At 42.3% G+C, this 64,017-nt stretch overlaps 1 protein-coding gene across 1 annotated transcript; it reads right to left on the reverse strand.

Moving 5' to 3' along the window:
- Positions 1-15,209: 15,209 nt before the first annotated feature.
- Positions 15,210-60,267, reverse strand: LOC131593134 (NUAK family SNF1-like kinase 1). The gene is made up of 7 exons (XM_058865391.1): positions 59,899-60,267; positions 36,935-37,055; positions 26,479-26,630; positions 25,105-25,170; positions 19,157-19,276; positions 18,721-18,853; positions 15,210-17,635 (listed from the first exon to the last, which is right to left on the reverse strand). Exons 1-7 carry the CDS (start codon positions 60,202-60,204, stop codon positions 16,482-16,484), a joined length of 2,052 nt encoding a protein of 683 aa, XP_058721374.1. The 5' UTR covers positions 60,205-60,267; the 3' UTR covers positions 15,210-16,481.
- Between the last annotated feature and the right edge of the window lie 3,750 nt (positions 60,268-64,017).

Below are 64,017 nucleotides of genomic sequence, written 5' to 3' on the forward strand. Positions count from 1 at the left end.
TGCTGAAATTTAAACAGTGGCAAAGATCCAAACAAGGCGGGGGGAGGGGAGAGAAAAGAGTCCTTTGCACAATGTAGGAATTTTCTGGGCCCCCCCCCTCTTGTTAACTGGGTCTATAAAGTAACCAGACATGTTAGCCGATAATAGCCAGCGCCGCCTCACAGGAGCGATGCCCGGCAAAGCATCTGCAGGGTGACTGATATTAGCACTATCTGCCAGGCTTGCAGGGACATCCCTCCCGACAATCCCTCGGCCGCTGCCAGTGGTGGGATCAAGCCCTCCAAGCCTTCCCTGGGGAGAAGCCCAGGGGTACCCAGCCAATAACATTCTGTACCAACAACTGCGCTAGAGTTATCCCAGAAACCAACAATGCAGAGTCATAGATTGACTCCCTCTAATTTCATGAGCCTCTTGGTATGAGTAATTCCTCTTCCTTCTCTGTCTCACTGTCAGATGTCCCTATTTCCCCATGATAAAACCCAGGACACAGCTGCAATCTGGACTCTTGCTCAGGGGAATTCATGGTGGGCACTTAGTCCCCCATACTGGGCTGAGGGCTCATGTCCCTACCTCAAAGCATCCTTGGTCAGGGCACACACTGAGACCTGCCTGGAAGTGACACGCTGAGGGTCATTTCACTGAGCAAAGCGGGAGGCAGCAGGGACACAGTGCTGCAAATGTGGGGCAGCTGGGAAGAGGACCCACATCAGGCTGTCATTGTCTGCCAGCTGTTTCTATGGCTGTGGGAGGTGCGGTGTGATTGCTTTTCCTCCAAGCCAGAAAGCAGGATCTGTGTCGGTAATACTCACAGGCTCACAGTGTTTTTGTCTGGAGAATACAAGAGCCTTGGCTGTTGCCCCATGACATTTGAAATGATGCTATAAGCTTCTTTAAGAAAAGTCCACAGTCATTTGTTTCTCTGACAGCCCAAGGCAAACAAGTTGGATGGGTCCTGTTCCTCACCATGTTGTCACATGTGGTCGCAGAAGGACTGTTAAATGTGAGAACCTCCTTAATGTAACTTTAACTTACTAGGAAGGAATTTTTTATGCCTTTTTTTTTTTAATGTAATATTTAAGCTGCTGCCAGGCAACAAGTCATAAGAACAATCAATCACATGCACAGATGCCATGTAAATACATCTTTTAAGCAAGTAGCTCAAGAAATCATTGAATAAAGTAGTGATCTCTCCAGGGGAAAATTAGCAAAATGAGCTTGCCAGTCTTGGATGAAGGCTGGACAGGATACAAACCAGCCATCCTTGTGAATCTGCTTCTACTCTATGGCACTGACACAGCAGCTGTGAATATTAATATTATTTCCCTAAAACCTTGTGACTAAATTCCACTAGAAGAACAATTTGCCCTTCCTGCTCAGGAAATATTTGCTGTTAAAATGACTTGAAGGCAACATGAACCAAGCTGGAGGGACCCCAGAAGGAGATTCTGGTTATAAAAAGCTCATTCAGTTATTTGGAACATTTTCCTTAGAAACTGAGAAACCAACTTGGATGAAAGTTCTTTTTCCTCCTTTCTTTCCTGTAATATTGGTTCTTTTTAAGGGACAGTATATCTCCTGGAGGTGGCAGACCTTTTTTGGCCTTGGTCTCCTCCTGGAGGGAATACAATGTTAGAAGCAGAAAAATGTGCCACTCCAAATACATATTACAAAATTAACACCTTGGCATGCACGCCTTGAAAAGTCATTCTGCTGCATCCAAATTTTCACAGGTCTTCCTGCTCCATTTGTCAAGGACACCATTTTTAAAATGTGCTATTTTTTTAGCCTTTGATTTACAGTAAGCCCATTGCTCAGAGGAAGCCTGCAGAAAGAGACCGGTTTCCTTTGATGCATTCCTAAGTGTCTTGGTGAGAGGAATTGTTCTGGTGTGTGAATCAACTCTGTTTCCTCTGCCTGTCAGAAAAAACAGTGGAACCTTGTACTGCTGATATATGCCACGCTGCACAGGATGTGGTTGATCTCCTCTGTTGCTGCTGCTGCTGCTGCTGCTGCTCCACAGAGATCTGTTGCACAATGTGAGCAGTAACCAGATTAAAATCAATGCTGGAGGTTGTTGTGAACATTAAGCATTAAATAAACTCCAACATTGTACCATAATTCCTCATGAATGATTAGATCATCCTGCTGGGAGTGCTACCATTATACATAAGGCAAATGTCACTGGGTGCCTCATAAATTTTGTATACAAGTACTAAACATATTAGGTCTGATTCACTACTGCCTAGCTTCAGTTCATCCTAGTATGAGGCAGAGGAGTTACATCGGCATAAATGCACATTGAAACAGTGGTTCCCTTCTCATTTTAAGGGATCAGCTGTTTCCACTGACTTTCATAAGACTGATGCTAAGTAGATTCACAGTTGCTCCACTCCAGCTATGTTAAATCTCAGTTGTGGTAGATCATGCAGGGGAGCCAGTCCTGTGGAAAAATATAGGCTGGTATTTCTGGCATAGAAGTGCAACCCCTAATAGTGAAGGCAGGTCTAGATTGCAAAAAAATTATGTGCTCTGGAGGTGGGTTGACAAAATCAAATTATCTGATTCAGGAGAAAAAAACAGACTCAAGGCAGGTTGGCTTTTGGCACAGGATAGCTGCTCAAGTGCAAGTCCACTATGGAACTTATGTTGAACAGGAGGCTGCATACATGATCCAAAACACAGATTGTCTCCAATTCCCTGGCACTTCAGTGACAGCAGTGACTCCTGTCAGCTGCACTGAAACTTTCCTGGGGACAGACAAGGTTGGCACAACACCATTTTGGTGTGTTCTACTGCTCCCATTCCAAATACAGTGACTTTCTCTTCATGTTTCAAATTTTCCATAAAAAGAGTAATTTCCCTCAAAGAGAATTTCCCTCCATCTACTGTTTGTCAGGGAGGAAATAAAAGTCTTGTGCCTCAAAAACATTGTTGGGAAAATCTTTAAAATCATATTGACAACAGCAGCAATAATGGAGAGAATGTGGCCTATGAAGCTCCCTGGTCCCTGACTTTCTCACTGAAGAATTATTCCCTGCAATCCCCCTCAGTGCATGTTGTCCAAGGTATTTTTTTAAATGAGGTGTTGACTAATTCCCTTGGGAAATTTTTCTGCAGTCTGACAGGTCTCATTGTTAGCATTCTACCCAGCCTAAATTTTGCTTTACCAGACTTTGTCTCAAACTATTTCCCTCTTTCCTTGGTGTATTATGCATCTTTCAAATATTTGTTGGCAGTTATCATATCCCCTTTTTTAGCTGTCTGTCAGCCAAGTTAAACATAATTAGCTTTTTTAATCTTCCTCCATAAATCCAGCTTGCTTTCTTGAAATCCAGTCCCCTTCTCCTACTTACGTGTCTTTTTGGTATGATGAAGCTACATATTTTGTGGTTACTTTTCACACGCTATCACTGATACCAGTAGGAAGAGGCATCAGAAAATCAGACAATAGATCAGGAATGGTTTCTATTCTAGGTCAGGTTTTTTTGCTTTTTGTAACACATACTTAGCTTCACTGTCGAATAATTGAGGGTTTCCCTTGACTTTTTATATCAGTTAATATTTACAAAATTCAAACTCTGTAGAGTACTTTCCAGGCTAATTGCTGTAAGAGATTAATTAGGAATTTTGTGCACATTCTGTGGGTAAACTTGGAACAGTAGAGCACTGCTGGAAAATTAACTTACCTGTCATGACAATGTATTAATGGATGTGGAAAAAATTACTTTTTTTTTCCAAAAACAATTAGAAAATTTTATCCAGGAATGTTTTGGGGGTTTTTTATTTGTTTGGCACTAGTGAAACAAGTGTTCCAGTATCCCAGCACACATTCCCTAAGCATTTGCTACAGGATGTCAAAACTCTGTTTTCAGACCTATGTAAACAACAGGGAAGCATTTCCCATCATATGCATCCCACAGGACTGGATGGAAGCTTAACCAGAGCATTGTTTTCAACTTACTGATCCTGGACACAGGCAGTATCTATTTACTCATTCAGTTATTATTTTTATATATATATATATATATATATGTAGCCTTTGGGAAGAAAGAGACAGGGGATTAAATGCACACAGCAGACATGAATTGAGTGTTCATATTTTCCAACCATTTTTAAGTTTCTCCTTGAGATCAAAAGACTTCAGGGACTTAATAGCACTTTAATTTCAGCTAGGCTTCAGAGGTACACTATCAAAATGCTGAAGAAATTCCTCCATATGGAGATTTTTAAAGATTAACTGCCTCCAGGTCTTGGTTTGCTCACTTCTCAAGGTGACTCTGAGAATCTCAGCTTCATGTATTAGTAATAAATGACTGAAACCATTTCCCAAGGAATGCGATTGTTTCTTCATCCACTGGAATGCTTGTACCAAGGCTGGTTATTTTTTGAAAGATAAGCTGTAATTTAAACAGACACCAGTAATATCTGGTAAATCTGTACAACTTCTGTTTAGCAAAATGAGCAGATTAGAGGATAATCCTTTGTCTGCCCTTAAGCATATACTAACAACTCCTTCCTTCGTTGTACACATGCAGATTTGTAGATTCTCACTTTGCTCCCTCAAATACCATACCTATGACAAAAAGTGTAAAGAGGCATCCTACTTGTCAAAATGCCTTCAGGGAAATTAGCAACTGAAGCAGGAAAATCCCTGCTGGAAGAAAATCCCCTGAAGCAGGATTAGAAGCATGCTCAAATGTAGGCCTCCTTCAATATTAATATCCTTCCCGAGGGCAGACGTCTTTGTTCTTCAGGCCGCTTATGTACAAATTCTCAAGTCTCCTCTAAATACAATTGCAGAATGACTGATCCATGGGGCTGCTTGAAGTTTTTGATATTTTGGAACTTATATTTCTCTAATTATAAACTGAAGGGAAGCTGGGAAAAAAAATTTCTTTTTTTTGGTGTCTTATAGTGTTTTCACAACTTTTCCTATTAAAATATATCTGTACAGTGATTGAGTTATGTAGGTCTCCAGTTTCTCTGGTTTATCTCATAAAGAATTCAAGTGTGGAAAAGCTGAGAGAAAGATCCTAGCAAATGAAAATGAAAAGAGAGGAAGCTGCTTTTGTTATAACAATAGCTCAAAATTTCCTGAACTGCAGATTTTTCACAGTGACAGAAGCCAAAATCCTAGCTGATTTTAATTTCTTTTGCTGATGATGGTACTTTCGCAAGATCTCCCCATAGTCATCATGAAAGTGGAACAAAAGGCCTGAAAGCCAGCATGAGACATCTGACATGAGTAATCATGACATCAGTGATCAGAGTTGTGCTCAGTGAAGGACTGTGGGATAAATGCATATAAAAATTGCATAGCTGTGTACATGTTGTGCTCCCACAAGGAGTTCACAACCTGCAGTGTGCCCCACACAGACAGCAGCAATCAAACAACATAGGAGATGCAGGCGGCCGTTTGGGGTTTTTTTTAGTTCATATTTTTAAAATAAAAGTAACATTACTGGTTTTTGCATATAAGAAAAAAGCCAGATGAGCAGCCAGGAACAGACACTCGACCAAGCAAAGTCCTGGATGCAGCAGGCGGGGCAGAGCCTGCGAACTCCGCAGGTTAGTGCAGGTTTGAGGCGCCTGAAGTGACTCTTCTTTATTGCTCAACAAACAAGAGGGATTTTGTTCAGCCTAATGGGGATTCCCAGCATGGAAACCAACTGCTCCAATCCTCCCAGCCACTCCTTCCTTCCTGAGCTTGGTTATCTACTTTTAAAGCAAATTGCCTATGCCAGCAGAAGGTGTAAATTGGCCTTGTCTAATGGGACTCAGTGAGAAGGAACTATGGGGTGGGATGTCCAGTTAAGAATCAGTCTCTGATGTTGTCTCTGCAAATCCACAGATCAAATTATCTTCAACAAACTGGTGGGAAACACATGGTCCAGGCACCCTGGACCTTGAATAGCAATGAGCAGCATCAGGCCATGCTCCAAGGGAAGAAAAACAAAAACATTGGTGGAAGTGGAGTACGAAAACACCCTTCAGGGGATCCCTGAAGTCATTCAGCTCAAGGTGTGGGTAGTGCAGATGATATTTGCAGCTGGGATCCTGGAGGTTCCCTGGGTGTGATGGCACTTTTGGAGCAAGGTGTGGGCTTGCAGTGGAGGCTGCTGCTGATGTGCCTGTGTTAGGAAGTGCTACATGGCCCATGGGCTGTCAGGGAAACCCAGAACAGTGAGAGGTGAGGAAAGACTCCTTACAATATTCATTTGTTTTGAGCTCTGATTTTGCATCTTCTTTCCTTCAAAGACTGCTCACTTAAAAATAAATCAAGTAGATTAAAGGTCAGCTTAATTATTTTTGTTGGGTTTTTAAGGAAGTTTAAACTATAGCCTAAGGAACTTACCTATGCCATTTGGGGAAGAAAAATCAGCACGTAAAGCCAGTCATTTTAGATGTCCACTACAGCAGGGAAGATTTTATGGGCTACAAAATCAAATATGACAGTGACCCTGGACGTACCGGAACAACCTGTTCAGTTTTTCTCTCCATCACTAAGCTTGCTGATTTAATTCCTTCTGAATCCATAATTATATAAAAGAAGATCCAGGTTATCATTATTATTTTGCCAGAATGTTCTTTCCTTATGCAATAACTCCTATAATGATTCTACCAGAAATGGGGAAATACTCTAGATTTATGAGAGGCTATCTGTAGAAAAGGAAAATTAACATCTCTAGGGGTTTTGCCAGTAACTTGAACAAGAGTAAAGCTAGGCTTATGCAGACTGTTTTTGAAAATTCCAGCTTTGATTTGTTAATGACCATTTATATGACAGACTACTGCAAACCATTTATCTGCAGAAATGAATACTCAAAATAGAAGGAGAAAACAGGACATAGCCAGGCAAACTGTGGTTTGTACCAAATCTTCATATTTGCAGAAAGACAGATATATAATATTGCTCAGTTTTTTCAGGAAAACCACTACTGAAGCATTTTTGCCAACCTCTTTGAGTTCATGTCAAAAAATAATACTGAAAACTGACCTTTGGGGATTTTCCTGGGTAGCATTTCACTGTCAGGCATGGCCCTGAGTCAGCAAGGAACAGGCAGACCTACTTTTAAACATGGAAAGTTAGTTATAGGAGTAATTTAGTGAATCAGGGTTCTTATAAGAGATAAGGGGAAATATTTCATAAAACAGACTAAACTACAGGAAATCCTGGCAGTTACATCTGTAATGCCACATGGGCCCTCTCCCTACCCTCCCTTTAAAATTAATTCATTAGCTGTAGCAAAACTCTTCTTAATAAAAGTGGTGGTACTTTGCTGGAAGATGGACTTTGCATGGTTGCTTACCAACCTGGTTGTAGATTTACATTTTGGTGGGGTATAAAATCCAAGCAAAGCCTCCAGATATCAATAGAGAACAGATTAATGCAGATCTTTCCTCTGCTAACATCTAGCTGAACTCATAATTTCCTGAATGCTGACAGGCACTGCTCTGAGAAGCAGCCACCAAGACCTGCAAGGCAGATTGAGTTTGCACATTTGCTGTGTCCTCATAAGACACTCATTCTCTAAAAAATCAAACCTCCCCAGGGTGCCTCTAGTGGGACACTCAGGAACTGTGATAGCTAAAGCTTTTATAAAACCTCTAGCCTGAACCTACAATGAATTAATCAAACACAAAAATAGATATTTCTAACAAAACCTTGCTTGTTCTGATGAAAGACAATATTTGTAATCACTGGTAAGAAGACCACATTTGGTTATTTTTTTCTAGTTCTTCCTCACCCCTTGAAGCAAGCTGAAATGACCTTCCAACAACAGTTTATTTCTTCTTGGCTTGATCTGAACAAAGGCTTTCTATTCACATGCATGTGAAGGAGAGTATGGATGCTTTAGTGGTGAAACCCCAAATCTCTCCTTTGAGCTTTGCAGGCTTTCTACTGCCCTCTCAAACACCATTCAACCAACTGTTTGTGTGTGGTGAGGAGTGTATATACCAGGGCAAGGGACTAAATTAACTTAGAGCCGTCTGATGCTTCCAACACACTTCCATTTAGTGGGCAGTTAGTCAGTATGGCCTCGCAGTATTTCTGGGAAATTGGCACTAGACATGGAATGTTCATGCAGGCAGTGTGGACAAGGTTTGGCTGGTCAAAACTGATGTCATTTTTGTTCCATTCCTCAAACTGACTTGAGCTTAGTTTCTATAACTGGAGGACCTTGCTTCAGCTTTTGACCCAGGCTTCTTCAGAAGAAAAGGTTTAAAGGGTGAAGGCAGATAAACTAATGCAGGAAATCCTTTCTCAGTAGTAACAGCTTTGCCAGAAGAAAAGCCAGATAACTTTGTGGTGGAACAGTACAGTTTTAATTAATATTTAGTAAGTGTGTTGACAAACAAGGCTTTTCTGCTGTTTGAGGCAGAAAATCAGGTCTGCTCACAACAATTTTCAGAAGTATTTTTAGAGATGCCCTCTGTGGCAAGGGCGCTTTTGCAGGTGTTGGGGAGCGTGTTGATGTCAGAGGGGGAAATATGCAAATCTTCCTTTGCATGGCAGAACTTGAACAAAAGCTATCCTTGGCAGCCCCAGTAAAGTGCATTAAGGGCTCTGATCCCTCTCTCACGCTGAAGTTGTCATTGTCCCAGGGCTCTGGGCGGGGCTCTAAGGGCTCTCCCTCAGCATGTCAGCCAGCAGAGTCCCATTCTCTGTGCAACTTCGGTCCTGCTGCAAATGGTGACATGGGACAAATCTGCATCTCTTGTGAGAAAACCTAACTACTGGTACTTGCCCTGGGAAAAGGAGGCTCTAGTAAATCTGCTCCAATTTCAGCATGGAACAGTAGGAGGAAATGAATTTATTCACTCATATCCAGTGCAAGAGAAGATTGTCCCTCTATTCTCTCACCAAGATGAAATGTTGCCCCTACTCTGCCACATTTTCTGTAATCAATGGTTTTGCTTGTTCCAGAGTTACCTACCTAAGTCATTGCTAGATCAATAATTTGGAACTTCTCAGAAAACAACATTCTGGCTCTAGTAAAAAGCAACTGCAGTTATTTCTTCATGGGCCAGGTGATGTTGTTCATGTGCTACTCGTCTGGGTTTTTTTGTCTTCTCTATTAATGTCACAAGAGGACAATTTCCATGCCCACCCAGACTAGTCTGCTGGGATACCCTGGGATAAGATCACATTAGAAACTTAACCAAAGCATCATTTCCCTTAGGAAAGGACAGATTTAGTGAACTGTAACACTCAAGTTCTTGGTTGTTGAAAGCTTTGCAAGTGTCTTGTTTTCCTAAGGGGCTGAAGCTTCCTGTCCTCTATGCAGTACTCGCAGTCATGCACTCCTGAGAAATTAAAAGCATTTTGATTCCCTAAACCATCGCCACAAATGATAAAATTCCTATTCAGCTGAAGAATTTTTCAACTTCCCCAAAATTTTACAATGCCCTGGTGTGTCCATGTTTTGAAAGACCCCAGACAGCTAAGGAAAGGCTCAAGATTTCAGAGTATCTCTATTTTGAAATGTCCAGCCTGAGGTCCAGTAAGCCTTATCCTTGTAAGCACACAGGACCAGACTAAGGTCTAAGTCTAACTTAGATTTAGACCTAAGTCTGAGCTCAGACTAAGGTCACAGGGAGCAGATGGTGGCCATTGGTTTCAAAAATTCAGGTAAAAAAAATTCAAAAATTTCAGGCAGCTGAAATTGGCTTCTCAGAAACAGGTATTTCTAACACTACTTTTGAAAATACAGAATTCCTCATATGGAGAGATCAAATGGTGAGCACGTGAGGCTGGAAGCCATTCCCACTCAATCCAGTCACAGTTTCACAATGATAGGAATTTGGTTTTTAAGGCTGGATGTTTGTCAAGGTTGGGTCACCATCAGTTTGCACCATTTGGGGATGTAATACTTGACAATGTTACCCATTGCCTCTTTCCACTCTGACACAATTTTGTCCTGGGAATGCAAGGGGCTTAACTACCTTGGGGTTTCTAAGGGCTGGAGCTAACTGAACATTCCTTGTGGCACTGAGTTGTATGGGAATTTAGCAAAGATCTCTTCTCAGGCAGCAGATCCCTCATCTCAAGAAATCTTCTGATAAAATTGTCAAGCTGTGGACGTGCAGCTAAAGAGAACAACAGAGTTTGAAGGACCATTTAAAGAAATATTTTTCACAATTCCCAATGCAGCTGGGATGATGACACATGCTCTGGTCCTAGCAATCTTGTCTGGCAGGCAAGGGCTAGGGCTTTATATGTAAATACAAATATATATTTACATATTTTCTAACATCTGTTATGAATTTGTTTTCCCTTCAGTTCTATTTAAAGTATGTCTTGTCGTATTATCTCTGAGGCTTAAATTTGGAAGGGTTTCTTAATAAACTGTGTACTGCAGAGCCACAAGAAAAATTCTCCCTCCTCCACAGCTTTTCAGACAGTCCTTCTACAGTTATTCTTTCCTCATATTTCTGAATGCATTAGCATCTCCCCAGCCTATGAAAGGAGCACAGTTTTCCCAGTGGATTCCTGCTGGGAAGGGTATAATCTCACCACCAGCTTCCAGGGATTTATATTGGGTCAGTCTAACCCGTTTGTCCTGGCAGCCCAGCTTTGTAATTGTCCCGCAGCTTGGCGCCTCTTTCAGAGAGCTCCCTGCTGTTAGCTTAGGGTCCCATCCATGGTTTCTGCATCCTGGAAGAAAAGCCACCTGCTGCAGAGGACCAGTGCTGGAGCCACCACTTCAGCAATGGATCCCAACGGCCTCCAAGGCCGAGCGATGCCACAGCCAGGGTTGGAGCTGCAAAAGGAACTTAGGAGCAAAGTTCAACCCACCATCCTGACAGGAGATTGATGCAGTCTATGGAACAAAGCTAAACAGGACAGCAAGCAGGATTTGGACTACACGAGGGAGAGACACGCTTCGTGTTAAGTAAATAGGATAAAATTAAAGGGGAAAGGGCAAAAAGGAAAATGTCAAGGCGGGTTGATGCCAACATTCCCACATGGTCTCTGACAGCAAAGGCTTCAGTGCAGGGTGCTCATTGTGAGACCAATTGGGCATGGATTTTCAGAGGTGCTCGGTGTCAAAAAAACTGGGTTCACACTGGCAGTCAAGACGCTTTGCTGAATGAAGAAGTTGGGTGATGTCCTGACCCAGAAGTGTACCTATAGCCAACACCAACAGCTGATTTCCTTATTTTGACAGCAGCCATCCACCTAACTCCTTTGTGGCCCTGGGCCTGGTGCAATACTCAGCGTGAAGTTGAGTTGGGATGAAGAGTCTTCTGGAGATTTGTAAAATTGTCTTGTAAAATGCTTTTCCAAGGAACAATTAAGCATCAGTGCAAATAAATATAATTTCCTTAAAAGTCTGGGGCTCTGGATGGCCAGATGACACACAAATCAAAGGGTTTTCTGCACTGATAAAATTCCAGGAAATATGGGGCAGGGAGTAAAGAATAGAGAGAAATAGCCAGAAAAGAAATGCTCAGATCATCTGTCCAAAAAAGTTGCTTCTTCAGCCAAATTACTCAGTCTTTTATGAGAAAGATGTCTTGGTTTGGCAAGGAGGAAAAAATAGCTCCACCAGACAAAAAAAGGCTCCAGTTGAATTCTAAATACCAATAACACAGTGGAAACCCATCTTGTTCTCTGCTGTGGTAAAATTTTCAGTTGAAACCCTGAAATTACTAACCCTCAAACAGGTACCAGAGACCTTGGGCTGATGCTAGCAAGGATCAGAGTTTCTATTGGCTCAACAAAAGCATTCCTGCAGATTTGTCTCCAGAAGCAGCTCATTAAAATGAGCCGTGAATCACTGAGATAAATGTTGAATCAAACTGATAAGCCTCTTATATATACCAAATTTACATAAGTATCAGACATCTCCCTTCATTAGGCTGGTTACTACTTACCCTGTAGCTGTAACTGAGGCTCTGCTGTTGCAAAGTTTTACTGCACACACTTTGCAGTCAATAACAAATTTATCTGCAAATTCATTTGTCTGCAGTAACTAAAAATGCTCTTCTCTTGCTTCCTTGCTCCTGTCTTGCCCAAACCATAAAAACGTAACTATTTCTGAGAACCACTAGAATGCCTATGCAGTAAACATAAAAGAAGACCAGGTCTGTCAACAGATTTACTATGCGGCTTCAGCTAAGGCATATTGCTCTGCACTTACCTTCTGTAATAAATAGGAAAATTAAGACTATGAGCTCCCACCCCAGAGCTGTGCACTATCAGAGCTGTACAAACATGTACATAATTACTCCTCAGAGCTTGCCACAAATGTGCAGCATGCCCAGCCATCCATAACTTTCTAAAAGTCATTATTTTGAAAATAAAACAAATAGTTTGCCCTCAGCTTCACTTTTTAACTAGTGTGTTAAAAAAAAAAAAAAAAAAAAAAAAAAAGTTGTTTCATAATTGCTATTACAGAAGAGACTTGCAGTATATTTTCCACCAGCAGCACAATTAGACCTTATTCACCTCAGGTGCAAGAACGGGCCTGCTGGCTTTGACTATACACCTCATAATTCCTGACTCAATTAGCACACAGCAGATAATCATTCCTTTTGTAATGTATTAATGCCTGCTTACCCTTCTGCATTATTGGTTTCTTCCCTTTATTCCCACTGGGTTTCAAGTGGTCATAATCTTAGCAGCTACAGCCATGGCTTCTTGTTTTAGAAAAGCTCAAGAGAGAGAAAATAAATTAGAACAATTACAGCCTTTTTTTTTTTTTTTTTTTTATAATATCCAAACCTCAGATCCTAATACAAACTGCCTGTAATTTAAAAAAGCAGAATATATGCCACAGTATCTTGGCTGGCTGCATCAAGGGTGAAGCTTAATTGTGTCTTACTCAGAACCAATACAAAGACATTGCCAACCATTTTCTTTATTTTAACAAGTCCCCAGCACACACAGCATACCTAACACCAAGCTTCTCTTATGATGCCCACCTGTTTTCCAAGAAAAGCAATCTAAAGCCTTCTGGTGATCATGGGGATTCCAAAAAAAATGAAAACTGACTCCCCTTTTTCCCCCTCACCAATTTCTCTGTCTGTTCAAAGCCATCTGACCAAAATCAACACAAACTCGACAGCAGTGCATGGCCATCATTTTTTTTGATCAAATTACTGCTCAAACCCTCTAAATTTTACAAACAAAAACATTGTCAATAAACTATCCCTTTCCCAGATGTGGAGGAGAATGGACCATGACCATCTGTCTCTGAGCTACAAATGAGTTGTGCTGTGTCTGCTCAGCCAGCTTTGTCTCACCTACAGCACACCTGGCCCACAAACCTCATTTACCTTCAACAGAAAACCCCCAGCCAGCTGTTCTCCACCGAACTTTTCTAGAGCTGAAGGCTCTGTGTGCTTTGCAGTGTCAAATGTTTCACAGCAAGGGAATCTCTGTGGCCACCCACGTTATATTCAAATGCACAAATGAGCCAAGGAGGTTTGCATAACTTGGTACAAAGTGCTGAGATGCTGCTGTATTTCTGCATGACAAGTTCATTACCATTTGGCATTGGCTCATGTTGATGTACAGTGAAAAAGAAAAGGGGGAGAGAGACTCTTCACAGTTACATTAATTTCATTTTATTTAATAAAAAACAGTATCAGATTAAAAATACAAACACTTCGGGTGATTATCCAGCGTTTTTCCCTGTGTGCCTTGTAGAGCTCAAACCAACCAAGGATTGGGAGAAAAAACCAAAAAAAACCAAAAAATTACACCAAACAATTTTGGCCGGAGCTGTAAAATAATGTTGCACCAATTAAATTACACCAAATATATTATTATAACTTTGAAATGGCTTTCAGACCAATAAATAAAAAAAAAGACAAATTCAAATAAAAAAGTTGACTTTGTATTACAAAAAAAATTAAATAAGAATCACAACACTAATAGTAACAATGTGCAGTCAAGTTTTTTTTTTTCTTCTCTTCTAGGAATGATAACATGCCAGTAAACATGTAACATGCCAGTAACATGCCAGTAAATCCCTACATAACATTTCCAGTTTGGCAGCAAGCAGTCACTCACTCATTCACATTTGTACACAAGGAAGCAGGCCTGGGCAAAAGCCTCGGAGATAGGAGCCTTCAGAGTGCTCCTCACTTCCCTGCCATGGCCGGCTGAGCTCCCTTCCCTTCGTCCTGAAACCTCTATAAATCCACTCAAGGTTTAGTGCCAGATGTGCAGGGAAGGTGTGATGCTCCAGCCTCAACAGGACAACACTGACTCACACTAGCTGAGGATGCAGCTCTTACACCCCAGGGCAGGAGTCAAAAGCTGTGGCTGCAAGGCACATCCACCCTTGTTTCAGAAAGGCAATGGAGACTGCTGTTGAGCTGTTTTAAAATGCACCACAGCAAACCTGTTAATTCAACACACTGCAAAAGGGGGTGCTGGTCTGGGATGGGGTAACAGAGCACATGCAGGGCTTGTGAGACAAGGTGAGATGTCTGAATATCATACAGAGAGGTACACATCTGTAGAGAAGTGACCTGCAGTTGCCCTTCCTGAGCAAACAACAGTGAGCCAGATTTTACTTGACCACCTGAGAGTATGTCTCTCAGAGATTTCATGGTATTGACGCTGTTTATTTCAGAGTCAAATTTGGTCCAGTGTAAGTGAGTAAGTAAAAAGTAAAGGTTCTCCACAGAGGCAGATTAACTGATTTAGGAAACTCAAGCTGGTTCATTGTTGTGCTAGGTAGCCCACTTGATTTTTAGGAGGAACCAGCAGACTTAAGTACCATGACACACTGAGTAAGAGGAATATGCAAGTGAAATAGCTCCCTGTCCCAGATGCCAGCGATTTATGGACTTATCCCCGATTCCCAAGGAATCCCCAGGGGAAATATATTTGGTTTCTGCACCATCTCTAAGATTTGGGACACAGTGGGTCAAACTCTGCTTTCAGTTCCAGTTACAAGTCAGGAATGAGACCAGAACTTTCCCCATGCCCCTCTGCTCTGGGTATAAGTGTGGATACAAGTTTTGCAGCTGTGGATCATTTTGACATCATTGGCTGAAACGTGTGATCGAATCACACCAGTGCACCTCCAAGAAAGCCAGGGGCTATGTGCTCATGGAAATGAGACTGAAATGGGCCTGAAGATTCCAGTTTGCCCAGGCCTGTCAAACACACAGTGCCTTTCTGAAATAGGCTTACATTCAGGTAATCCAGTAGACCCATGTGGTACCTTTATGGGAGTTGAAGCCTTCGGTCTGGATAGCTGGATATGTCTGTGAACACAAACACATATCCTTTTTTTTTTCAAACTGGTATCATTGCACACTCAGTACCAGCTACACTAAATAGAGGCAGGCCCACAGCTTTATGCTAACTAACTGTTATTAAATCTACCATTATCATTTCATCACTCAATTCTTTCTGCTCCATTACCACCAACCTAGAAACATTTTCATTTGCAGAAAGGCATCTTCCCACTAACTTTCTGACCTCTATCCATTTCCTACATTCCACAACCTTTTCCTTACCTAACATTCTGATTGCAAACTACTGTCACCCCCTAATACTACAAGCTAGCAGCAAGGTGGCACCATTTGCTGACAGTGACTGAACTCTAGACTGGAGGGTCAGTTAACCCTTGAGAATCTTTGTCAGATCCATCTTTGTCTGGGCACTCATTTGGCTGGCCATTTTGAAAGAGTCACAGATTGAACATATGGGTTGAAATGCCTTAGAAATTCACTTAGCTGCTGGTAACACGCATTCCTTCCAGTTGCCATTATCATTTCTGTGGTTCTGCTTTTGCTGGTAGTTGGAAACAACTTTAGAACTTTCTACTCACTGAAGAGCAATGGCTATGGACACTATGGGAGGTTCAGATATGAATGCCTGTTCCATTGCTTGTCCACAAACACCTCATGAGGTTTTTCTGGGGCAAGTCTCTCAGATTATCTTAGAAGATGTTCAGAACCTCTCAGGTCACTCTAGTGGAAGGGACCATGGTGACCACCTAGCCAGGTGTCATGCATAATGCAAGCCAAATATTCCCACTGTGCAATCACTGTACCCAGACAAATAACTTCAGAGGGAAATAAAGCCTCTTGTTCTAAAAGGCATCCAAATCTGACTTGAATAATTCAGTTCATCTCTTAATAAAGCTTACCGAATATTAATTACAAACTTCTCAAATCATGTGTCACTCACTTCCAGTTTTAATTCTGACTAGCTTTGACTTTGAGCCATCAAATCTTGATGCTTGTCTGCTAGCTCCTGATGTGCTTTCATCACAGATACAAAGACCAAAGGCTTTTCTCTGGTCAGGTAGGTAATATTTTGAGGGCACAAAATTAGAGAAGTGTGAGATGGCTTTGGGGCAACTTTACTCGGAGTTCAGCTAAATAGGTACAGTCAGCTCCTCTGAATCAAACCCTACCATTGTCAGCAAATCAGTGACCTGGCTTACTCCATCATAAAGGTACACAGAATAACTCCCTTCCCTCCCTTTTCCATCTTCCCTCTGCTAGTTGAGCTTGTTGCAGATCTCTAGGGCTTTCTTGTAGACCTGAGTCACATCATCCATGTCTGTGAGAAGAGAAAAACTGCTGTCCCCCAGACGGTTGCGGTATCGCTTTAGATACTGTGGCCGTGGGCGGTTCTGAAGTCCTTCAAAGTCTTGGATCTGGAGGAAATTTTCAGCAGAGACACAGCTCCGTATTCTCTGCCTGTTTGGCCTGTTCTCTTGCAAATCCAGCAAATCAAATGAGTCACTGGACAAAATACTATCATCACTAATTACGCTGGAAGGGCGACTGTAACTTCGAGGTAATGCGTCCCCAGGCAAGACCATTTCTTCCATGGCCTCCAGCGTTGGTGTGTCAGGGCTAATCAAAGCAGGTTCAGTGTTGTTGCTAGAATACTTGCTGTTATGTTTCAAGATGCCCTTACGCCTGCAGGAATGGCTGTAAGACCCATTTCTGGATGGCTCTGCAACCCCTGGAGAAGTGTCACCGTTTACTGTCTCATCAGTATTGTCCAAGAGTTCAGAAGATTCGCTTCTTTCTGGAGAGGAGTAATAGCCAGACTCCCTCTGCTGAGTCTTCTTTAAGATTCCTTTTTTTGGCATTAGTGAAGACTGCTTAGTGCCATATTTACCAGCTACCTCTCCCTCCACAACACCTTTAATGGCCACACCAGTCCTGCACAACTCTTGCTCCAGCTTAAAAGCAGAGGGTAACACTGGGCTGACAACTCCTTCAATGAAACCTGCACTGTGAGAGCGATGTTCACTGTTGCTCCTTTTCTTCAGGATGCCTTTGGGTCTCTTGGAGGTCAGTCTGGTTGCATTTTCAGCTCCTCCTTCCTGGATGGACTGTGAAATGTCATTTTCCTTTTTTGATTTTTTCAGAGACCTTTGTCTCTCTAGTGTGACTTCAGGACCTTTGGGCTTAGAAAGGCACTTGATTTTGGTATCAGTTTCTGGTTGGAGGCCAGTAGAACGGTGATGCCAATCAATGAACCTTGCCAGCAGTGGGGACTCGGATTCCCTCATGGCATCACAGTCACAGACACTGCTTTTGTAGCCCCAGTTAACCCACCAGTGGTTGGCAATGTCTTCAATTGTAGCTCGGCGTTCAGGGTTCACCATCAGCATCCACCTGATAAGACCACGAGCATCTATGGATGAAGAATGGCACATAACATTTTTAGAATATGGACATTCTTAGGTTTGTCAGCTTAAACTGAAAGTGTAAAGACAATCAAATGAGCAAAAATAATGCTCCATACTACAGAGAAAGTGAAAGGGAGCAAGGCTTTGACCATCAGTCAATGATGGAAAATGCCTCTGAGCACTACTTTTTATCAGAAGAATATGATTCACTCTGGAAAGTGTACACTGGGCTATCCAATAAATTCATGTTTGTACTGGAATTAGACAGTGAAGAGTGCTGTATTACTGAATGAAGTCACCAATCTATTGACTCTAATGACAAAACTTAGAGGAAAATAAAACAGAATTGGGATATTTTAAATGATCTACACATTATCGCTTCTGTATTTACTTTTTTTATTACTTTTTCCATAAACAATGTAGTCTTCTGTATATGGTAAAGGTTTATTTTCATACAAAGAGAGATAAGACAGAAAACTGAATGGAATGGCAAGCAACTGACACAAGATAAATATTCATTTAAATATAGTATTTGCCTAGATGTTTAAGGCTGGAAGGAGTCATTATAATCAATGAGTCAGACTTAGCTGCTACTTTTCTGTCAGGTGACTGCTTAATGTGCTATCCTAGAAGCCAATGTGAACACAGTGGCATTAATCCAGATTTTGGCCTGCCTTCTTTAATAAGAGACTGTGTTGCTCTGACCATTCACCTTCTCTCTGCTTGTGATAGCCCACTATGTAGAGATCTGTACCAGTATGTTGTAGCAGTCTGTGTAGCCTGTCTGAACAATTCCACTTGCAATAGCTAACAGACCTTCCACTGCCACAGATCTGCTTAAAAGAGCCCATTACATCTCCACAAGGCAACAAAATCTGTCTGCTACAAAACTTTAATTTCAAAAGGGCTTTTGGAAAGTGCTGTACCTAGATGGAAATTTATAGCAGATGAGCTCAGTAGGAGAATGAGATTTTTTTTTTGATGCGCATCATTCTAATATGACACTGTAACATGCTGGAAGAGGCTGAACAAAAGGCTCCATTCTGAACTGCTGTCAGCTCAGTACATGGCTCTCCCTCCTTTTTCATACCTGAGGTCTGTGTTGGCTCACGATATTCTCCACTGCTGATCTGCCTGATGAGATTTTTATGATCAAAGCCATCAAAGGGCATCGTTCCATAAACCAGAGTGTAAAGCAATACACCAAGGGCCCAGCTGTCAACCTGAAATACAGACACAATGTGTGTGAAGCCCAGGAAAGTTGATCCCTGCCTTTCTCCATGCCATTAGCACCAGAAGAGCAGCATCATGTCTAGCTGCACCTACTGCTGGGCAAACGGGTATCTAACATCTCACTAGCTACCCACAGTCAATGTAAACAGAAGTGAAGCAGCTTAAGCACTTCAAACACAGGACAAACCCAAGTGAACTCACATGCAGAGTAAGATTTGCATTAAGACTACCCCTCAAGAACATTATCATCAAACACATCCCCATACCACCACAGAAAAACTGACCCTTCTTACCTCTGGGCCTCTGTAAGGCCGTCCATTAACTATTTCAGGGGAAGCATACAGTGGGCTTCCACAAAAGGTTTGCAGAAACTTGTCTTTATGATAAAGGTTGGAGAGTCCAAAATCAGCAATCTGCAAATAGAATTGCACAAGGCATTTGTAATATTAATGATTTCTTAAAGTAACAAAAAATCCTTTATCTGGAAAGACTCAGCTATATTTGTCTCTACCACGGGGCAAGGAACTCGATGTGGATTTTACTTTTCTCTCTAAAGATCCCCCAGAGAAGAAGGGTTCCCAGGTTAAGTCCTGATTAGGAACAAGGATGCTTTGGGTCCATTCACAGACAAGCCACCAACTGCACAACCATGAGCTGGTAATTTTATCCTGGATGAATTGCATATGCTTGCGAAGACAATCTCATACTGGGAAGCCTGCTGTCCACTGACTGCTCTTCATCTTGTATAGTCATCAGTACCAGAGGAAAGCAAGCAGAAAGTACCACCCTTCTTATCACACACATGCAAGCCAAAAGCCATAACCTTTAAAATCAACAGGAGGAGGGAGGCAGGAGTGTAGCAGGAAGCTAACCATTACTGAAGAAAGTGATTTTTTAAATCAGCTGGAATGTAGCTACGCCTGAATGAGGGGCAAAGTGAGGCAGTCACTCACTCCTCCAGATTCAGGGACTTTGGGCTGAGGAATCTGAGCTGTTAAACCCATGAGATGTCTATCACAAGATAATAAACACAAGTCTGGTTCCTAACTAGAAACAATGGGCCCAAATCCGGCTTTCCCAACTCAAACAAAACTTCCCTTGGGACTGTTGGGAATTTTGCCCATGTAGGAATTGCAGGATCAGGTCCAAATATTTTGTTTACTTCAATTCTCTGTTCTTGTTCTTACAAAACAAAAGCTGAGGACAGCAACACTAAATACTCCCACAGCCTCTGCATTTTCTTTGTTTCTCTAGCACAAGGCAACACATCTCATTTTCATCTTGTTTAAAACCCAAATGTTTCTGCTTCCCAGAGATACTTGTATTACTGCCTACAATCAACATAATGCCTACATAAAAGACATAAAGCACAGGCATAAAAAAGGTATTGTAGATATAAAAGACAGGAGTTTTCTCTGGGTTTTCTTCACCTTATTCATGTCTTTTCTACATGAAAGAAATTAAATCCCAGGAATTTTCACAAGAGAAAATTCAAGAAAACACAAAGTGAGTGGGAAAGAAAAGGATTTGCCAGCACCATCATTCACTATTGGCTTTCTAAAATGTGTATCATCAATGCCTCTAATACCTGTTGAATTACAATGTTCAGTGAACTCTTGGAAGAGGTAGTCTTTGTCTCTACTACCTCAACTGGTACAGCTACACTGAAAAATGACACAGTTGAGACCAAAACAGGAACACGTATATGCTTTCTAAACAGATATAAATATAGTTGATAGATACTTTCATGTTAGAAATGCAGAATTTTTTAATATATCCTTTTTACACAATTTTTAATGTCACAAGTCAGATATGAGATTCCATGCTTCACTCTTCCCCATTTTGATGTTCTGCTTGTGCAGGTGTTTCACTGACAATCTGTATTCATTCTGCTCAAAGAACAGCTGATTTCTGTTCATTAATTTTAATTCATCTCACCATCTTCATTCATAGACTGAATTCACTCAGTCCCTCAGACAGTGTATTATCAACCCACAGCCGAAAATTCAACCCTTACATAAATGCGGTTTGTAAAACCTTCATTGTATGGTTGGAATGTCATTGAAAACAGCTGGTGTAGAATTGCAGTCTGCAAACATATTCTCATGGCTCAGATTACACTTAATTGCCTTAAATTCCACCTTCTTATCAAGTCACTCTGCCTGGCTTGCAGGAAGTTGGTTTTAAGCCTTATGAAGTGTGCCCTGTCAATCAGGGAAAGAATGGGATCATTTCAGTGTTAAAAATTCGTGCTAGACATTGATTTTTATTTTAGTTCAGGATGCAACTAAGACAAGGACAAACACTGCACAGTGTGATTCCTTATGAAAATACATTCCCTTAACACCATGGAATGTATAAAATGCCTGTGGATGTGCATAAGTATATATATATATATATATATATATATATATATAGGAATACACATACCATTGTTCACTCTAAGAAACTCTCAGACTTGGGCATTCATGTTTTCATTTTGACCATTCAGGAAAAGAGTATTTATGTTACAGTCCACTCCCATGCTCACAGACTGATGTTTATCAGCTTTTCCCATTAAAAGTGTCATGCCCCCCAAAACAAGTTTAATAGAAGCCAACATTACTTCATGTCCTTGGCACTTAAATGGAACTAAGGCATCAAGTCAAAAAAACTTCCTAAATTGGGAGGAGCAGAAAAGTGGACTTTTATTCCCCTTGCTTCAGGAATGTATGTTCCATATTTACTGTTAGCTATGATAAACCAGATGTAAGTTATTGTTGAAGTGTGGAATATAAATTCCACAGAGTTCACACTCATGGATATTGTCAGTTTTATCCCGCTTAAGAATCTGTCTCTCTGCACTGCAGATAGAGAAATAATTAGGTCTCTTAAAGCAAATGAAAAGTACATGCAGTTGGTGAGCCTTCCAGCAAAGTAAATCCCAATTCCATATACTTAGTCTGTATATATGAAACCCTCGTGGGTTTTTAGTGGTTAGTCTGATTGGTGTCCTCTTACCAGCCTGAGAGAATGTGCAGTTAGCAGGATTATGTTACTGTTATACTTGCATTGTTCTACTCTTCTATCACTTTGGGGTTGATCATAGCGTTTACGTCAACCTCTGCTAGACATCTCTTTTAGCTACAATTCCCAGCCCAGGAACCATTTTCATCCCTACTGTGAACAAGGATGTTCAGTCTCACAAGTGTTTAAAGCTCATTTGATTCATTTATGTCTGCTGCATTTAGTGGTTTTCAGTAGAAGTCTACAGAAAATAGTACTGCATACAACAAGTCCATGAAAAACCTAATAATACACCACAGACTGGATCACCTTTTTCCTCTCATTGCACTCCACCTCTGGCCTGTGGATAGGCAGAACTCTTCAAAATGTGTAATTTTTTGTTGCTTCCAGATTCTGGTGTTTCCTTGTTGCTATATTCTAACACATGACTGTGCTTCCAGAGATTTTTACTCACCATCACAACTCTTAAAAACAAAAAAACCCACCCTTCTTATGTCTCCATACACTCCTTAATGACCTTCATTTAATTATCTAAAGCTTAAGAATGGTTTCCAAGTTAGTGTAGTAACAAGTAAGATGGCCTGGGGCCCTTTTAGGTCAAATAATAATTTCTAATGGATTACTTGTCCTCTTTATTTCCTGTTTTAAAAGTATTGTTTAAGCTGCTATACAGGGATCCATTTTTACATCATCTTATTTTTTCTTCACATTATTATGACATGTTTTTGTAAATCATAATGCATAGATTGCTGGCTTCATCAGAAACACATATTTAATTGCACATTGCACCCAAGAAACAAAGAAATTCCTTTAATTTTCTCATTCTTAAAATCAAACTGCCAATTTTGTGTTTGTAATCCACTGAATGAAATGTAAATACTAGGAAAGTACAGTTAAGACTATCAATCCATTTCTAGAAGATGCCTTCCCCTGAGTATTTGAAGCCTTTGGTCGATACCAAACCCCAAACTTCATTTTTTTCTGCCTGAACAAACCACATGTAAATACTCTCAGAGTGAGGACCTGATAAATTTACTCCTAATAAATAATTTACAGTTCCATATGTGTTTCCTTGCCACCAGTTACTGTTTAGTGAAACAAAGAAAAAGTGGGAAGTAAAATTCTGTGCAAGTAACACAGAAACCACAGCAACATATTCAAAGCTTCAGCATCAGGGAAATGGTGGCTGTAGGCTTAACATCAAGTGTTCAAAGCTGTCTTTGTCACAGAGAGCACAGAGATAAAGGAAAGCCATACCACAAGACACCTCTTGAAGCAATTCAAATTCAAACACTGTTGACTGTAAGATGTATGAAATATCACTACCTTCCTGAGTTCAGAATGTTTTTCAGTTTCATGAGACCCTTTGCAGTAGTGCCTAGGGGACAGCAAACAAGCCACTTGCCCATGCCATGGCAGCCTTGCCTGCTCAGAGGCCTTTACATTGAAAAGATGTAGCTGAGGAAAGCTTGGAAATATGAAAAATACCTACAGCAGCTTAAACACAGCACAAGTCAGGAAAGGGAAACCCTCAAGAAAAAGACGCCCAAATGACTGGAAGGTATATAAGGAGGTAGAGCTACCTGAATTTCTTCACAGCAGTGCCACTCGCTATGGCAGCTGAAATGCATCTGCGGTTCTAAAGCTCCTGGCTCAGCTCCAAGGGTGGACCAAACAAAGCTACCTGTCCCTGCCCCATCCTTCCGCTCTACCTGCAGGAGAAAGACTCCCATAAAGAAGACAGAGGCAGGAGTGGAGCCGTCTGACAAAGCTCAGCTCCCCAGAGGCTTGAGGAACTGATTGGTTTTGCAGATGAGGACCACAGTGCAGAGATCCAGCCCTCCACAGCTAGCAAATTCCACAAATTCCTCTTTTCTCTCAAGAATTCTCTGATTAGCTGGGAAGATAGTTTGGCGTGTAATGTGGAAAGAAAGGTCATCCTGCCTGCGGAAGCCTGACTTGTATACAATGTCCTAGAAAGGCTACTTTTTGTTTTCAGTGCTGCTGAGAACGGCTCTGGCTGCTGCAGACAGCGTCCCTGTAGGAACAGGAGAGGGGAGGCCTGCTCCAACGCTGGATGCTAACAGCAAAACATCCAAATATTGCATTGGATGGGCCTTCTGTAAAAGACTATTTTTGGAAACCACATATTTATGTGCCTTTAATCCACTAGTTGATCCAAGTTAGCTTCTGTCATCAGCATTACACAGATGGCAGCTACCACGTTACTTTCCATTTCCATTGCGCATCAGCTCCAAACGAAGACAATCTCTCCAGTGTGAAGCACAGAAGGCAGTGCCTGCAGCCCCAGGGCTTTCAGGGGAGACAAAAGGAAGATCCAGGCTATTTAGATAACGGGCTATGCAAGTAGCTCCTTGATTACTTTTTTAATTAAATAAGGATGCTCAAGTGTCAGCAGAAACTCTTTGGTGTTCCTCCCTCTGCTTGTTTGCCTGCGGATGAGCACATCCAGTCACTGTTACACCCAGCTACCCAAGGAGGAACAAAGCTGAAAGTGAAACAGGTTCAGCCACCTGGAAATTACACTTATTTTATAGAGGAATATAGATAGGATGTATATAGGAAATTACTCTGGAAATTAAATCTCTGCATTAATTAACTTTGTGCTATATCTATAAACAATAGAAGAAAAAGACAGGAAAAAAGGTCATTCCCATGCTTTCACTGGAGTGAAATGGCATGGAAATGACATCACTGACATCACTATCCAAAGTATACGTTTGTGTCTGAAGTTCCAAGGCCATTTCCTAATGAAGCACATGTGCTTTACTAGGTTTATTTTGAAACTCTATTTGCTTATTTTCCAGCCATGATCAAAAGAACATTCAGACTGTTCTGTAGGAGGCACTTGAACCCTGTAGACCAGAACAGTTTTTTCCTAGCCCCAGAAGCAGCCAGCAATAATATAATTTGTACAATAAGCCTGATTGCACAAAATGCTCTGCTCTTTTCTACCAGTGGGCAGATACTGCATTGGGAATCATCACCTTTGCATGGCAGGACAGGGCTTTCTCCTCCAAAGTATGCGAAGCTTCATTTAGTGTGTATAACTGGGAATCAGTGGTGTCTTCCCCCAACATCCAAACCTCTGAGCCTCTTGCCAGATGCTGTTGCTTAGTAGCTGTTACCATAACAATGGCTCTTCTAATACCTTGGGTAAAAACGTTATAAAACATGCAAATCCATTCTGAGAAGCTGAGAAAAAGAATCCTACCTTAATATTAAAATTGTCATCAAGAAGAATGTTTTCCAATTTTAGGTCCCTGTGGACAACACCATTCTGAAACAAGGAAGGAAAAAACAGGGAAGAGCATGAGAAATATTGGGAAAATTAAAGGTGAGCTAGCAGGGTGGTCTTTGCATCTACATTTCAGGGCTGATGTCACTGTCATAACACTCATGGCCCAGTGACTAGTGGCAGGCACTGTATTAGTCACTTGGTGTGTGGTTAAGGGAAGAATGACTGGAATCTGTCCTCCCACAAAGACTCTAAAACAGCATGGGAGTAGGGGGGCAGAGGGCTGGGGGTGTCTTTTCGGAACTTAATTTCATCCTGGATCCTACCCCCACTGCGGGAAAGCAGGATATTCTTCCCAGGCACCAGAAACCAATATCTGTCAATGACGTTAGCCCCTACAAAAGCGCTTATTCCTCCAATGAGCAGCCATGTGGATCGGGGGAGTTAAAATCCCAAAGGATTGTAAATGTTAGGGATGGAAGCAAACAGACTGGGTCCAGGTCAGAGCCCTCTTTACAGAAACTTGGGAAAATTAACTGCATCAGGAATGGCATTGCAGCTTTTCAGCACTATGCAGTGAGGACTTTGAGAAACCCCCTTTTTATCAGAATTCAAGTAGAGACTTCTTTTAAGAATTCAAATTAAAATTATCTTAGCTGCTCATTGCCTTTAGCTTCAGACAAGTTTTGGCTCTACGCAGTTCTATAAACAGGGATATGCTCTATAAACAGGGATAAAGGTCTATGATGACAGCCAGTCAGCTACCTTAGGTTTAATTGCTTGACTTGTCATTCCAAGTGGGTACCATGATGGATAAGGTCGTTAGCAAATGGTATCTTTCCCGCTACATCTGGTAAAGCTACTTTTAGCTATCCAGAATGAGTATGTAGTAAAGCTCATACATGAACCTCATAGCTATCTCTTGGCTTTTTCTTTCATGTATTATATCTCCTGTTCTAAAGTTGTTTACTAGCATATTCAAATTGCAAACTAACATTTATTTGAATGCATTAATACTAATACTGTGCAGGACAGCATGTATGGGATGCCTTCTCCAGCTGATGTTTTAATTTTTGAGATTTTAATGTCAGGAGAATTATTTAAAGGCAAAAACACAAGGTAAATCTAAAGTAAGGGTGCGTCTGGCATCTGCCATAACACAGGAAAGCACCATTAGTCTTTAAAAAAAGGCATTAGTTCAGTGTAGCACTTTTAATGAAGATCTCCTGTTATACTGATAAAATCATGTGCTCTGATAATAATGAATGGCGTTACCTCAGACATGCTTTGAAATATATGTCAGTAATCAGCCTTGAAACAGCATTCTTTACTATGAAATCCTTTGCTCACCTTGTGGCAGTAATGCACAGCAGAGACTATTTGTCGGAAGAAGTGTCTTGTCTCTCTTTCGCTTAATCGCCGCCTCTCACTGATGTAATCATACAACTCTCCTTTACTTGCATACTCCATGATGATCACAATCTTATCTTTATTTTCAAACACTGCACAGAAGAAAAGAAAAAATACCACAGCTGATTCCATACATCTGAAAGTGACACTTTAAAAAGTGAAGAAGACTCAAGGATGTCTGATCACATCCTAGACCACCAGTGTGGGCTGGAAAGATGTACTAACAATCCCACTGCAAAAAGCAAGTTCCAAAGCTATTTTTTACCAGAGGAAGATTACAACATCTCAGACCAAGAGAAGGAAGCTGAGGTTATCCTCTCTTTCATATGGCTACATGAACCTCTTTGTCTCAAGTAATATGGGGTCACAAGGTGGCAAAGTCTATCCTAGTGAGATGAGGTGGACACTTGTGCGAGTAACACATGAATACCAGCTCCTGCTCCAGGATGGAATTCCTTGTACAAGTAGCCTACTTGAGGCCAGAGGACAGAAGCAAAGAGGAGCCCTCATATCATTTGGAAAGGGTTCATAGAAGGCAAAATAAATTCTTGTCTTCAGTGACTGATACAGGACTGCCATTTGGCTTACAATGACTGTTGGTTGGCTTTCACCTACCAGCAAAATCCAATAAGGGAACTGATAGACATGTCCTCCTCCATCCCAACTCTGTGTGACAGCATGGCAGGCATGGACACCCGAGACTGCTGCGGCTGCAGTGCCTCCAGAGCTCTACAGCTCTTGTCAGTGTGGCTCTGTACCCCACCTCATGCAACCAACTCTTCCTCAAGCTTCTTTATCTCCTGTCCCTACCACATATCACAGATTGCATGCTGTAATCCTCCCTTGCTTACACAGAGCCAGCAGCAATGCACAACGGCAGCCTAAGCAGAGCAAGGAAAATCCATCTCATATCTGCCACAGCCCGACCCTTCTTTGGGGCTGAGAGTACACTGTGTCACATGCTGTCAAGGACTTCACTGTGAGTGACAGATACTAATATTCAATCTAGTAAAGCAGGCTGTTAATAGCCTGGAATTGCTGGCTGCTAAATAGTTCTTCTCTTTTGTCAGCAAAAATCCACTGCAACCCACTGGAAACTTCCTGCACCTGCCACAAATAACCACTGCTATATGAAAACATGGTGATTTTTCTTTTCTTTTTCTTTCCTTTTCATCTAGAAGATATTCTACCTTTTTCATTTTTATCATTTTAATCTTTTTATCTATTTTCTATCTTTAAGCACTGGTCATATTGGCAACAAGGCATATACGAATTCATGAGGTTAAAGGGTTTATTACAAATATATGCTAGTTTTGACCAGCCCTACTGTAATGATGCCTTCCTATATCTCTTTATCAAAGCTCAGCCAGTAGTCTTCGGTGATTAAAAAAAAAAAACAGAAGTAAGCTTCAGCTTTTGCAGTGAAATACAAAGCTGCCTCTCTTAACACACAGATATTTGCTTCTCTTAGGCTTTGTCTCATGTCCTCTCACACCTTGTCACTCAAATCTACGAGCCAAAGCCTCTGCAGTTCCCTCTAACACCCCTGAACCCCAGCCAAACAGCTCTGATAAAAGGGAGAGCAAACAGACAGATAAAATTGGCTGCTTACTTGTCTGCTGGCCTCACTGTACCCCGAAGCAGAGGCTCCTGCCAGCGATTACATCCTATGTGCATCCTCATTAGCAATAAACTTCGGAAACTGGAAAAGCTGTCTCTGGATGGATTATACATACAGTATCCTCTCCAAGAATGACAGACTGATACTGTCTGGGAAAAACTGAACATGCCCTGTGTCACACAGGGAAGTGCTGTGATGTGTTACCAATAAAACAGTAATGCATACATTCGCTTCTCTAAGCTCGGAAAGGCTTGTTAGGTACAGGCTTCTTCAAAAAGGCAAAAAGAAATAGTTTTAGTAAGCTGAGACAAATCACTGAAAATGCTCTTATATAAGAGATCTGATGTAAAAATAAACATATAAATCACATAATAACAACAACAACAACAAAATTCCCCCAGAACCCCAGCTGATTCCATGAGCTTGGGGTTACTGTATCACACACATACAGGTGAAGTTGCCACATGGCACAAACCATCTCAGTGCACTTTCATGGGAATGCACATCCCAAGCATTTCCAACTGAGGACTACCCTCAGCTCAGAGGCATATTTGTTCTTGGCTCTTCTTGCTCCACTCCCCCAAAGGCTGATGCCCCACCAGGTGTTTGGTGCTGCTGATGACAGTAACAGCAATAGCAGCCCTGCCATGATAGAGCATTCTTCCAGGCTGTGTTTTTATTAAAGTTTTGTCTTCATTACACAGTCCAAAGAGTTTTCTCAAATCATCCTTGATGTTCTGAAGTTTTAAATTCAAAAATCTAATTTTTTTAGACTCAAATTCACCATATTAATTCAAGTCCTCATCCAGATATATTTTCTAATATTTCTACAGAAATGAGGTGGAAAGCATTTGATTTGGAGGAATGTGCATTCAAAGATACTTTCCATTTCAAATTTTCTCTTACACCCTCTAGGAAACTGAGATACTACCACCAAGCTGAGTAAACCCCTGTTCCAAATTTCAAATTTTTGTCACAAGGCCACACTAGAAACAATGAGAACAATATCGTTCCAGGAACTCGTATTTGGCTTTCAGTTTACTGGCACATTCTTCTTCATGAGGGAGAATTTTGAGATGGAAGCTATCCTTGAACTTAGGTGACATTACAGAGGCCTCCTCAGCATCACCACAGCTGAACAATTACAGAATTAAACAGCAATTTGTTTCTCCACCCAGGAGCAGAGGTGAATAGGGAGGTATTTTTTAACAACTACATCATTTCACGTCAGAGCACCTCCACCATATCAATTGAACGTCAGGAGTGGACACACAGCTCCTTCCTGCAGAGAGGGAACTGAATAGCAGACAAAAAAGTCTAAAATGAGAGCTGCAGCTGAAGAAGAGGAGGCTGAAAGGCAGTGGGATTTATGTCTATGCACACACACAGCCTTAAAGAGGAATTCAGTGGTCAAGGCTATCAGGCAAATGACAAGGTGGCATTCTGGCAAGTCTCACACCATCAGCCAAGTACACCATGAATTTTCACAGTAGTATTTAGGATGTCAGGCAGGTTTCACTTCTTCATTTCTTCACTTCAGGCAGGTTTTCACAGGCACTTCTGAATTTCCCTTCTGAGCACAGCATGTAGTTTTATAAACACATGCTCAAGAAAGCCTTGTGGCCAATGCTGGGGGAAGACAGGAGGGCATTAATTAAAGGCTGGATTGACTTACTGCAAAGAATAATGGGGTAATAAATATACTGCCCTGTTAGCACCTGGGCTGTAACCTGTGGGCTGATGATGGACGGGTTGCCTCCATATAGCTTCTGGGACTGCTTGGTTCACTCTTTGTTTTTACTGCAGATGATTTATTACCTGCCATCCTACTGCATATTCATTCTGAAACTCACTCCCACCTAGAAGTGTGCCTGAACCCTGGCTGCACCTACTGCCAGCAGAGAAGCATGGCTTTGGCAGGATGCTGAACCCCAGGAGCCTCCCAAAGCTTCCTACTTTTGGGACAGCCATGTCATACAAGCCTGCTCCTCAGCCCCGAGCAAGGTCAAGGGAAGGAAGCCATGTATGAATAAGGTGGGGCTGCTTTAGCTTTTTTTAAACCATCAATACTCTGTAAATGGCTGGCCAAATTAGATAAGTGGAGAACTGTCAGACATGGATAGCAGGGGAGATGGCCTGTCAATTAAGAATCAAGACAGGGGGGTTGCTTAGATACAAGGCATGAGTTTCACCTCTTAGAGGGCACAGCAGCAGGAGAAATGCTTGCTACTGGCTGTGTACCATTCCTTTCTGAGCCATTGTTTTATTTTCACCACTCTGCAAGCTGAGTTACTCAGAGCTGCAGCAAGACCTTGATGTGGTGGGAGGGCTGCTGCACTGCCTCAGCCAAAGTGGTCAAGGGCTGCTACAGAGTAGTGCTTGCAGATCACTACTACTCCTTAGCAGACAGAGCCTGCCAGTTGAAGGACTGACTGTGGAGATGACTGCACTTAGAGTGGCCACAGGGGAGGAAACAGAGACAACAGTGTGAGAGCACATCAGGAATCAGGAGCAGGAACAGCATGAACCTCAAGGTGTGAGGAACAACATGACTGTATCCCCAGGAGATGAGCAAAGGACTAGGACACTGGCCACAGCAACGTGGACAAACAGCATTTCCCTGGGGGCTACAAGCTTGCTTGGCTTTGGTCTGGTCACCCCAAAAGCCTTGGGAACCTAAGCAGCAAAGGGTGCTTAAGATACAGTGGTCAAAAATTTCTTACTTTTCTTTAAACCCCGCCCTTAATGCTCATGTGTTTGTTTCTTTTTTAAAAGTGACAGCGAAAAAGTCTGTATCTCCAGGCTCATAATTGAAACCAAATCTGCCGACTTCAAAGTTCCTTGAAGAACATAAATGTGAAATTGGGAAAGAATTTCACTTCTCACTATCAAAGGTATATCTGAGACAAAGTACATTTTGTAATGTGAACAATCTGTCCCTCTTTTGCAGGTTGTTCTACTATAGTAATAGTTCCTGCATATAATCTCTCCACTTATTTTTATTTAGAGGCTTCTATCTACAGCCTTCTATTTTCCAAATAGCGCTGGTTGACCTCTTGCTCATCAGCACTCTTCTTTTCAACCCTACTGCCAAATTCTTCCCTAGATCTAGCTATACCAAAGTCACCTCTTCTGAAACTCAAGTCTGACACCAAATGAACATACTCACTACATTTCTTCACTGCTGAGATGTGATTCACCCTAAAATTGTTGAAAGCCCAGATGGGCATGGTTTTGGAAACATCAGACAGAAATATCTGATGGTACACTGTACACCTCTCTATAAGGACAGTTCACTCTGCACTGACTTACTACCAAAATCAAAAAAATGCAGAAGGCTTTTGCCCTTCCTCCAAGCTCATAGAACACTGAAGTCAGAGTGAGTGCTGAGGGGGGTGGATTCTTTCCCCCTGCCTCAAAGGACTACCTCCTTGTGGGCTGATTCCATTTCGTTTACATGTAACCCTGGGGTAAGGATTTTAGTTTGTTAGTTTAAGAGGGGCGGCCAATCTCTTTGCACTGGAACCATTTGAATTCTCCTCATGCCTTTGCTCTCTATCAGAGCAATCTCCTAAATTAGTTCCAGTATGTTGACATTCCTTCCATCTGGTGTCTTTCCATTCAGTGGTATTTTTATTACTCTCCTAACAGCCGCAGACAGAAGTACCTTTCCACTGCTACAAAATGCTCTTTTATTAAAGGTCAGCCAAATCAAAAGAACAAGCGAGTTTGTTTTTAATTTTGGAGATGCAGACTAGAATAACCTTTTCATTCAGAAAATTCATGTATGACCCAATTACCTCACTTGTGTAATAAACCTTGAATTATTCTTCAAAAAGTCATGCAAGTACTGAAAACTGTCTTTTACCTTAGAAATTCAGCCTGATTCAGCTTTTGTGTTTTTGACTGTTTTACAGCCCCTTGGCACAATTTTTGTTTAGTTAGTTTTTTAGTAGTAGTAGTATTTTGTTACTGTTCTTAACAGAGCACATAGCAGACATGAAAATATCCCAGGGCCAATGAGAAAACCACTTATATGTATGCACATGAATTTCTGCATTTGCTTAATTATAATTGAAGATATCAATATATATAAAGTATGTGTTTTAATGCTAAGCTTGTGTTAAATTGTTTTCCTGAATTATGGCCTTATTCAGCCAAGTTGCATTTCATTTTAAATTAAAGGAATATAGTTAAGATCCTGCAATAATCTCTTTAAATCAGATGGCATGCTATAATTTACTCCCCAGTGAGAAGATTAATCAGAATGGGAACTATTATCCTTGGTGAGATTGTTTCTCATCGAGCAAGACTGAGGATATGCAGATTATGATGGTTTGCTCTTTAAAAGGAAGGAAAAATGACAGCTGCTAATTTGGCCACAATAATATGTTACACTAATTGTCTTTGTTTCAGCAAAGAATACAAGAGCTAACTTCCCTTTATTTAAATTATGATTTACACTGTCGAGGAACTTCAGAGAAGCAAATATTTATATTGCTATGGTAGGACTGTGTAAATGGGAAGATAGAAATAAATTTCATCACTGCTGGCAATCGGTCTGACATTTAAACTGGACCTGCCTGTCGTCTCACACATTTGAGTTGATGTCATGTCCGATGAAGTGCTGTTTAGGTGATCACCCTGAATGACAGGAAATTCATAAACCTGGCGTATAGTAACTAAGGAGTTAAGTTTGTTTATTCTTGTTTCATAAGTATCTCCAGACAACTGAAATATTACTTGATGTTCTTGGATGTTATCAACTGAAAACAATGAGAATAAAGCACTCAAAAGTCAAAAGTCTACATAATTAGAGGAAATCAATTAGACATGTGGTTAAGCAGTATCACTGCTGAAGTACTTTCTCTTGGCCAAAAAAAAAAGGAGTCATTTCAGCTTTCCAACATCCAGCATTCTTGAATAAAGCCCAGTCATGCACGTGATGTTTGAAGGGACTTGTGGCTTTTTCAGGTGTTTTGCACACAGAAGGGGTGGGGTCATTAGGCACCAAAGTTTGTTTTGATTATGTCTGAAAATCAGGAGATAGTGAAGGCTGAGACAGGCTGGGATTGCTCTGAACTCAGGTCACAGCCTGAGATAGGTGACTGTTTTGCCACCCTGGCACCTGGCTGCTGCCCCACCCTGAGGTCCACATGCAGCTGATGGTGGAAAACATTTGTCTGAGCCAGTGCTGCTGCAGGGATGCAGCTCCTCAGCAATGGCTCATGTCCACACACCTTAGCAGCTGCCACACAGGCAGATTTCTGACAGTGCAGCTGGCTTTGCTGATGATATGGCTGGTGACTTGACCGACTCAGCTCCCCACACTAGAGACAGACCTACGTGTGTGTGAAATACCAAGTGTGTTTATGCTTTGTTGCATGAAGTCTGTTACAAAATGTGAGACTGAACATGTATTTGGCCAGTGCAGTGAGTACCCTGGAATACTATGCCACTGCTGTTACAGTCTGTCAGATTATCTGCTGTTGCCTTTGGGGTTTGAAGGTAGAGCTGAACCAGTCTCCTGATTAAACAAGCACCCCAGCTCAAGCCACTGTGGACTCACAGACACATGACGGAGAATTTCTCTGCTTTTTCTGCAGAGTACCAAAAATGCAACCTAGGAGAAAAAGAAGTGCATCTTACTTGGGAGATCCATATTTTGTGTCTTGCTAATGCAAAGGGTACAGCACTCCTAATAAGCATCCTGGCCCCAACTCAGCAGAGCACTTCAGCACACACTTTCCTTCAGTTATCCATTTAGGTTAATGCCATCGTGTTCCAATGGTATCCAATTTTGATCCTAATGTTTATTCATCCTCCAGAGAAGATCTTCAGTAAACTATTTCTACAAACATGTTAGCTAACAGTCTGTTCACCTCTAATTGCATTTTGCAAAAGGGCAGACTTTTCTCTATGGCTATGCTGACCAAGGACAACTCTTTCAGCACATAAACAGTCACACAGACAACTGCATTTCACACTACAAAGACTCAAGAGCTCACTCCTAAATGTACCAAGTGTAACTTCACGCTCATGATTGGCCCAACATGTGTTTAAATGTTTGCAGAATGTTCCTTCCCTGGTTTAACTTTATAAAGTATTGCCAGATGAGGTAGATTTTGCACTCAAGCTACCCCTGGAAAAATATGTTAGCTGTCAAAGGCTTTATTATAAAATCCTGGAGTTTTCAAGGCAAAAAAGCAACAGGGCAAAGGAAGGGCGAGGGGTAGGGGAGAGACAGACAGATGAATGGACAGAGGCATTATTCTATAAATTAAAATTTAGTGGTGAAATCAGAACACTGCCAGCAAAGCCGACTTTGTTTATCCAGTCCCTTTCAAGGAGTTTAAAGTCACTTAAAGAGCACTTCCCTCACAACCCCACTCAACAGATTGCCAATTACAGCCCTGCTGAGAGGATGGAATTTTAGTCACAACTGTGCATCTGCCCTGGCAGTAATGGGCAAGGTACATGCCTTATGATTAGGTTACAAAGGAGCACCTCTAAACTGGAAAGCTTGGTTTCCACACATCTGAATTTCCTTGGTATCAATAAAAAAGATAAGGTTGTGTTTACATCAAGGAGACAAATTCAGAGGTTAATCGCTATTAGCAGGAAGGTCAAAAGGATACCTAAACAAAATCCTACTTAAGGAAAACACATGTTTGTAAATGCAATACAAAGAGCTTTCAAAGATTATTACAGGGACATCCATCACTGTCAATGCTAAGTGTATCTGTGCAACCTGGCACCTACAGAGATGTGCAGTGGCAGTCTGGAAACCTACAGTAAAAATTTGTGAGATAGGAGTAAAATATCTCTAGGGTGGCTCCTGTTTTAAAGTTAAGCATCTGATCTAAGTTAGTCAGCCAGACTCCAACAGGAGCCTCCAATATGTCATTTATCCCACTCATCTGAGAAAAACATCTCCCAGGACAGAGCCAACCACCCTGTGAAAATGCTGAACTCTCCTGACTAGAGAGGGACACTAGACTTGTAGCATACACCAGCTGCAGAAATGTTGGATTGCTTCATTTTGGTGAGATTAAGCCCATCTCTTAGGATTTACTGACTTCAACATTTTGTGTCAGGGGACAGCGATATTATCACTCTTCATGCATCACTCAAGAGGAAGAGCTATGTGTCTAAAATCCAACTTCAAGAGGATACAAATACTTCAGTCCTTGACATAGTCCCTTAACTTCGCAACAAGTACTCTTCCAGCTTCAAGTGAAGCGCACACTCAAGGGCCCCTGATCTCACACGCTCACCTCTGGGCAGCTCCTCTGTGTTTAGTTGCACAACCACACATCTTCCCAGTGCTACCATATCTAAGTTAGAGCATTGGCTGCTACAGGCCAAATAGTGACTCTGACCCCTTGGAAAACACACCAGAACTGATATACGTGCTCATCTTCCTCAGACAAGATGAATTCTCCATCATGGAGCTCAACTGACTCTGCTGCAGAAGCACTGCTCCTCCCTCTGCAGGGCCAGACAGGGAAGTTTTGCTCCCACAAGACTTAGTGTCTGCTTCCTAAAAATGCTGTAACCTTTTTCATTTTTACAAATATTTTAATTCAGTAAAAACTATTTAAATTAAGGATGAGAAGGGCAATTGGTCAAAGAACCACAGCATGTTTAATATTTTTTTCTTCTTAAGCTCCCATCCACATTTGAAGTAACTTTTGTTCCATTTGCAGCCCACATGCTGACGCAGTATCCCTCCCCTTTTCTGTTCCCAGATCCTTTTATGAGTTTATTCAATAAAAAGACAGATACTCATCTCTTTTCAAGTACAAGAACATGCTTTTGAATAACTCAATATGCGATAGTGTAACAGTATGCCAAGACAGCCCTTGTTTTAATCAGCCATATCAACTCTCAGAGCAGAGCTGCCATACACATCTCATCACCTTCTGCATTTACCTCATGGCTATGGAAATGTGTAGGGCTACATGCAGGCTTCCTATTCTTCAAAGAGGAAAAGGGGTGATCCCCAGGGACAAGGCTGTCTGACCCAGACCCCTCTGAACCTCTGGAATCTACATCCCAGATCCAACATGCAGCCTCCCTCCCTGCAGCAACAGACCCTTTGGCTGGTATCTTTTACCATGGACATCGCCTGACCTGCCCAGCTACTGCTGCGACATAAACAAACTGGCAAATCTTCCTAGCCGTGTCCCAGGAAGAAAGGAGGTAGAGGAAGAAGACAGGATAAGGAAACAGGAATGGTAAGTCAGCCACCAGACTGACAGGAAAAGTGTGCAGAGGTGGACAGGAAGCGGAAGCTGGGATTCAGGGGGAAAAGCTGCAATGACAGAACTAGCAACTTGAACTGGCAGGTAAAGGAGGACCAAAGTCCTAGAGCAGATAAGAGCGGTCCTTGCAGTCCAGGGAAAATAAAGCAAACAAGGACTGGTTCAGGGGCTGGGAGAAGAAACAGACATCAGGCTGGTTCATGAGTGAGGAGGAAATGAACCTGAGCTGTGCAGAGGAAGCAAGGACATGAGGTGACACATGCAACCATCTCCCACCTGCGATTGACACAGTGAACTCACACAAGAAGAAGCTCTTCCAAGCACAGGTTTATGGATCTGTGAAACACTGTTAGCTCAGAGGGAAGGCAGTGCTCAAGGCAGTCTCGTTGGTAAGGGATGGGTTACACAAGGAGTAGGGGTTGGTTTGGTGCACGATCTCAAGAAACATGAACATCAGGTCTGCAAGAACGTAACAGAGCAGTCAGGGAGGAAAATCACATCCACTAACCTTCATATATGGTGATGATATGAGGGTGGCTGAGGGATGACATGATCTCAATCTCCCGTCTGATGTGAACCATATCTTGTTCATCCTTAATTTTGTCCTTACGAATGGATTTTATTGCAACCTATAAATTCAGGAAATCAAGCATTATTCTTGGAACTGAACAGATGCATCAAATCCACTAAGAAGAGTTCAAAAATAAATACAGATGTTAGATGTTGGCAGAACGTGGAATGACCAAAACAAATCTTTAAAATACAAACCTCCATGCTCCAGCTCCCTCACTGCATAGCAATAAATACACTCTTATTACAGTAATGGGTGACAAGAAGTTTTGGGCTCTTCAGGTCTTAGGACTTCACTGAGGGGGAGCACAGTGTCTTTTGGAAAGATCTCTGTGCTAGCCTAAGCACATGCAAATGTGCTTATGTGAATGACAAAACTCTGCAAGAGACTTTGATGGGAAGTACATTTGCTAAGACAAAATTGCATTTGACAATTTTAAAAAGAAACTTATGAGACAATTTCTCTGAAAAAACGATGAGATCTCTGATGGAACAGAGGCAGGGAATCCAGGGTGCTGATTATGTATTGATATCTCTGTTAATCATAAAGGATCCCATTAACACAGGTTAGTCCATGGTTCTTTAAAGCAGGCAAACTGTCTAAGAGTTATAACTTATTCAAAAATCAGAAGAAATAAATCTTTGAAATTCCCATCTAAACTCGTCCTCATATAAACTCAAGGCTTCAGGTCCTACACAACACTTATGCAATCACTGCAAAAACATATCCTTCCTGCATCCTTCCTCAATCAGCAAGCTTTTTTAACAAGCAAATAATGTGACTGGATATCTTTCCAAAAGGCAGGGTGGGAACAGAGGAAGTGATAGCTGAACTTGGAATATAAATTCAAATTATAACAGTACTTGTGAGTCCAGTGTGCATGTGTGTTGCCTGTGAAAAAAGGGCTTATCTGAACACCCCCATAAATAATCGTGGAGGTCATCTCATGCCCTGTGAGAAATGCAGAAGACAATGCAGAGAAGCTGGTAGGAGAGGGAAGGTGAGGGCATTGTGCATACTGAATGGCAGCATGGCCTTTATTATATTCAATATTTACCCTGCATTGTTTTTTTTAAGCTAGGGTTCAGGGAATAAATTATCAGCTATCTTAAAATCAGCAATACGTCTTTGAAAAACATCACTGACCTGCTGAGATGACCACCCTTTTACGGGTAAACCAAACTTGTGTCATTCTTTGCAGCCAACTACTGTGGACTTCTCCAGGGAAAACATTTGTAAGTCTACGATTTACGTTATTTCCCCAGTTACTCTAGAAAAAAAAAATTTCACTGCCTACTTTAGTAATTGTAAGTGGCATGACCAGTATTGTTTTCATTATATGATGTAGCATTGAGGATATTGAAGAAAGAAGAGAAAAACTTACGATATTATAAAATTGAAATGTACATAAACAGGAGCCAGTTTAAAGGATCAGGTTTCCTACAAAGCCTTCAACTCTGAAAAGCAACATTGTTCAAAAAAACATTAAGCACATGCCCCATCCCCTTGAATTCCCAAGGATTGCTGCACGTGCTTAAAATTAAGCTCTTGCTCAAGTGCTCCCCTACTTTGGGACAGCGGAACAAAAAGAAGTCAAGGGACAAAATGATTTGCATGTTAAAACCAAAACTATTTTTTTTCCTCTTGACCCAAACATTTGGAATCGAGATTTTAAAAGTAACAACATAGTTACAGTATATAGGTCTTATTTACATGGTACATATTTCTAGAAAAGGTAATACAACAGATCTTAATTGAATGAGTGACCAAGATAGCCTCCAAGTAATTCTAGAGATGGAAAAGGCAACCAACTCTAAAGATGACATTGGATTTTTCCCCTTCCCACGTTTGCACTCGGACTGACTGCAAATGCAAATACACCCTGTATACAGAAGGATGTGGGTGGCTCTTGGAGCAGTATGTGCATTCCTGCAAGAAATAAATATAGACATGGGTAAAAACATATTTTTTATTAAGACAGCCTTGTACTTGGCTCTGAGGAAGAATTTAAGAAGGGTTTCATTGTCAAGATATACAACAGGGAGCAAATTCTTCCCCATTCATGGCTGGTAAAGTAATAACGGCAGCCCAGAGGACATGCCAATCTCCTGATAACTTGACTGTGTGCTTCAAAGAGAGGACTTTTGCACATCTACCCATAATTACTGCAACTGGCCTCTGTGGAATCATTGTGTGTAAGAAAACATATTTTTAGATACAAAAATGCAAACATGATTGAGAAGTGTGGTGGCACTTTGTAAATATATGTTTGGATCAACATTCTAATATATTTTACACATCTTCACAAACAGCTGTGTTGCCTGGGAACATATTTTTTAACAAGACCAGAGAGCTTACAGTCTCACAAGCCATGCTGAAAATTAAGGCACCTTAATTTATAAAGGCTATTCCTAAAAGTTTACCTAAATTTCAAAGATGGTACTTAAGCTCTCCTGCAAGCATCATTTCCCAGTTGCAGGGGTAGAATTCAACAGCCCAGACAAAGTACTTGGGATTTTGTCAGTGACATCCAGGCTGCAACATCTCATCCCAGTATAAGGAAAGAATACATGCTGAACACATCTCCTGGGTTTTAACATTCAAGACTTTCTCTTCCCTCACTCAGCTCCTTCAGATCAGAGTGACCAGCATTTGGAAACAAGGAAAGACAATTGGCAGGTATGAAATATCTTTACTCCAGTGGTGCCAATGGAGCCAGGGCAGCTCTAAGAATCCATCTGGCCACGGTCAGCCCACCCCCTGCAATCCTGACAAACAGCAAGAGTGCTGCATGGGAGGCAGTGCCCCTTGGATGTTACCAGTACAAGCACTCACACGTAACAGAGGCTTACTCACATGCACTAACAAAATAGTATCACTGTCTATTTGCACAGCACATAAGCCATTTATTAGTTAAACCTTGATAAGCAATCGGTGAAACAGCACAATTTATCCACTTTCAGGAGATGAGGAAATCGAAACAGAAAGGCAACATGACTCCTAAAGGAAACAAGGACAGTAGCATCTCACAAACTGCTGCCTGCCTTTTCCTCCCTAACTGTGCAACACACCTCGGAAGTGCCTTATTCAACAAACCATCCGGTTATAATAGGATGGTTTCTGATACCTTTTCCCATGTCAAACTGCTATTTTTCTCCTCAAAAAGGGTGTCAGCAAAGTGAAGGGTTCAAAGGCATCTCAACAAATACTTTTTGCCCCATGCCATCTGCCTGGTGGCCTGCAAAATCCCCAAGTGGACAAGTTCAACACTTCAAAGGCTACCAGCCATGCACAGCCTTGCTGGTGACCTGGTCTGAAAGGCCAAACAGTGAGCGATCGATGTCAGGAGACCGTCACTGGCAGTGGCATCCCAGAGCAGGATTAGTGGAGCAGGACAGCAGTCATTCCAGCTCTTCCCTTCTAAGAAACAGATTTCTGCCAGTCAAGTCTTTCACCTGCACCGGTTTGCTTAGACCATGTCAGTAAGAATACTTGGGCTCAAGTCTACTGATGTGAAAAAACCAACACAAACAAGAAAGCAATCCAGTTGGGTTTTATTCAGTATTTCATGGAGACATTACAAATCATTATCACGTTCTAGGTATTTATTACGTTTCATTGTTTTCATGTCTCTGAGTAAAATAAGACCCCTAGCTGTATGTTATGGTATAGGACCATAAAACAAGCCTCTCTTCCAGGTATTCTAAAATATCAATGATGTAACTTCTTTCATGAAATTTATTTGTTTCAGAAATATATTCCAGAAAATACATTTTTAAAGAGTGCTTATGCTTTTAACACCAGACAGAGCTAGCTCCATTTTTCTAAACCCCACTTACAGGACCGCTGCATGATAAACCTGAATAACTTCAGCATAATAGGAAATAATGTCACTTGAGAAATCCCTTATGAAAGAACTTGTTTGTTCATTCTTAAGGTTCTTTTCTTTCTTTCTTTCTTGCCTGCTTTCTTGCCTTCTCTGAAAGCAGCGGCTTCACTGTTCGCAACATCAAAATTTATTAAGGGTCACAGCCTATGAATCAAGAGTACAGAAAAAGCAACATGCTTTTTTACATCAGCTACATTAACTACTCCAAATATTCCAGCTCAGTATCTGCAGAGAGAGTGCTGTTAGTCCCTTTGGTACTCTCAAAACACTGTACTTATACCTCTACCACACTTTCTCAATATATTTTACTGGGTTTAAGACTTAGATAATTTAATTATAGTATTTTTAGTGACATTACTAGTGGAGGAATTTGTATTTTTCCTAGCTTCTTGTCTTAATGAGAATTTCAGATAACTCCAAGACCTTGCACTCATGGAGAGTAATGTATCAGATTCCTAATAATGAAATCTAAAGCCTCTCACCCCAACAAAACAGGTTTAAGTTCACCCAAAGCCCCCATAGACACAATATCCCATCTGGCAAAACACTTTAGCACATGCCTAACTTCACACATGTGAGCAGTCCATTGACTTTCGTGGGACAGCTCACACATGCAAAGTTAAATACATGCATAAGCACCAAGGTCACAGCTCAAAACTAGGCCATGTGATGTTTCCCTCTGGGGATCATTACTGGCTGTATGCACCAAAACCATTTCCATTATCTTCTGCAACTCCGATGGCTGCATGGTCCCACACATCGGGTCAGAGGGAGAGAAGACCATCGGAGACAGGATGAAACTGCCTCCAGCTGCACTGCCAGTTCTGGTACCAGTCTCTGCTCAGAAGGAGGTAAAGAGAATACCCTCTCCAAAATCTATGGCACAGGCAGCGGTTGTGAGCTTCTAATATTGCCAGGCACTTCCAAGCTACTCTGCACAAGCACACACCCCCACCTTCACTGCTGCTCTGCCTTCCAGAAGCAGATAGGAAAGAGGGAGAACAGCTTTTGGCTTCCCATCCCTCCGTGAGTCAGCTTGCAGAGTGTGCTGGGCAGGAAGTGTAGAGAAATAAATTGCTTTCTTCAAGGCTGCAGTAAATTACTGGTTTCCATTTGCTGGAAAGAGGATTTATATTCACTCTCTGAACTGGTGTAGAGAGATTATAAAGTATTTTCCAACACACTTCATGCTTCTTTGCTTTTGTTTCATACAAATAACTGGACTTGAACTATAAATACTTCAAAAGTATGATGGTTGCAAAGGTTTCTGTACATTCAGTCCTGTCTGTGAGAGAAATGTCCTTCTTCCTTTTCAAGCCTCTTGGCTGCTTAGCAGAGCAAAACAGGTAGAATTTATTTTTACAGAGCCTTATCAAGACCACTGTGTACCAAAAAGCATTTCCAGGTCTAAACATCTGGCAATGGGCATGGCAGGCAGTAGGTGCCCATTTCCATATCAAATCTCCCTGTCTGCTGAGTCACTGCTGGCATCATCATTTATGGCTAAGCAAAAAAGTGCTCTATTTTCATCAAAGTGAAAATATGTTTCATTTGATTTCAGGAAGTTGGTTCATGTGTTTGTTTTAGTCAAATGAACCTAAGTTTGCCTCATTTCCAGCTGAGTTGTATGAATATAAATAAAGGTAGAACTAGCCACAGGGCAGAGTCACAGATTTTTACGTCGGTGAGTGCTGTAGCTGAGCCTGACTACTTAAAGGCCACAAACTACTGACCCTTCCCCAGCGATTTCTGCATGCAGTACATTCAGATCCATTGAAAACAATCTTCCACTCTCTATTATCTACCAAGGCTATTTTTAGGACCATAGTGAGATATGAACTGCTTTTTTCCACCGAGGGAGGCTGTGACTTTTAAGCTGGTTCCAGCACTTGTACATACCACCCATGCTCGAACAAATTCCAATGGGCTCTTGCAATACTATTGCAGAGAGTCAAAAAGCCAGCATGAGGACAGAGAGCGAAGTTCCCTGAGAAAAGGAAACCAGCTCGTTGCCACTGAGTGACGTGTCAGAAAAGACGCTTAAAGAAAATTATGAAAAATTCTTTTCTTTGGGTGAAGAGGGAGGGGAAGGTTAAATACACATAAACCTCTCCTTTCTGAAAGCTGTGGACTGAACCCATCCCCACCCAGCAATGGGAAGTGGGTGAGCCCAGCCAGTTTCACAGCTCTGCTTCCTTTCTTTGAGACTCTAAGGTGGGAAGTGCAATGTGCCAAGTGCCAATGGGGTGTGGAGGTAAAGAATAGGTTGATCAACCAGGGGAGGAAGAGAAAGGGAGAGCAGAGGATGTTTGGGGGTGGGGAGAGAAAAGGTACATTGTTCTTTCTCCAGCTCCACAGAGCCAAGTAAGAAAGAATAAAGTCTGGCACCACATAATGTTTTTTCCAGGCGAGTCTCTACCTATGGCTCTTGGCCCAGACATCACCAAACCAAGAGTAAAAGAAACAAAGCTACAAAATTATGTGGTCCCTGAGGTGGCTGCAATCAAATGATAAGGAGGGGGATGCTGATAATGAAGTTGCATTGAAATGGCACCTCAAGAGGTTGCACAAAGGAGAAAAAGGAAAGGCTGGGCTGAGTAACTGTCTAACTAGCCTCTGGACCTTCCAGGTGGGAAGAAGGAGCTATGGACAAATATTCCTATGGGAAAATGAAGCATCCAAAGGGTTCTGAAAAGGAATTCTCATGAGGACTTCTTTTTGTAAGCCTCGTACCACATGATTATACCTTTGCTGTGTCCATTTGCTGGAAAAAAGTAATCTTGAGATTCTAGCCCTGGGCCAGATGCAGTACTAAAGAGCATCATGCAAGGACATGTAATTCTAAGAACAAGCTTTTGCATGGTCATAGGAAACATTTCATGCAGACACTGAAAAGTTGACAAAAGGCCACTGTGAGTGTAAGCAAAATTAGTGCCTGGCGTTGTGCAATGTGCTAACACATCTCTGAGAGCTCTCCCTTTCAGAGAAAGAGTAAGGTTGACACAATGCCATTGTTTCAGAGATTGTTAGTTTTCACATCCTAAAAGCCAGATCATCTCCATGGTGATACTGCCTGGGAGACAAGCATTCAACAAAATCCTTATTAATTATTTATCAGCAGCCCAACTCTATTGTTTGATATTTGGCAAACTATGCAGTAATCGGGGGAGTTGCTCAAAGCAGTAATCGGTGCCATCTGCACCCAAGTGAGCCTTTGCTGATTTAAATCTCAGCTTCTGCTCACTACTTTGTTCCATCACATGTTTGTTCATGTCATGGATGTTACCAAGGACAAAACACTGTTATTGTTCTTGCAAGCCAGCAGCTGCACACATAAAGGGCAAGGATGCACGTGCCTCCATCCACCTCTCAGGTCCATGTGCTTGTATGAGGTAAAGGTATTTTTTACAGCTGCCTCACTCTGCATGGTAACAGCATAAGGCAAACATCAGCATCTCCCTGTTTTATTCCCCTCTTCACAATGTACCAGACAGATTATATTTCTAAAAACCAAAGCTGATGTCACTACTTGTAGAGAAACTCACTCTTGTGCCAAGGCACTAGAAGTCCCGAGTCACTGTGATAAAGGTTAAATCAAAATTCTATTTGCATAAGATGAGGCACAATGTGCCACTGTCTCTGGGAGAATGAAGGTATAATTACTTCAGGTTTAATTTTACTTTTTTGGTTCTGCTGGACATAGTTGCTGCTATCATATCATCAATAACGATTCACCAAGTGGAGAAGAGGAATTAACTATTCACAAACACTCTGCAAGGGGATTATATATTCTCTCTAGTTCCCCCTTTATTCACAGAGAAAGATGTTTATGGAATCAAGTTTTTATGAGCAGTAGAAGGTACCAGATGAACACATTTATACTGTACATATATAAAGTGGGTGCCAGGAGGAACATACAACACCCTCCACTTCTTTCCTCACCCCCGCATACGGTGCTTGTTATCAGGATTTGTGAGCACATTTCCTGAGTAACTACTGCCTTACTGGGAAATTTGCATCCTTTCATTGTCTGGTACCCACTACCCTCAGCTATGTATAAAAAGCCTGACATATTTACACCATGCATTCTCTGACAAATTTCCCTGGCAGACCTTTCCTCATTTAATGCTGAGAATCCTTGCCTCAAGTCACCTATGTCAGAAATATACTAAAAAACTTCTCCCTTCCCCAAAGTTTTTTACACCACATTACTGAACTCCTAAGCCATAGCACTATTCAGTTCGAGAAGAAACATCCTACAAATAACCAACATCTCTAGCAATAATGATGTGCTTCCCATAGCGATGCCTCAAGTTGCCCCTTTTCACCCCTCCCTACTGTCCCAATAGCATGCTACCACAAATCTGCATCCACTTCAATCCTCCCTGATCCACAGTAAAACAAATTTGCTGTGGTAGGAGCAGAGGTTGCAGAAGATTTGTTGAAAAGCAGATATCTGACAGGACCAGGTTTTTAAAGATACTTGCAGCTGTGTCCTGGCAGGACTGGAGCCCAAGGCAGGTCTGGCATCCTGGGAGAGGCCCTAGCATGTGCGGACTTCACCTTCCTGGAGAAAAGAGGGACTGATTACATTTTCTTCAATACACTTCTAAATGTAACCATCTCCTTTCCGAAGTCTAATAACTCACAAATGTCCCAGCCAACTACCTTCAAACTTTCAAGAAAAGTTCATGCTTTGGCACATAAGAAATTAGATCTGGAAAGAAACTGGGGTAGGGGATTTCCCCAAGGCAATGGATGTTCATAACTATAATTAAAAAAAGAGAAAAAATGCTTTACAGCCTCAACTATGGATCATTCTCCTTCATAGATGTTAACCAGCACTGAATGCCACATTCACTCAAAAGATGAAAACTGCATTTACAGTTAAGTTCTAGTGAAGTTGCCAAGCAGATGTTTATTTTTGGCTTCCACATTTACCAAAGCCAAATGCTACACTGAGTTGGGATTTCACAAAGTCTAATTGCTTTTCTTCCAGGTTACAATTTTGTTGGAACCAAAAAGGGAGAAAAAAAAAAAGGAGGGGGGGAAAAAGGCAGAAAAAAAAAGCTGACTTCACTTTTAAGCAGGAAAAAAACCTGGTAGCATCCGTTTCTACCATGTCTGTTTATATCATAGTTTAAATGAGGTTAGAATTGTGCAATCATTATTGATCAAATTCCAAACACACCATAGCTCCATCCAGCACATGTGCAAAAGAGGAAAAGTCACTGAAAGTGAATCCTGTGTCAGTCAGTCTTTTAACTTCTGCAAGCCTGTGCGCAGACTGTTTAGCACTAATTTAATTACTGGCAAGTCAGGATAAAGAGGAGTGAAAGAATTCACAAGCCCCAAGTTTACTGTTCTCAATGTTACATGGGTATTACAGATCCACTGTCCAAAAACTGGAAGATAAGATTTCACAGTAATTTTGGGGCTTGATCTCACAGCTACCACAGCTGCTGATGTAATGCAAAATGCTAACCTGAGGCAGCAGAGAGGGACTTTAATTCAATGTTGTTTTTTCATTGTGAATAAGCAGTGAACCACACTGAAGTAATCCTCCAAAGGAGGAGTGCACACTGTTCAAGGCATCAATTTGAGGATGAAACACAAAACCAAGATCTTGGCTATGTCGTTATAAAGAGCCCTTTATGACTTTCTTAAGAAGACAGGTATAAAGTCCTGGTGCCTGGATCTAGCTCCAGTTTGAAAATTACACAGTCTCCTGTAATTCCTCCTATAATTTAAATTGGAAATGGGGTTATTCACACCCTCTAAGCAACTGCTGCAAACTGTTACAATGTGCTGCTAAATAATGGTAACCTCAGCAGTTACCAGAGTCTCTAAAGTGATTTTACAGGTTTAGGCGAAAGGTACTACATCAGTGCAAGGCTGTAATTCACATTAAACAAGGAAGAGGGTTAGACATTGTTTGAACTCTTAGAATCATTTTCCCAAGAAGCCACCTCAAAGCACATTTTCATTTATTGGTACATTCTGCTTGAGAAAGCTGTGGATAAGTAAATGTAACTCGGATTATTCTCTTTTTCACTGAAGCTGCTGTGAGTTCAGAGAAACCTCAGAATCACTGAGAGCTTTGCACATCTTTACAGTGCCTCTTCCACGACAAATGTGAAGTCAGCTGGTATTGTGTGGATCTTTTGATTTTGCTCTCTGGTTCTGCAGTCCTTCAGAGAAAAAAACGGAAGTGTTGTTTCACCATGGGAATTACTATAGTACAAGGAAAAAACTTGGGAAGAGTCTTTTCAAGAAGAAATGTCTGTACTTTCATGCACCACAACACTCATTAAAATCCAACACCATACTGTTTGACCACCTCAAATTCCTAATTAACAGAACAGAATTTTTAAGTGTGGAGAGATTTTTAAAGTTGAATTTATAGATTTTAGCCTTTTGGATTAACATTGATGAGCAAGGATTCATTGTGCAAAAATGGTGGACCACAGAAATCATATGATGGAGGATGGACAGATGTGTTTAAACAGCACAGTTGGAAGGGTTAGTGATGCAGAACTATCAGAAGCACCTGTATCTAGTACACTTTCCTAAACTGATCTAAGGCGGATCAAAATATAAACACCACTTCCTGGTGGGAACCTAGCAAACCATAAACCCACATCCTATCTGGAAAAATACTCTTGGAAAACAAAAAGATTGGCAATCGTGTATCAAAGCCTCACCCAGATTATTTTGCTCCAGGGCTTACAGATCGCTTTGCAATATTAAATTTGGTTTTTATTAACACACTACTTCAGTATTACATTGTTCTGCCTGGACATTACCTATTTAATGATCCCTTCTGGGAAGGGACCATCTTGGAATTTATGACAGAATGTGGTGGAATTACTACAGCATGAGAAAAGGAGTTTGCTAAGATTTCTTCCCCATCCGTCTCTGATTTCTGAGAAATATTTATGCCCCTTGAAGGTAGAGGAACCTCCTGTTGTTCCCTTCTATTTACTGAAAGTAAATTACCAGGGCCACCCTAATGGCTCAGTGGAGAGAGTAACACAGGAACAGGAACACTCTTGTTCCCTGCAGCCAGTTGGGCTTGAAATGGATGTGAGAGGGTGACGAATGAATTACACTTTCCTACAATTAAATGACTGACGACACAGCAATTTTGCAGCCTTAAATGCATAATTCCAGCTTTCCTGCTAGAAGAGGAGTTCCCAACTGCAGGCAGTTCTAAGTAGTTCTGAGGAGACTTAACTTTGGAGGGGAAAAAAGCACAAAGCAATTATTTTTCAGGATGGAAAGCTTTTGCTTAAGAACTCCCCCAGATCCTGCGAGCTCCAGGACTGTTGCCCCCTTCTTCAACATGCACAAACACTTTTTTTGGCATGTGTTTTGGCTGGAGTCAATTGAACAAGCGCGAGTTAGAACTCATGTTTCTGAGATCCGCTTGCCAGAAGCTAAACTGTTAGGTAGTGTAACAACAGCAGCTCAGGCTTCCCACTTCACCCTGCCAGTGACCTTCGCACAGACTTGGACATAACCCCTTCCTCAGAGTGAGGAGCAATTCCCTCTCATGCTGCTCGGTCCAGAAACTCATCTCAGCAAGTACCACAAATCATGTCAGACCAAGCAGGACTATTAAAGCAGTGCTGCATAATGTGAATTGCTGTCCACAAGGGACCAGACCAAGAGACTGCCTAACCCACTTTGTTTAACTTTTTAGTTAAACAATCCTGAAAGGGGAAGCTGCATTGCTACTCTGGAAATTACAGCTTTAATCTCATTTGAACCACGCATTCCTCAGTTAAACTGCAGAAATAATTTAAGAACCAACTCCCAAATAAGACATTTTTCTACATTTCCTACATTTCCTGGAAATACAGTATTTCCGATGCTGTGAAGTAAAAGCAGACTTATTAATTTACCCAGGTTAAAGTCCTTCCAGTAGCCCCAATGAACTCTAACGTCAGGCTAATTACATGCATTTCACCAGTTTTGCATATTCACATAGCACAAAGCAACACCATACAACACGAGTGGAACACTGATCGTTTCCAACTCAACCCCACAAAACCATTCGCACATATTGCATTCATTGCTCACTCACACTGCACTGCCCATGGCAGGAATCCATAGTGCTTCCCGGAAAACAGAGCAAGCTTCACTTCCCTTCCTCAGGCATGCTTTAATACAGATCTGAGGTGCCAGCTTTTACTGGGTTATTTAAACAGCTTCTAGAGTTTTGCTGGGCAGATAAGAAAAATAACTTGGGTGTGCAGTAAAACAAAGATATAACTGTTTGTGCCAAACATTCAGTTTATGGCAATACTTCATAGGAATTATTCCCCATAACAACCAAACTGTCATATCCTACAACTACATCCCAGGCAACCTCCCAGCTGAACTCACTACGGCTGCTGTCTGATGTGCTCTACATACAAACACCCAGAACTAACCAGATGTTCTCTATGTAAAACATTTGGTTTGAAACACGCAGTGCTTCTTTCCAAAAATCCATTACATTTGTTTAATGGACTCGCACAGTTCAACTAAAATATCCTGGAGCAGACATTTGACTGCAACTCTACCCTACAAGCCCCATCCGCAAAAAGAAAAAAAGAGAAAAAAAGAAAGAAAAAGCAAATGAGAACGCTTTACATGATTTATGCTGTCTTTATGATCAGCCAGTTCATAAAATACAAGCTCTGCTCTACAGACAATAACACAAATCGCTTTCAAGTGTATTGTTTAGTCCTTGCCTGTGTTAAACGAGTATTTCAAATGAAACAAAGGACCGGACTCTACTCTTCAGCTTACAAGTGTTAACGCAACTGAGACCAGCATTTCACCCACGTATATCACAGGGGATGCAATATTTCTGTTTTATGCTCAGAGTGAGTGAGTAATGACATCCAATAATCATAACCAGTTACATTCACAGTTGCAGAGTTTTCCTTTCATCCAAGAAAGGCTTGAAGGAGGTTGAAGTACAGCATGAAATCCTTCTCCCTGATTAATTCCTTGTGAGCAACACATAACCCACAACGAGGCCTATCACAGGTTCCCTTAGACCACATTTACACAATAAAATTCCAGATAGAATGGGAGTTTTACTGAAACACTGGTAGAAAACTCTCGATCTCTACACACAAAAAACCCTGTAGTTGAAAAGGATGGTTGGTCTCTGGCCTGGCTGCAAACGCACTGCACAGTCCAGCTAAAGGCCCTCATTCCTGCCAGGCTGTGCTGACACAACGGCAACTGAGCTGTATCAAGTGGTGCCCAACAGTGATGAGCTGCCTCCAAGGCACAAGAGAGGGTGGGCTTTTGAAAAATTGGCACCATCCCTTCCAAGTGTGACTAAAGCCATGGAAGAGAACATTCATTTTAAGAGCAATTTTCCTGAGATGGTTATACCCACACAAGGAATGGCTCAGCACGGTGCTGGAGCTGTGGTCAACCTCTGCTCTTCCCGTGGCTCCACCACAGACTTTCTAGATGAACCTCACGGAAACCACTCTCCTCCTAGATGCCCAAAGCATGGCTGGAACAACTGGATGCTACAGAAGTTGAAGCTTAAACCCACAGATCACCATTTAATTATTTTGGCTCATTTTGGTACCCTGAAGAGAATAGAAACAAAGGAAGTAGCATGAAGGATGCCTTTCCTCATGTATAGTCCTGATTTAAAAGGTATCTTCCCAAGGGGGCAATGGGCGTCTCTCAGTTACATCCCTATACAAGTCAGCTAAGCCTGCATTGCTTCCAGCAGGTATTTACAGGAATTTTCCAGGTTCTAGGCCACATGGCATTAGAACATGCATCAAATGGAAAGGCTGCACTCTCCCCTCTTCTCCTCCCAAAGGCTATTTTATTTCCTCACACCAAAACAACAGCCTGCAGCTCTGCCTTGCTGAATCCGCTGCACCAGGTGTCTCCAGGCATCTCCAGACACCTTCGCTCCTCCTTCCCGAGCTGCACTCTGCTGGGGAAGCCATAATATTTGATTTGTGCAGAGTTGTAAAAATATGCAAGTAAGTGACAGCTCTGAACAAGTGCCTTGGAAGCTGTTTCTTCAACAAGCTTTGCTGTCTTCCCCTGTCAGACTTGTATGCGAAGGACTTAACCTTTTTGTGTCAACAACAAAGCACCGTTTAACAAAAAGGAACATTTAGTTACCACACAGCATCAAAGAGGTATTTCTACCCAACCCTCATTGCTATCTTTTGTGATTAAAAAAAATTATTCACACTCATATTTAAAATAACACTCGTACCTCAAATAAAGGGAGGTATCTTTCACCATCAGGCATTTAATAGAGATTAGAAATCTCAGAAGAGATCAAATGCCTTGTTGTGTACAGGAAACATGATATGAAGGCTTTCAGATCTCCATCAACAGCAGGACCCCAGTTTTTCTGATCTACTGAAGAATATCTAAATTTAGTCCCTGAACTTGGTATCTTGTCACAGGAACAATAAATTTATTTTTTTTCTTAAGCCTAATGTCCTTTAACTAGTGTCGTTATTCTGAGGCAGTGCTGCTCGAGGCCAAGCACGCTGACTCAGCTCCACGGCCCAGCCAGACATTAGGATAACTGCAAGTCCCTCAAGCCGCCAGACCTCCGAACAAAGACACTGCTCCAGCCTTAAGTCGTCCCACATGTGGCTGCTGCACCAGCGTAGCCGAGGGGCTCTGGGATCACCATAGGCCAACGTTCCCCTGAAAGGCGAGGCAACAGGGAAGCACAGCCTGCCAAGCACCAATGCTTCATCAGAGGCAGCCAGCCCCACGCAAGGTGCAGCAGATGCTCCCGCTCAGCAGGCTGGCAGCCCAGGGACCCAAGCAGCAAGGACGCCCAAGCATCAGGCTGAAGGTGTGGTGAGGTGAAGTGGGAAATACTGACAGTGAGAAGGGAAGACTGAGGAGGAATCCGGAAATTAACAGTTACGTCAGGAGCATGTTAAGCTCAGCAATCTCAGCTGCTGTCTTCTTAATATTTATAAAAAACAAGACCTGCATTTATTTTGTGATTTTCACATTCACCTACAACTGGCTGGGATGGTTTCATACAATCCCTTTTCCCACAGCTGCTCTGTGAATGGATTTTTTTTCAAGTGAAAGGAACGACCCATTAAAGTATTTTATTATCTCCTATGCTGGTAAGGATAGAGCCTAGAAAAGTCCATACTTGAGCAAGACCCAGGACTTCCATCACATCACGGACCAGTGGCAGCTTTAAGGACTGATGGCACATAAACCATCAGAGCTAAGCGAGTCCCATCCATCTTTGGACAGTTGAGGGACACAATGAGCTTATACCATGCAATAGTTTAACAGACTGAATTGAAGACTGGCCCATGGTCTCTAGCTCAAAATATAGAAATTACAGGGCTCAAATAAGAGTGCAAGAACCATGGGAGATCAAGGGATGGCTACAACCTTGCCCCCTCCACGCTTTGCAGCACACAGCAAAGGTTACAGGAGGGCCTCCACGTCTACTGAACATCTGGCATTTTTGGTGTGGGTCCAGGATGTTTAATGGGTATGGCCAGACACAGTACACACACAGAGCACCTCACCCAGCCTCCGAGTGTTCAAAGGTCTAGGATCCCCTAATTTATACAACGTACTATGCTGCCTGTGAAGACACGGTGATAAATATATTCTGTTCAAAAGCAGATACTTCTCAAATCATAACTTGCAGATGCTCAAAGTCTTTCATGTGGGTAAGACAAATGAGAGCCATAGAGACTGATTCTGTAGCCAGGGAGTACAGGAAGCAACAGCAGGAGAACACTATTGCAAGCCTGGATACACTTATGGCTTTAATGAATTGGTCATCAAATATAACAACACACATATGCAGTTTTTACCTTGCTTTGTAGTTTGCTCCCCGCCCTCCCCAGCTATTCCCCATATATCTAGCAAAGTGGAAATTATTTTGAGTTTAGTTTATTAAATGGACACACATGGTACTCACATCTGCTGGAAGATATTTGAGGGAAACACTGACAAATATCATTTATATATTTAGTTGGAGACCTTTTCATCTGAGACATTTCCTCTGACATATCAACTATCCTAAGTACATCGACCCATCAGTGCTAATGACAAGAGGTTTTTCTGTAAAATGTCTGGTGCACACCTGGGCAATTTAGGGACAAATCCTGACTTATGGAGGAGGAAAGAAGGAAATTCTTTTGTAGGTCAGAGATTCCCACACCAACGTGCCCATCACTGGTGGCGTGCAAACCATCAACACAGAACGCCTGAGCTGGACACTGGCTGCAGTCTCCAGCCTTATCCAGGCCAGGAGCTGTGAGCTCCCATCCCACTCCAAGCCTGGAGGCAAACCTGCACCTCTGGCTTGAGAGAATCATTGGACAATTTCTTGGCAGAAAACATTGTTTGGTCACACATTTTACAGAAAAACATAGAAGACAACAATAAGGAGAACAGTGTCCTGCTGAAAGGAGCAAAGTTGCACAGCAAGAGGAGGTGCTTTGACATCAGCATCCCAGCTCATGCAGATAGAGAGTATAGTAGCATGGTACAGGAGAGAGAGACCAGAACCAGGCAGATGCCTATGTTAAACCAAAGGTCATCAACCAGTTTCTGAATGCCTGGTATGCAGCTTTTGGAAACGTGTCCCATATGCCCTCCATTTGGATAACCATGGCTATACACATGTTCACCTGCTGGTGTTCAAGGCTGATATACCCAGAGCTGGTTTTCAACCCACACATTTGTCATTTTTCCTTGGCACTGTTGTGGCCACCGCATGCCTCCTCCCAATTCTTCACTCCAGCAGAGACTCTCTAGTTACTTATTTACCAGACAAAACACAGACTAACTACAATTAGAGTTCTGTAAAGAATAAACAATTGTTCACAAGAACTGCACATTCCACACGGTTTTATTCAACATGTATGACCCCGAACTACAATATATACAATAATTGTCTCCACATGGCAAATCCACATTGTGGTTCCTAAAAAAATAATAATAATTTTTAGAACATATGCCACTAAAAAATGCAGTACATTTTAGCAATATCTAATGAAAGACTTTGTACAAGCAATTTCCATTCTCTTGTGTTCTCTAGCACATGGTGCTGTGAAACCATTTGTAAAAACACTTAGGCATTTTATGGAGTTTTTAACTGAAAGCTGCATTAAAAACATTGGCTCAAATTCTGTTGTGAAATTTCACATGTAGAGGGAATCTTACTAGGTATGCATCAAGCCAAAATGTGTCCTGTTCATTAGTCTAACTTTCCCATATTAACCTTTCCAGAAGGGAATACACTGAGACACAGGGAAGTTAATTATCTGCCCAAAATTGTTTAATCCAATGCAGGAGAAAAAAAATAAGGCAACAGTCTCTTGGAAACTTTCAATTTCCTCAGCTGTAAGGAAGTGCAACATCATTGAAAGAATATAATTTGATTTTTACTCAAAGTTCAAAGAACATGCTGTTCTTTAATTTGGTAAAAGATTAGACAAACTAACATGTTCAGATGACCCCTTACTGGCTAGTCATTAATTCAGATTTTCTTACCACTGACCCATACTCCCTGGAATTAATCTGCTTCTCCAAGAGAAAGTCTCAGTGCAGAAAAGTGGTATTCTATTCTAGTGTCTTTCTCCTGAGGACCCTCATGCTGAAATTGGTTATTTCTGTCTGCACCCCTTAATGTTAAGGTCTTCCTTGGCATTTCAATTATCCAAGTGTTTGTATGAAGACTGCAGCAATTTGATGCAACCAGGTAGTAACTCCTATGGTAATAAGCCCACAATATTCACTGTGAATTACATTAGAATAATTCCAGTGGGTTTTTTTTTTTTCCCCATTTGCTGCTTTTTTTTCCTCTATTTTTAAACCACAATCTCAGAACACATCTAATAGTTAAAGGTGGAACGAATAACAAATTAACAGCAAAACTATTTTCAAGCCCATATACTCTTTCCAACTTCTCTTCATTCCAGATCTAGAATTTCCAGGCGTGCAGAGCATGACCTGAATTTCCCTAACATGCCTTCAGCACCATGAAAACACTGTCCAGATTTAGTCACATTACGAGTCCCTAAAGGAACTCGGTTTGAACATTTTAAATAAATAAATAAATACATACACACATACATACAAGCATAAGATTTAGGTGATATGTTTTGCAAGAATCCCTTTTGCCCTGAGGAGCCTCTGGTCCCATGTGAGTGTAGCGTGGCAGGAGAGGTGGCCACAGCAGCCACCACAGGCTGTGCAGATCCTGCTGGCAGCTGCCAGCTTGGAAGCAGGGAGCAAAGCCGCACGCCCGTGCGGGTCACCGCGCTGGCACGCGCAACAAAGTGGGAGGCAGCGGAGTACAAAAGGTCCAAGAATGGAGACCGAAGCTGGATGTCACACAGGGACAAAAGCTCAGGGTAAAGAGAGAGGCCAGGAGGCAGAACAGGCTGAGCTCTGCAGGAGGAGGGGTGTTGTCCACAGGACCCTGATGTTAGATACTCTGTATGTCTGGATGAATCAGGTGTTAGGCACTCAAAATTAGCTGAAACTTCTGCTGATTTTGGCTTTAACTGGCAAGGTTTTCCTTTCTCATGTATAAAATGGGGGAGCAATACAAGCTATTGTTACTATAATTGAAGTGTATTATCAGAGCTGTGGAAGCCACATTCACAAATCAGGAACCTGCTGAGCAAAGTACTGTACAAACACTTCACATCACAGCAGTGCTGTGTAGATACATACACCTGTGTCTGCCACAAAGGAAGACATCTAAGTAAGAGCAACGAAGAATGTCAAAAGAAATAAACAGTTCTGTGTTACATTTGGACATTGTCCTGCAGAAGATGCACAACGAGCAATCAACACCCAAGTCTTAACTGAAGAAGTTCCGGGGGAGAAAAAATGGAAATATATCGTTAAAGATAAAGGAATTTACATGCATTAGAGGGATACTGACATTTTCTGTGATATCAGCAGCACAGGTGAGAGAACTGGGACAAATGTTCCACTTGGTTTTCACTGCCCTCAGTGACCCACGAGCACACTTTTACCCTGTTATAAGGAACCCTTAAAAACCACACTGCCAATAAACATCTGGTTGTGTGGCCAACAAGGCCTTAATTAGTGACATGACAGAGCTGTTATTGTTGGTGTTCATGTTCTGGTTTTGTCATGGTATGGAGAGATACAATCAGCAAAGCAAAGGTCCTCCTTTCATGTAATCCGTTGCTGTTCCCGGTTTCAAAGACCCTGTGCAACCCTTCGAACTCATCAAGAAGCAGACCTGTTTCAAAGAAAAGATTTGCACTGCAGTAGTAAATAAAATTACTGGTTGCTTTAAAGTTTGAGGTTTTTTACACAATTTCGATTCAAAAACCACTTTCATTTGGCAACATCATTCTACCTGCACTTATTATGCAAAAGAGATAAATAACACACGGCAGACACCACACATAACATGCCTGTCCAAATATGCATCACATGCCTGTTCTTCATGTTGGGCTGCTGCTTGTCATCAATTCCCAAAATAATTAACTTTCTGGAGGAATGGGTGGAGGAGAATAGTGCTTCCTCCACCTGCTGGTGAGGAGGAAGAAAATACTTCATGGCTCAGGCAGAAAGAGGGAGATGAAGCTGGAGGGGAGGCAGGCTCCTGCAGCTATTCCCTTTGCCTCCCAAGTGCAGCCTAGGGAGAAAAAGGGAGACAAACTTCCTGGCTTTTGCAAACAGAAAATGCCTATCTGTAATCCAAATTTGCATTCTAATGAGTATTTACTCCAGTGGAATAATTTACTCAAAGACTCCAGCAGCATTTACCATCTTCGTGCACCATGCAAAGAATCAGCCAGAGGTGGTCAATACACACCTTAAGTAAGGCTGAAATAAGTGTAACTGTGGATTTCTTGGCAAACAAACATTGAATACATAACATGAACAAAAGTTCCATTCTCTGGTTTAACATGTGCAAGATGACAAGTGGAAAAAACACCCACAGAAACATCAACGTTGAGTGTTACTTCACAGGCTTGAGATATCATCTCTTCATCCTTACACTTGCTAACAGATGCCTTAATTTAAAATGTCGTAAGTTACAACTGTGCATACTGAGACAGCACTAATGAAGAAACCTTGCTGGCAAAATTAGGCACCTCATACATCATATACTGGGCAATATTTTAACTGCTCCATGCAGAATGCAAGACTGTCTGTAGTCACTGTGGTAACTGAGGCACAAATTCACCTAAGTTGTTTCCAGTAACAAACCAAATGTATCATACAATCTACCCCGGAGCTTTATGGCAGGAAACTTTATGATCACGTTCCACTGTGTTATAAGGAAAGACAATAAAGTTAAGAGGAATAACGATTTGAATAAACCCGTAACCTGCTTACACGTGCCAAATACTACTTTCATTCAAGTCAACAGAAATCCTGCTATTGATTTCCAATGGCACAGGATTAAAGCACATCTGTACTTCACGCTGAACTGTCTTCTCACCTTGGTTTTATTTTATTTACCGAAACCTGCCACTTTATTTCATTTCTGAGCTCTGTTTATACAGATGACGACAAATCCAAAGTTTGTGCTTCACATTAAAAGCCTGGCTAATCATGCAAACCTCTTTATTAAACGCCATACAGCTAAATAAATTCTTGACAGACAAGAGAAGTGGAGAGGCCAAACAGGAGAATTGCTTGAACAAGACTGACAAATGGGAATACAAGGTCCAGATTTGCAATCTGTTACCATACAGCTTCAAATACCTGCTTACCACTGAGTAAAGAAAGAGATGATCAGCTAAACTGATAGCAGAACAGGAAGCAAATAGCCTGGACAAGAGCACCCTTAGGACTCTCGCTGCCGGCTGCAATAGGATTGCAAAGAATTGGCATTGGATGTGGTGCAACAACAGATAGTGCTGGCCACATCCCCTGCTCTGTGCATCCCCTGCTGGACACAGCAGCATCTGGTCCAACCTGCTCATGGATGATGCAAACATTGCCACTAATAAGAACTGAGAAAAGGGAAGAGAAGGGAAAGAGAGGTGGTAAAAACAAAGAAAAACTGCCCCTCTCTGATGAGTCATCCCGTCAGTTCTTTTATCTCACCCATGGAAAGGAATCTCTGTTCACTGTAACAGCCAGACAAGGGAACTGTGAGAAAACAAGAAGCGTTTTCCATTCACTGAGATCTGGCTGGAATCCTGACAACTAGCTTTTATTCTGCAAGCAGACAAAGTGTGGATATTTTACATACACTCACAGATGTTACAGTTCAAATAGACACGTTACACCAGAACTCGCCTGCAGACTAGTTAATAATTACAAAGTGCCACACGCCAAGGCTTGCATTACTCCAGTAAAAAACTCACACCCTGGTAAGGACTTGTTCAGCTTCTACATGCCAGCTGATACAGTGAATGTTACATTTTTGTTACATTTAAGATTGCATAGGTAATCTGATTTTCACACTCTCCATTTCAAGATGGCATTTTCCATATAAATTCATTTCAGACTATAACATCAAAGTATCCTTTAGCTGTGCAGCTGAAGAGCTTAACAGTTAGCAAAATATGGAAAGACCTAGTGTGTTGTTGAGTTAGATGAGACACACATCTACTCTACATCCTTTTCTCTGTGAGGGTTCTTTCCAAAGCCAAATCTCATGGTACATTACTGTCACCTTTTTTTGTTAATTTCTCAACTCCTTGAAAATAGATGTTTTCAACTTACTTGCTCATTCACTACATTTTATAATGCAACTCAAAACTAATCTACTTTTAAAAGAAGAGTTAGCATATAATATAGCCCTGAAGCTTTTGTTAGACTGAAGTTGTAAAACAGCCAAGACAGCAAACTTTAAAAATCATGGACTTAGAGTGAGCATGTGCAGAGATGTCCATCTCTGGTTTCTCTTTAGTCAGCCTCCAAATGAGCTAATAAACTGAAAGCATATATGATATGACTCTACAACTTGGCTGGAACTCTCATTTTCACTGTCGACACAAAGATATTCAGTTGCAAAGTAAGTGTTCCTTATTAAAGTCATAGCATCTGAAATTTCATTTTCTGTTTTACAGATCCTTCTGCCTCTGGGTGCGTGTTGAGCTCCCCAGCAACCGAAAGGGAAAGATAAATGTAACGTCACCAAGGAAATGCCTTGCTTTCAGATGAAATCTAGTGAAAACTCAGTTAGTGTACTTCAGGACAAAGACCTCTGCAGAAAATCACCTATTTCTTTAACACAACGCCTGCCTCTCATTCGCCTGCCCTCTGTGGATAGTTACGTATTTCTGGGAAGGAAAAATGACAATAATTCTGACTAATGTGTACATTGCTTTAGTTGCATTTCTGCGCCCGGCTGGAGCGCTGCAGCAGTGAGGAAATGCTGAAGCTGAGTTATTGCTGGACAACCCCCGGACTGCTTGAAGTCTCCAGCCAGCCGGCACCGCTGAGCGGTGAAACGCATCGTAAAAACCAATTGGGTGGGTTGCAGTCCCTGCAATTTTTTTAGGTGTCAGCAAAGTTCAGGTCACAAAAGTATGACCGAATCACGGCATTTTTAACCAGAGAAGCAAACCTTCTGACAGTACTTTGTGAGCAGTGTTGGTTAGCCAGGGGATGTGACAGGTTTCTCCAAAACATGAATTTCCACTGGGGAAAAAAACTGTTCACAGTGGACCCGCATGTAAAAAAACACAGAAGAAAAACAATAAGCCACCCTGTTTTTCCAATAATAACACATCCCTTCAAAATGCGATACAACAGTACCTCCGCCACTCCTCCCAGACGAAAGTCTCTCTGCAGGGCTGCACTCTGAACAAAGCCCCGGACCGCCGGCACGGCTGGGATGCTGAGCGGGTCCCCGCCTTGCCACAACCCGCCTGCCCCGCACAGGACGGGGCTCCGGAGGGGATGCACCCAGCCGGCTCCGGTCCCAAACCGGCGCTGGAATCTGAGCGTACATATACCTGTATATATAAGAGAAAGGGGCAGAGAGAAGCCGCTCCGCCTGCCTTACCACTCTGCCAGAGAACCTCTCGATGGCCCGCTTCACTTTGCCATAGGTGCCTTTGCCCAAGGTCTCCTGCAGCTCGTAGCGATGCTTCAGATTGTGCTTGTGGTGATGCCGTTTCACCCCCTGCTGCTTCCTCGCCGCCGTTACCTCCGGGGACGGAGCCGCCCCGACCGGCTCCTCCATGGCCGCCGCCGCCGCCGCTGCCGCCTCGCCGCCGCCGCCGGGCGGGCCGGGCCCGCAGGAGGAGCAGCGGGGCTGCGCGGGGCTGGAGCTGCTGCTGCCGCGGGCGGCCGCCTCGGCGCCCTCCATGCCCGGCGGCGGCGGGCGCGGTGTGAGCGCCCCGCCGGCCTCGCCGCCTCTGCCTCGGCCCCGCGCCCGCGCCGGCACCACGGGGCGCGGCGGGCGGGGCGGGCCGGGGGGCGGTGGCGGCGGCCCCGCTCTCCGCCCCCTCCCCGCCGCCCGCCCCGGCGGCGGCACCGGCGAGGGACGGCCCCTCCGCCCGGGCCGCCCCGCCCCGAGAGCCGCGGGGCTGGCGGGGGCGGCAGCCGCAGGGATCGGTGCTGCGGACGCTCCTTTGTGCGCCGGGGAGAGCGGGGCTCTGGAAGGCGCCTCAGCGGGGCCGAGCCCCGCGCCGCCGCGGGCCCGGGCTGAGCCCCTGGGCCCCGCCGGGCCGGGCTGAGGCGAGGCGGAGCAGCGGCCCCGGCCCCGCGGGACTGGCGTGTGCACCTGCACGGACGGCGGGCACGGGCTCGAGCCGAGCCTGCACCAAATTTAGGTGTGGAAAGTTTTTCCAGAAAACGTCTAATTTTTCCCATTCACCAAGCGGGCGAGGGTTTCCTGTAGGGTTTCCATGTTGGTGGAGCTGGCAGAAAAACTCAGACACACCCAGGTGCCGCCTGTCCTTGGCATGGGCAGGCAGTATTTGTCTGCTCCACAAGGTTTTTGCTGGTGAGAAACCTTCCTGGGCCCAGTCTGCAGTGGTTGACTGCAAATTTGCGCCAAGAGCTGAGGAACACCTCGTCTCTGCTTTCGGGATCTTTGAAATAAAAAGAATGCGTCGGTTTTGCGCTTTCTTCATTTTAAAGTAAGGGTTATTTCTTTCACAAAGACAGCTTGAAAACTTAAATACTGACATACAAATTGTTGCCAAGGTTGAGACGAATCACATGATCGCTTTAGAAAAGAAGCCGTCCCTAAGTGCATGGCTAGGGAAGGCAGATGGTCACTTGTAGCAGAAGTGGGAAATTTGCATGGGGTGGAATCATTCTGGCATTTTCCACTATGGTCACTGTTCTGGACCAACACAAAAGCTTTCAAGTGAGAATCCTGGTTCAGTGTCTCTTCCCCACTGGCTGTTCTTAAGATGCAGATTACAGCTGGCATTGTCTGCTCTGCAAAGACAACACACAGACCTTTTGAAATCTTGGGTTGCACTTTGTGGTCAGAGGATTGTCAAGGCACAGAACTTCAGGAGCCAACAGCCCCATCCCTCTGGTTTGCTGGGGCAGTGTTAGCACAGAAGCTGATTCTTCTGCTCAGAGTTTTACTGGCTGGCTCCTGCAAAGGCTTAGGTTTGTCAAAGGTAACTGCCTCTGGAATGTCAAGGTGATGGGGTGATACCCAGGCACCAGCTTCGGTGAGGGTTCTCATTGGTTCCTCTAACTCACCAGGCCTGTGTGTAAAGCTGGACTTCTGCAAGGTTTCTTCCTGAGACTGTGAACAGTCTGCCCTGAGGTTGCAGCCTTAGCTTCTCTGACTTGAACTTGAAACCAGAAATTTCTCTGTAATTACATCAATACACCTTCATTTTAGGACCAGCAAAAGTGTCCAGCTGGCTCAAGGCAAGTCAGCCTAATGCAGTACTCTGTTTCTGGCAGGAGCCAGCAGCATGCCACAAGGGTTGAAGACAGAAAAGATCTTGCAGCAGTCAGAAGAAACATCTCCTGTGTTGGCTTCTTGATCTTAGGAAGCCTGATATTGGTGTCTGAGAGCATGAAATTTAATATCTGTTTTACAGAATGCACCAGAAAGTGGCTATTCCAAAGCAGGAAAGGTAAGGAAAGCTTCATCCTGTTTGTATTAAAAAAACCAACCAAACAAACAAAAAAACCCCCACACATTTGCCCCTTCCTTTTTCTTAAATGTGGAAAGCACAAAAATTCTGTGGCCTTCTCTTTGTAAGGGGCCAGATGGTATTTGTAGCTTGGGTGTTATTGTTTTATTTTGATGTTCTGAAGTGCTGTTGCATTCCCTGCAGCTGGCACAGAATAATGCAATGCCTGGGCTACCTGAGCGTGCAGGGGAGGGACAGAGGGACATCTGCTACTGCCCTGGCTGACTTCCATGCCCCCAGTCTGAAACCCACTTACACAGCTCTTCTCACACTTGAGGGAGTGCCTCAAACGTGAGAGTGTAGAAATGTGGGACAGACCTTCTGCAAGCAAGGACTGGCACGGGGTGGGAATGCAGCAGCAGCAAGAGGCAGGAGGGACCTAGGAGAGGGGCTGGCAACACAGGGAACTGGAAGGGTGCCCTTGGACTGCCAAGAGAAGTGAAAAATTGTCCTGGCATGTGCTCACCTCTGCGCAACTTCACTTAAGTAGATTAAATCAGAGTCCCAGTCCTGCTGGGTGTCAGGGGTGCGCAGTCTGTCAAGGTAATAGTGACAACGGCCTGGAGGTTTTGCATGTCCAGTGCAAGCCCTAGTCCTACCAAAGAGAAGAGCAGCCCGGCTCCTGCTCTGACCTGTGCCAGCTGACCGTGCTGCAGGAGCAGCTCAGGACCGACAGGAGCCCCCCAGAGGCAGCAGGGAAGTGTCCAGCTATGGTTGTCAGACGGTCTGGAAGCTCCCTTCAGGCTGAAACTCAGTATAGCCTGCATTCAGGTCCTTTATACCTCTTGAATAGCAGAAAAGCATGAATGCCCATGATGGAAATAGGTTTCATTGTGTTGTACTCATGAGCATTGTTAATATCCCCAAGAGTGGGCCCTTCTAGCTGCTTGGAAACATACATCATCATTTTCATGGAAATCATCAGTTTCAAGGAAATATGTCATAAATCATTGCTATATATTGGATTGTGATTAGAGAGATAGACAGCATAATAAATTACCAGAAACTCCAAAATTAAAACTTCTGATTTTGTAATGGAATTAGCACAGGTACTATGTAGCATTAGAAATACCACTTTTCCTTTTAAATTTCCATGCCCTTAAAAGTGAAGCCAGTGAGCATTGAGCAAATCAGATATGTAAATTGAAACTGGACAAAAGAAACTCTCTGTGCTCATGTGTAATAGCAATGGTAATTGAAAATAATGATAAATACAGAAGTATACATATGTTTGAATGTATCACCAACATACAGAGATGCTTCCTTTCAATTTTTAGCAAGTCTGTGTAAAACATGTAGTGTTTCATTGTTTCTGAGATCCACATTTGGTGAGTATTTCAGTTCTTTGAGTTTATAAATACCACTACGGAATTCTTCATTTCTGACAGTATTATTTTACATAACTGCTTTTCCTTATTCACAAAAAGGAATTACCCTTCCATTGAAACCATCAGACTTCTGCTAGCCAGCTTCAAAGGAAATAGGATTAGGCTCTAATTTTCAGAACAGTTTTGGAGGCTCTGTTGTGCCAAATCTAAACTATACAGATTATCACAATAATAACAAAAAGCCATTGATTTCAGTAGGCTTACCTTCGTAAAGTCAGTGTGGATTGGAAAATGATCTTAAAAGATTGCAACATGCAAGCAGTAAAAAATTATAAATTTCAGTGCATCTTTAGGATTAATTTTGCTATGAACTTTCAAAACAGCAGAACTTATTTTCTATCTGGCATAGAGACACTCAGGATAAAAAAGACCATTGGCTTAATAGAACTCAGTCAAATATTTAGGGCTCCTCAAGAAATTGATAGCTTCTGTAATGAGACATGAGTTTCATAGAGCTGATGATAATTCGTTACATATATTGAGCTAAATAAAAGCAAAACATGATTTCAAAGATACTTGATTAAATATTTAATTTACCAACTGAGGCCAGGTACTCTCTGTGCAAGGATTATGCATATGGCAGCTTGGTGAGATGGTATCTTCTGTACTCAGACCTTTAGC

This window comes from Poecile atricapillus, chromosome Z (assembly GCF_030490865.1).
Source record: "Poecile atricapillus isolate bPoeAtr1 chromosome Z, bPoeAtr1.hap1, whole genome shotgun sequence".
In the NCBI taxonomy this organism is placed as follows: domain Eukaryota; kingdom Metazoa; phylum Chordata; class Aves; order Passeriformes; family Paridae; genus Poecile; species Poecile atricapillus.

Bases quoted from the DNA above. Each gene is read 5' to 3' on its own strand.
- LOC131593134 (XM_058865391.1), bottom strand. From the start codon at position 60,204: ATGGAGGGCGCCGAGGCGGCCGCCCGCGGCAGCAGCAGCTCCAGCCCC. The intron at 26,631-36,934 runs GTTAGTGGATGT...TCTTCTGTGCAG, and splicing joins TATCATCACCATATATGAAG to TGTTTGAAAATAAAGATAAG. The intron at 25,171-26,478 runs GTGAGCAAAGGA...TCCTTGTTTCAG, and splicing joins CTGTGCATTACTGCCACAAG to AATGGTGTTGTCCACAGGGA.